This window comes from Argopecten irradians, chromosome 16, assembly GCF_041381155.1.
Source record: "Argopecten irradians isolate NY chromosome 16, Ai_NY, whole genome shotgun sequence".
NCBI classification, from domain to species: domain Eukaryota; kingdom Metazoa; phylum Mollusca; class Bivalvia; order Pectinida; family Pectinidae; genus Argopecten; species Argopecten irradians.
In genome coordinates, this window is record NC_091149.1 from 11,400,538 (window position 1) to 11,472,626 (window position 72,089).

The 72,089-nt window shown below is 36.8% G+C and overlaps 3 protein-coding genes and 1 long non-coding RNA gene across 4 annotated transcripts; 1 reads left to right on the forward strand and 3 right to left on the reverse strand.

The window, feature by feature from the left end:
• Window positions 1–15,284: 15,284 nt before the first annotated feature.
• Window positions 15,285–17,154, reverse strand: LOC138310945 (uncharacterized). Its single transcript, XR_011206496.1, has 3 exons — window positions 17,096–17,154; window positions 16,582–16,674; window positions 15,285–15,479 (listed from the first exon to the last, which is right to left on the reverse strand). It is a non-coding gene; the product is annotated as an uncharacterized lncRNA (long non-coding RNA).
• Window positions 17,155–24,892: 7,738 nt separating this feature from the next.
• LOC138310741 (uncharacterized) lies at window positions 24,893–47,996 on the forward strand. Its single transcript, XM_069252080.1, has 3 exons — window positions 24,893–25,212; window positions 40,753–40,929; window positions 46,003–47,996. Exons 1-3 carry the CDS (start codon window positions 24,915–24,917, stop codon window positions 46,242–46,244), a joined length of 717 nt encoding a protein of 238 aa, XP_069108181.1. The 5' UTR covers window positions 24,893–24,914; the 3' UTR covers window positions 46,245–47,996.
• Window positions 47,997–66,474: 18,478 nt separating this feature from the next.
• LOC138310912 (uncharacterized) lies at window positions 66,475–67,572 on the reverse strand. The gene has a single exon (XM_069252237.1). It carries the CDS (start codon window positions 67,570–67,572, stop codon window positions 66,475–66,477), a length of 1,098 nt encoding a protein of 365 aa, XP_069108338.1.
• Window positions 67,573–70,445: 2,873 nt separating this feature from the next.
• On the reverse strand, window positions 70,446–71,216 carry LOC138310915 (DNA ligase 1-like). Its single transcript, XM_069252239.1, has one exon. The coding sequence runs from the start codon at window positions 71,214–71,216 to the stop codon at window positions 70,446–70,448; it is 771 nt and encodes a 256-aa protein (XP_069108340.1).
• Window positions 71,217–72,089: the final 873 nt, after the last annotated feature.

Sequence of the window (72,089 nt, forward strand, 5' to 3'; positions counted from 1 at the left end):
ATTTTTCTATCTATCAAAAACAGGAGCAGACGATTTTGTATCACAAAAGTTACGTACTTTACACCATTATCCTCATTGAAAAGGTCGAGTTTCTAATTTTACTTCAAGTTAAAATATTTTTAAAAAAATGCATCCCGAAAAAATCCGTGACACGATGTCCTATATGCAATGAAGTACTGATTGCGTATGCACCAAAATCAAATTAAATTGTTTTATTTTATTATTTGTGTTAATTAGATATATACATATGCGATTAAACACTTATTATAGTTCAAATGATGAATATCGCTTATACGCTGTCGGCGGCGGAGCATCTTTAATAAATTTACTTTAATTTATTTTTTCTGATATTCACAACTGGAATATTTTTGCAGCATATTGATCATCGTATCGCTATAGGTTTATAACAACATAATTGTCATATGCCCCGCCATAGCATTAGCTACTACATGTACATGTAGCCTCGATGTTCACGTGTCAGTCAATTATAATTATCAATTGATTGACGAGATGTGTTCCTTATTGGTTACTGAATCTGTGCTCCAGGCGAATACGCTCAGATTTATTTCTGTAACCAAACAGAAGCATATTATATGCAATATGTCGCTATAAAGAAATCTTCAAGTATATTTTGCAAAAACGTTAATTTACGTTACGGGACTTGTATGGGCAAAACCATAACAAAATACATAACACTGTAAAATCTACTAACTCTCCACTGTAAAATCTACTAAGTTAACTCTCCATGAACGGAGTATATAATGAACAGCGAACTTTAATTTGATTGCTGTAAAATCTTGCGATATTGGAAATTAAAGCTCAGATATGTCAATTTCTGAGGCACGTTCATGTCTTCTCTGTAACAATTTACCTTAGTAATTTTAAACAGGGAGAACTTGGTCAATTTTCTTTTATGTATTTGTGATAAAAACAAACCTGAAATGTTGTTTGTTGGTCCTTTGATATTGTCGAAATCAATTCTTTATGTTTGCAAATTGCAAACAATTGTAAAATCAGGTTTCCTAGTATTCTATATTTTAAAATATATATAATGCATTTTGACATATTTTAAGTTGATTGTAACAGTTTCGTTTTTAACCAAATTTAATTAAATTCCATGTGATCGTAGATAAAAATTTGCAGATCGTAAAAATTCAGTCTTTTAAAAAATTTGACGTCATTTTTTTTGTTAAGCACTAACGACATTTGTATTTGTTTGTTTGTTTGAGTTTTTAGTTTTTACGACCCATCGACAACTAAGGTCATTTAGGGCCAAACTACAGGGCAGACATTAATACCAGGATATAAACAAGGACTGTATCTAAAAGATCAGGATAAGAAAAAGGCAAGCAAAAACTAAAACAAAATTGTAAATGTTGATTTAATAAAAAGAGTTACATAGGATGAAATAGTTTTGGCTAAAACACATGATAAAACTAATGCACAATGTTGACGAAACGATGAGTGTTGCGTTGAAATGAATATAAGATGAGATGAGAAGACGTCCGAATTTTGTTAAAAATGCCGATCTCTTTGAGATAATTAAAAATACAATTATGTTTCACGGCATGGAACAAAGTGTACATGTCGGAGACATCATAGTACTTATCTCGTATGTGTTTAAAATCAATACAGTGCGATAAAATATGCTCCACTGTGAGAGGAGAATCACATGCATGGCATGTAGGAGGATCCTCCCCTCTCAAAAGATAGGAATGTGTAAAATATGTGTGTCTAATTCGGAGCTGAGAGAGGACAACTTTCTCTCTGCGGTCTCTCCGACTGGACAGATTAGGATTAAGTGTAGGTTGTATTTTAAACAATTTGTTGTTTGTTTCGGTAGACCACCTTTGTTGCCAATGGTGTTTAATGGCTGACTAAATGGTTTGATGTCAGTGTAAGGTAGTTTCAAATCTGTTTGTGCTAGGCGAAGAGCAGTCTTATCTGCATTATCGGCCTTTTTATTCCCCTTTATACCCACATGGCTAGGAATCCAGAGATAAGTAATTTTAGTTTTAGAAGACAATCGAAATGTTCGGATCAAAAGATTTTGGATTAATGTGTTTCTAGGGTTTCTTTATTTCAAAGCCTGAAGAACCGAAAGAGAGTCGGAACAGTTGATTGCCTTTTCAATGCAATGTTCTTCGATATGGTCAAGCGCCAGACCGATAGCACATGCTTCCGCAGAGAAAATGGAGGCAACATCCGGGAGTCGGATAGAGGAGCATTGATTAGATGACGCAACATTATCACCATCTTTTGAGCCGTAAGTGTAGATCTGAACATGGTCAGGGAAAGCCCTAATGCACTCCCGAAAGGAGGATTTGTGTTCTTCGGGTAATGCAATGGAATTTGCCCTCTTATGTAGAGATAAATTGATACCAGGTGTTTGAATGAGCCATTGTTGTAGATCCGATACGGTGTACTCGTCAATGGTGTCGAAATTTATATTTATTTCCAGCAAAAAATTTGAAATTCTGATGCCAAATGTTGGTATGAGCTGTTGATTTTGTGAAAATATTTCTTGGTGTTATGGATTGAATACAAGGTTAAATGCGGGATTTTCGGGGTTGGATTTCAGTTACAGCAGCATACTGTAAGGATAATTTCTTTCGTCGATCGTCTAGAGATTCCTAATTAGCTTCGACATGGAGACTCTTCACAGGTGTTGTTCGAAAAGCTCCAAGTGCGAGACGCAGTCTCTGATTCCGTATAGGGTCAAGCATCTGTAGAGACTGCAGAACCAAATGATTTCGCTATATACGATATATTAACGTTTGCCACTGTCCAGGTTAAATGGAGTTTTCAAGTCTGGTCACCTGTCACTAATTTTGAAGAATGGCCATCTCGCATACCTGTGAATAAAAAAAATAAGATTTACCATCTTGCTAAACTTTTATATGGGGGGTGCCATCTTATGTTGAATTCCGCATCAAATATTGACCAAAATATTCATGAAAGTCCAATATTGATTACTTCCCCCTGTCAGAGACACACTTGACAGAGTTTTAAAAATTTCTTTATATATTTTACATCTACATATATTGCCCAACCAACATATTAGTCCAAGAAATTTAGTTTGTTCTACTGGAATTTTAATTCCATTGAGTGCGAGGTCAGGATCATTGTGTGGTTATCGTTTTTGATAGAGGTGCATACAGACAGTTTTTGATCTTGAAAATCTAAAGCCATTTTCTTCAGCCCAATTTTGTAATTTGTAGTTGTCGTTCTATAGTGTGCATGTTTTTTTAATCTGTAACAGATCAAGAAATCATCCACAAATAGAGACCCTTCCGTAGATTGGCCAAGACATTTAGTTATGTTGTTAATTTTTAATCCAAAAAGTGTGACAGACAGGATACCACCCTGAGGGACAACAATCTCCTGTGTTTCTGTTTTGGAATAAGTTGAACCCGTTCGAACTTTGAAATGCCTGTCAGATATAAAATTTGAAATAAACTTTGCCAAATTACCACGTATACCAATATCATGGAGATCGTTCATGATTCCACATTAGCAAGTTGTGACGTATGCCTTTTCAAGGTCAAAGAATACGGCCACAAGATGTTCTTTCTTGGCAAATGCTTCTCGTATAAATGTTTCTAGTCTTACTACATGTAAGTGGTCTACCGTTCCCCTGCGGTTTCTAAAGCCGCTTTGTAAAGGACTTAAAATATTGTTTGATTCCAGGAACCAAACTAATCTAGTATTTATCATACGTTCTAGAGTTTTACAAATGTAACTCGTCATTGAAATAGGACGATAGTTATTGGCATCAGTAGCATCTTCCCGGGCTTCGGAAGGGGTATAATAGTGTAGATTCCTTCCAAGACTCGGGAATTTTGCCAGAAGAGTAAACTTGGTTAAATATAGTTAAAAGGCATTTTAGTGGAGAGTCTGGTAATTGTTTTAAAAACATATGGAATTTCGTCTGGTCCAGCTGCCGAGTCCTTTGATTTCTCAAGGGACTCGAGCAATTCTGGTATCTCGAAAGGCATATTGTAACTTTCAGTATAAGATGATTTAAAAATGAAGACGTCTCTTTTTCTTTTCATTTTGAAATTTTTGAAAATTTTTGAATGATTTTTGACGAATGAATTTTTAGCAAAATTTTTGGCAAAGGCGTCAACTATATCGGATTTGGAAGAAAACATTGTATTTTTGTAAATGAGGTGGGAGGATGGTGTTGCTTTTCTATTTCCACTGATTTTACCAATCATTTCCCAAACTTTCTTCGAAGATGTATTTGAATATATTGGCGAAGCCAAGTACCGCCTCAGAGCTGAATTTCTAACCAGATTTATTGATAAATGAATCATTTGAGAGAAGAAACTTTGTAGGTTTTGGCACGGTGAGCGCTTCTGAAAATTTTAATTGGGTCATCAAGGTTCAAAACTTTATCCTCGATGAGTTCCTCTGCGCACAAGTTTTTAAATTGAACCCAGTCCGCCTTATGTAGATTCCAATAAGGAATAGGCTCCTCAAGTTTGGTGACCGTATGTTTTTTAGTATAATCGGAAAGTGATCGCTCTCACAAAGATCATCGTTGCCCCTCCAATCATAATCCAGAAGAATCGATGGATGGCACTACGATAGATCAATGTGGGTCAGCGAGCCAGAGGCAGGGTGTAAATATGTTGAAGCATTGGTGTTATAAAGACATAAGCTGTTTTTATAAATAAACTCTTCGATACGTCTATCTCTATCGTCAGAGCCTTGGGAGCCCCAGAGGCTATTATGACCCATGATAATATATGGCACTGGTAGTTGTGATATGATGTTACTCAGTTCATCACAACTAAATGGAGTATATGGAGGTAAACATATAGAACAGACATGTTATTTTTCGGCGAAGAGTTGCGCTTACAGCAACAGCTTGTAAGGTGTATTTAGCTGAATGTGTCTGTGAGGGACATTTTTATGCACTGCCACCGCCACACCACCTGATGCGCTGCCACCTGTTGTTGGAGTTTTTGTGTATGGTGTAAATTGTCTGAGATTGATGGTGTCTTTCAGCATTATTTCTTGAAGGCAGAATATGGATGGGTTCTTTGTTTGTTTAAGATGTTTTAATTCTTCTATGTTCGCTTTAAATTCGCGTATGTTCCAGTGTATGACAGTGTAGGCTCCCTGAGGATAGTTTGTCGGACCGACAGGACTACTTGAAGTAGGTTGTTTGGTGGCGATAAATGTGCTGTCACCAAACTCGCTGTCGTCCGAAAGAACATCAGAGATGTTCCGACCAAGGATAGGGTCACCTGATCCCTTACTGGGTGTGTTGTTTAGTGTGGGGAGCATCACTAGCTTTACCTTGGTGGTTTCGGTCTGCCGTTGCTCGGTACTGTGAAAGCCTTCACCTACACTGATATCACGCGGACGCACATCACACCCCCAAACGTGGTGTGCATCCGCAAGAGACCAGTGCACCCATTCTCGGGACGTGGACCCAGCTTTCATGGGGACCCGAGATCTTTCCAATGATCGTCTACATATAAAGTTTCATTAAGCTTGGTTCATATTTACACAAGTTATCATATTCACAAGGTGCAATTATAATTATTAGTGCAAAGAGCAATAACTCCGTTTATTACCTTCAAATCAAGCTGATTTTCAAACTCGTCCGAGATTTTTCCAATATTAGTCTACATACAAAGTTTCATTAAGGTAGAATCATATTTACTCAATGTATCGTGTTCTCAATGTCCAATAATTATTATTAGTGCAAAGGGCAATAACTCAGTAAATTACTATCGAATAATGCCGATTTTCTAAGTCGTCCGAGATCTTTCTAATGTTAGTCTACATACACTGTACAAAGTTTCATAAAGATCGGTGTAAGGTCGAATGATAACTATTAGTACAAAGGACAATAACTCTGTAAATAACTGCTGAATAACGCTGATTTTAAAAGTCGTCCGAGATCTTTCCAATGTTAGTCTAAATATTTAATAAAGTTTCATTAAGATCGCTTTATATTTAAACAAATTATCACGTTCACAAGGTCCAATAATTATTATTAGTCGGAGGGCAATAACTCCGTAAAATACAGTCGAATCATGCTGATTTTCGAAGGCGAGATCTAATGTTAGTCTACATACAAAGTTTCAATAAACTCGGTTGATATTTACTCAAGCTATCGCGTTCACAAGGAAATCTAAATGGACGACGGACAAAAGACTATCGCAATAGGTCACCATGACCTCGGGTTAGGTGACCTAAAATACCATACATGTAGTTCCTTTCAAAATGCCAACCACAAAGCTATGTATCACATTTAAAGATTATTTAGAATTCAACTAAACAAATATCAATAAAACAAAACATGAAGAAAGTAAACGAAGAAAGTTGACACAATACCCTGTAAAAGCCAGTAGCCTTCTGTTTTGTTTGAAAAGAGGACGGGATAGTTGCAAAAAACAACTTTTCCATCGTGAACAAAACACGGACAAGGGAGACGAAGACGGATTTGAAAATGAAGCTAGTCTTCCTTGATGATATTGCAGCATAGAATAGTGAAGTTTATACTACTCACCGCAATAAAATTGTTTGTTTGTTTGATTAAATTTACGTCCTTTTAACAGCCAGGGTCATGTACGGACGGTCTCCCATGGATGCGTTGTGTAGCGTGTGTAACGTGCGAGGTGTGAGTTTTGGGAGACTGCGGTATGTCTATGTTGTGTCTTCTTGTATAGTGGAACACAAGCCCTTTTTTATTGTGCTATATCACTGAAGCATGTTGCCGAAGAATTGATCGAACCTTGGAAAGAAGATTGCGAAGAAACTCACGGAAGGAAAATATCAAGTATGACGAGTCGTTGACAAAGTACAGGACTGCATGGCGGTTTATTGTTGAAGTGGTCTACAGAGGTTTACGACTTAAATGCAGCAGGCACAAAAATAGCAATAAGCGAAACCACCAGACGTTTGACAAAACATAGAATGTAAAGGGAAGACGAGTCCATTTTTGAAAACCATTAGCCATAATTCGCTCCATGCTATGTTGAAAGGTCTAAGCATCAGAGGAGGGCTGGTACAGCATGACATCGTTAACAGAGGCTACTAAAAGTACACCAGTGACATGCTTCAAGTAACGGATGTTGTAGATGTACAATATCATCATTTATAAGTCACCACATAGTAATTCTGTGAGTCAGATGTATATTATCAGATACTGTGCGAATGTTTAACCCATTATTTCTAGACAAGTCAATATCGACTGCATGGTAACGTTCCTAGTTGTTCTTTCTAATAGCAATTTGTAAATGAGCAGTGAATGGAAAAATCTCTCAAAGCTGTATGTATCAGCCTGATATAAAAATCCATCCCAGCTTTTACCAATTACGAAGATTCGTATACTAAAGATATGTTCAGTAAACCTTAAATTATAGGTATAGAAACTAAAATTAGGATTCTATATCTTCTACATAATTTAGTTTTCAATATAATAGAATTTGAACATTTATATGTTAGCCATTTTGATCACGGTCAACTTTTACCAGTTACTTATGTTCATATTTGCATTCAGTAACCCTGAAAAATACAGATGAAAAACGAAAAACAAGATCTACATTATTTAGTTTTAAGGCATATTTTCAAGATAACCGCCATGGCCGTTAGAAGTAAGATCCGGTCGGGGTCCCATGCTCAAATACCTAGGATTATGTCATAGTAATGTTATACCAACTTTCATACATGTATCACAAAGTGCACGTGGACATGGACTCAATAATCATGCTTTCTAGTATTATCATTATCCGTGTATAATGAGAGCACGTGCTGCGATTTTATTGTTACGGGAATAGTCGGGTCATAACACCACTTTTGGTGGGAACATATGAATGACTCGCGCAGCTGGTTTAATGCAGGGTAACCGCTTCGTTCTCTTTATATATTCATGAAGTAGTTGTCTCCGCCCACTTTTGATACGCATGCGCACAAAGACTGAAGTGCCGCGTCGGTTGTCGGGACCAAAGAACAGCAGACATCGATTGTGACAGGCTGACAGTAAATCAACACCGTGAAATTAGCAGTTACAAAATGGGAAAATTTGAGTTACACTCGAAAAGTAAGTACAAATGATAATAAGGAAAATGTCGGTTGTAGAAAGGGAATCAATTTCGTGTTGAAATAGACGAACTAGGAAGATAGCTCAACACATGCGACACTCCCGGACTCCGTTAATTGTTCAACTAATGGCGATTTTCAGATCACATAACGGCGTATCAAATGAGTTATTACGCCACAGGCCGACTTAATTTAATTTTTTAATTTGCAATGTATATGACTTCCTAATGCCATTACAATTCTCATTATCCTTCCGCGGTTATTATTCAAGTTTGCAGACGACCCCCCCGCCCCGCTCTTTCCTTCAGGCTAACAGGTGCTCTCGAGTTTCCTGCTATTGAAAATTAAAAAAAAAACATTTTCTTAATAAATACATTACCATTGGAAAAAATGTATTTTTTGTTAATTGAGAGGTAAATTAAATAGTTAGATTATGAATAAAGTCAAATTTGACTGAAAATAGCTGCATTTGGCGGGCCATGTGCATGATGAGCAGACGATATATGATATGGCCATGCTGTCATGCCGACCTGTCGGGTGGGCTGGGTTTATTCAATTGCATTTGTTGGATGGATTGATGAAATTATTTGAAATACTTCAAATACTTTCTGGATTTATTAGCAAATATCCATACTTTTTTTATTGTTTGTTTTCTGAAAAGAAAAAGAATCGCATAACTGTGACAACCAAAGACTAGTAAGAATTATTTGTCATTGTCTCTTGAAACTACTTAAACACTGCAAGCGAGATGCCTATGAAGCTGGAATAAAAAAATCTCTATACTTGTCTTATTGAGTCAAATGAAACACCAATGTAAAGCTTTTTAATTTCACGACATCTACTCATTGCTTTGAGGAAGGCACATTTAAAGAAAAGTTATAAATTTTCATTAAAAAATACATGTCATGAAATGCGCATATCAAAGGAAAATATTTTGAGATATTAATAATATGCTGCATATAGTGACATGTATGTGATTGAAAACTGCATGTACAAATTATGCTGAATTTGAAAATTGATTATGAGATTGACTGAGTGATTGTCAATCAATTTTGGCAGTCTGGATCAGATATTTTAAAATGATTTCAATAAAAAAGCTTCTTTTTTTCTAGTGGTCCTTGTGAATTTCAGGTCCTTCCAACATGTAATAAAAAACGCAAATACATGCATAATAAGGGCGCAGCCCTTCGTGCAACTCAATTCGTTAGAGAGTTCCGTTACTACGATTTACGGCATCGGTCAGTATGAGAAATTACGAGAGGGGAAAAAAGAAAAACAAAAAACGATCAACTTGGATTGGTGAATTAGAAAAACAATTGAAAGAGGTTACATAAATAATATCATGAATATAATATTTCAAGAATGACTTAGTGGTCCTTCCATTTTTCTTGTGACCTCGGGCCACAGGACCACTGCTATTATCGATCCCTGAATACGTTATAATTGCTGAATCGTTCATTTGTCTGGTAAATCTGAAGATGGTTAGTAATTTAATATACATGTCAATACAAATGCATTAGATTTCTGGTTTTCAATATGTTAAATGCATGGTTTGGAGTGTTTTTAGCATAAAATTGTTTGATGGAAGAAATTTACTCCAAAATTATCCGAATTTTCCAACAACTCTTTAAACGGCTTTCGTTTTACTTGAAACGGACTTTAGCTTGTATGTCTTCCAAAATCCTATGTTACGATCAAATATTCCTTAACACAATTTTACATTTCCATTACCCCAATATAGGTGTTTCCTAAAATAACAATAGGTCATAATTAGTGGACCTGCAATAGTAGTCCAGAAAAATCAGTCCGGACAGAAATGCCAAGGAAAGGATTTTTATACTCGCTAGTCTGGAAAATTCACATTCCAAATCCGGAACTCCATTTTGGGAACACAATGTTGTTTTCATTAATAAATTCTAGCAATAATCCGGACGATTTTGTGTTGCTATCTGCCAGCCTCATGCAGTCACTTGTACAAATACACGCTACCAATTTACAATGTGTGTTAGAATTGTCTTAGCGACAGCTGCCAGATAATGGCCACAGGCGTTTACCTGTACAATGTACATGTTTGACATGAGTATGTGCAGTCATCGGTACATTGGAGGATATCAAACTTCAATTTTGTATTAAATTAAGACACACAATGCATTTTTAAACAATTGCTTTTAAACATGCAGATTGAGCTTGGGTATATATGTATAGCTAGAATTATGAAGATCCCGTACCGATTCAAACTCGTATCCAAACAAACTAGTATCCAAAATTGGCGAACTTGTACCATCATAAAATATATACTTAGTTCACATAGTTATTTGTGATTTATATAAGACTTAATAATATTCATGTTGGATCAGATGCTACAAGTCAGTGATCATAAAACAGTATTTAAGAGATTCCGGCCAAGATTTATCAATATTCAGTTATTTCAAATTTTTTAATATTCCTCTTGTGTATTTTTACATAGCTTATTATCATTTTAAGTAATTATGAAGTGAGAACCAATTGATGTCAAATTTTGTTACAATGCAATACAACTAAATATTAAAAGAGAAATATTTCACAAATATATTGTAAGATTTTGAATGCTGATTTAAAGAAAGTTACAATATTAAATTGAAAATTTGTAAATGCATGAACTACATATAGTAAAAACATGACATGTCAAAGTACTTGTAATACATAGCCGAAAGTTCAGTCTTTATGGTTGTTCAGAGCTCAGTATAGTCTTAAATTGTGTTTTAAACGATTCATTCCGATATTACCAAACTCTGCACAAGACGGTGAAGATGGTGTAAAGTGTATTCTGCTACTGTACATCAATACTAAACCAAATAATGACACAACATCGCAATAATTCCCATAGCATATAGACTTATATCTTAATTCCATTTTGATATGTTCAGTGCATTTTTCTTTGAAATTAACATCCCATAATCAATTTTTCTTGTACTGTAAAAAATCCAATCTTTGTGTAATTAATTTATATTTCTCTACCTTGACAGTATTTGAGATTAGAATAATTATAACGATAACACCGTTATTTTATTATTATTATTGTAAATCTTATAAGAAGTCTAATTGACGTCTGTGCGGCCACTATACCAATTTATCTTGTAAATACTGAAAGAGAACAATCATACATATAAACAAGAGGCCCAGAGGGCCTCTATCGCTCACCTGGTTGGTAATTATGCTAAGTAATTTTCTGAATACTGCAGGTTCATTGTTTCTTTTTCTCTACCTCCAAGGATGTTTCTGACCAAATTTGGTTACAATCCCTGCAGAACTCAATGACTAGTAGCAATTAAAAAAAAATATCCCTATCTCTCCTATTTGGCCCCGCCCCTCCAGTCCCCCGCGGTTCACAACCCATTTATACAACCTCTGTCCCCTTTTCCCCAAGGATGGTTCTTGCTAAATTTGGTTAGAATCTATGTAGAACTATATGACTAGTAGCGATTTAAAGGATTAACCTCTATTTCATCCACTGGGCCTGGCCCCTCCTGCCCCACGGGGTCAGAGCCAAAATTCATTCAAGCTCTATTCCCCTTCCCCCAAGGATGTTTTTGGTCAAATTTGGTTAGAATATGTGCAGAACTCAATGACTAGTAGCGATTTAAAGGATTAACCTCTATTTCCCCTATTGGGCCCTGCCCCCAGGGGGTCAGAGCCAAAATTTATACAAGCTCTGTTCCCCTTCCCCAAGGATGTTTCTGGTCAAATTTGGTTACATCCCATGCAGAACTCTATGACTATAGTAGTGATTTACATGTGGATTTCCTTAGAAAATCATGTGTTTATTTTTTTAATACCCATAGAGTATTGGTACTTTTTAAAATGGGCATGAACAGAACAAAACGGGTAATAATACTATGTTGGTACCGAGTACTTGGGTATCCAATCCTAATCATTGGTTAGGTATTTTGAAAAATAAGACGGATCAAGAGTGGTAGCATATAGCTATAGGCCTAGCTAATTGTACACAAACAAGAATGATCTGGTTTTGTCTTTTAAGAAGAAATCTTTTTTATCGTGTTCTTGAATAATATAAAAACAAAAACTTTAAAAGCATCATCGGATTCATCTACAGTATAACTTGTCTAAACCGGATGTGAACGGGACCAGTCTATTTGTTCAGTTTATACAGGTGTCCGGTTTATAGAGGAGAGAACCTTATCACAATATGTTCACATGGAAATCATCAGAAGATTTTTTTTATTACAGTACAAACATTTATTCACACATATGTACATGGTAGAACACAGAATTCCATTCTACGTTTTCTTGGTTTCTGAGGTGTACATGTACGATCCATTTCTCTCGGTGTGCTACATTCAAATGAACTCTCAGAAGTTATGTGTATGTTTTATTGTTAGAATCGACCGTGAAAAGTATTCACAAATACAATGTACATGTAACAGAACCGTCGAACAAAAAGTGATAAGTTGTCACTATCTAGCCCTTAGTATACCGGTACAGGTAAATCCCCTTAGGTGCTTCATGATCAGTCCCATGTTGTGAAAACATTGTTGCCGGTTTGCAAGTTAATTTTCCAAAGAAAAGTATAGCAATATTACCTAGACAGTTCCGGATTTCAGAGTAGACAGGTTCGGGATTATGCAGGTTTTAGGTACTATAGTTTATTAAGAAATTTGCCGGGACCAAACAAATTAATCGATATAGACAAGTTTCCGGTTTATACAGGGTTCGGTCTAGACAAGTTATACTGTATTAAAAGGGGAGTATATATAGCTCATATAGAACAATTTAATTTACCAAGAACAAAGAATTTGGCAGTCTAGAACATTCCCAAACCAGGTGGTTGGTTAAGCCTGGGAACGGATTACAGAGGGGTTCACTGTACATAAGTTGTACAACATTTGATAAAGAAAATATTAAAACAATTGATCATTGATTGGATATAGACGAAACATGATGAAGTCCAATCATTAAATTTCCTTCCTTGAATATAAAACATCTTTTTGAAACACTAATGTAACCTTATACTGAAAATATTTCTGTATATTACAATCCTGAGTACTAATTTTTATTTCTTCAAAGGAATATTGGTATCGGCAGGTCAAATTATCTATGTAGTTTGTATGCTTACATGTACATGTACGTAAACTGTACATGTATTTTTAAATGTAGCCCAGAATGATAGATGCAAAATTCATTTTACATCAATGTATATAAACCTAGTTGCCATATATTTAAACTAAAAATTCTTGATGGTAACCTAAGCTTTCCGTTTACATGACCCATGACCGCACTGTGGTGTGGGGTGCACAAAATTTTCCCCTGGGCATATATGCAAAGAAATTTTAGTGACTTGTTTTGGGTACTTTCACCAAATTCTTATTAATAGTTCATTATCTTCTTTACTTTCAGTGAATCGTTTACGAGGTACTGCAATACCGTCAATTCCGAATGAAGTTACAATGACCTGGCTTGAAATGGACGTCAATTACATGTCAGCATAACTAGATTGGTGAGGATCCGGATGAGTTGCTAGGATATATATATGATGTTGAGAGTTACTCTGCTATTATTGGTGAAAAATAGAAATTTTATTTTCTTATAGACTATTTGGTCACACATCATAGAAATCTTCATACTCCATTGTAGGGCTGGGTATTGGAAGGTCTAAAATGATACGATACCTATTGAAAATACACTGAAACAATACACGATACGTATTGACGATATACTGGACCTCTTTTTTCAAATTCAGTTGACCATTGTGTTTTGAATATTGTGACGATAAAAGACAATTTTTATAAAACATTCTATAACCTGGCAAAAACCTACCAATCATTTGATTTGGTTCACCATCTGTGTTGATTTATTTCTGTCAATTCGTATTCTTAGCTATGAAAAGACATTTCTAATCCATCTAGGTGACACAGATGTTTTAAACACTTCCTTTTGATTGAAATGCTCTTACTTGAATGATGTTTAAGAATAAATTTTGTTTGAAATTTCCGCTTTCTATAATAAGACAGTAGGTTGAGTTGTTAAAATGATACAGCGATATACAGCATGTTTGTGTATCGATATTTGATACGCTTCTGAAAACCGATACGTACCGGTAAATCAATATATTGATCCAGTCCTACACCATTGAGGCTTTGACATATATATTACAAGCACAATATGAAACAATTGCAAGCATTCATAATTATAAGTGAGAGCTCGAGCTTCACCTTGTAACAACAGGCTCCAAGTTGTTTCCCTTATGTTACTTATATTAAAAAAAATTAATTAAGTTTGTTTCTAGAAATCTAGACCTCAGGTTTATGATACAACTTTGTCATCTTTCTTATCTTTCAATGAAGATCTGTCTTGTAGTTTAGAATTGATTGAAATCTAAACTTCAATAGAAATACATTTTCCAATGTTTCATAATATTTTCTGCATTTTTCTTTTTGATGTACAGGTGTTTTATCTCCTGATAGTTGGCTACATCTGGAAGACGTGAATGAGACTGATAAAACTCCTTTTCCCATGTTTTGATTTCTTCCTTTGTACAAGAATGGGCCTTCAGTATTATGGTTTGTATAAGTGCCTCAGCTTTGTCATATGAATTCTGGAAGCTTTGATCCCCGTGGCAAAATAGCAGTCTGTGATATTTTTTGAATTCTTCAAATTCTCTACAAATATCATCAGCACCAAGTATTTCCCTAATCTTCTTGACGATGTTGTCTGAAAGAAGATGATGGTCATATGTAGTTTCAATTTGAATATAGATTCAGATATCTGTTTGTGCAACAGATTTATTTACTGTTTTAATAGTTATAGTGCAAATCAATTCTACATTAAGGGAACACCATATTTTCAGACTCCTCAGAAGCTTTTTATGTACTTGACAATATATTTGTACCTTGCCCGAAGCTCAAATAACTTCTTACCTTGAGTTATAGCACGTTTCCCTTTATATCGCACATTTTCTTTCTCAGTGTTGTCTGTAGACAATGTTGGATAGCATTTTTTGACTAGAATGTAAGAAACGAATGGTATGAATAATAGTTTTCCTATGTTGATATGCAATTCATTTGTACTAAACCATAGTAGGATATATATATAAATATGTCAAAACATTTATCAGAACTTTGATGATGTTGTTTGGTCTGATACTAGTTTACTGGCTTGATATAGAATCGTATATTAATCTTGTATGAAGGATACTTTTGATTTGAAAAATTGTAATTTCCTCTTGAATATATTCCATAAAATATATTTATGGATTAAACTGGTCATAATTGCTTTTACATAACAGGACTTGCCTGATACTTGTGATGTAAAGAGTTGTCGTTTTGCTTTTTTGTAGGGATGGAATCGATCTGTAAAGGACTCCAATCTACCACAGACTCCTTCTACCTTGTCTGCCTGAATTCTACTATCACCCAGAGCTAAAATAAGCAAGAAATTATGTAATTTGATAAGTAGTTTCAATTTATTGGTGAAACTTGAAAACTACAATTAAGAGTTAATATGATAATTTCTGTAATCCGTCTGTCTGTTCATAATTGGTTTCTTGAAATTTCTTCAAAAACCAAAATTTATGTCTATTGATTTGAAATATTTAATTAATAGTATGTACCATATTCACCACAGCTAGTACCTCTCCCTCAATTAGCAATCCTCCTCTCGTCTGGAGGTGTCGATGTTATATAAATAGGCTCCATCTTAACAATTCTTATATGCTGTCTTTACTGCGGTATGGGACAACAAAGCCCTTTTTGACAGTTTAGAAGTGAACTGATTCATTGTGATACATATCGAATAACTGCACATTCCTCATAATACAATATTACTTTATACATCAATATTTTATTGATATGATATGACTATTTTGTCAATTACTTGAATCATATGCTAAATCAGGGATCACAAAATCTTGCCACAATTTGGCTGTCATGTTTTAAAACAAAGTGCAAGAACCAAAAAGAAGTTGTAAAAAAAATTACAAAATTATTCACTCATTTAAGAATTCAAATTTCTTGAGAAAGTTTTTTTAATGAAAATACATTCAAAACAAGTATCATATCAAAAGGAATTGTTTTGTGAGGCCACCTGATGTCTTAAGTCCTTTAAAAACAATTGTGAATTTCATGGCCCTGGTTTTCTCGGATCGATTTTACCATGGGGAGAGGGTAAAATTTATAATTTTTATCGGGGAACCAGATGGACATTATTTGCTCATTTTTCGTAGGAAACAAATCAAACTTGGTTAGAATCATTAGCCAGAGATAACATTTTTTGTCATCTGTATGACTACAGGTGTGACTTTGGAGACCATTAAGGCCCTTGTGCCTCTTGTTATATTATTTTTCCATCTTGATCTAGATTTCTAATGATGTCTTGTTCAACGTATCAATGCCAAAGTATACATGCATGTATTGATGATATTTGGCATTGAAATGGATAGTCAAAGTTTGTACTTGAGTCAAAATTGATTGATTTTCAAGTTCACAGTTATGCTATAATAAAACAACAGCATAGTGCACTTACATGTAAAGTTTCTTTTAGGAAGTTCATTTTGATGGTTTGTGTCTGTAACATATTTTCTTTTCTTACAGTGTGGAGAGTTTCCCAAAGAATCACCTGAAACAGTATGAAACAGTATGAATAAGAAGAAAGTAAGTAAATTTAATTTCAAAATAAAAACAGACGCTCCTATTTCAGGCATAACTAAGTCTATTCAAACTCGTGGCAAAGTTTTCTTTTATACCTCGCTAGTTCATCTCTTGACTTTTTGACTGGTTTAATAATATTACAATGTATTATTATTATTTGAGTCAGACTTCAGAACAAATTTATGACACTTGTCATTTTGAATATTGATAGTTTGAAGTCCATTTCTCCTCTTTCTAAAACATTCTGTAAAAATAAGATTAATAATTTTTGGTTCATTCTTGCTTATCGTATTGATGATACTTTAATCTATGAATAATAAAACCCCTTCATTTTCTGATAGAATAAAAATAGTCTTGTCAGGCAATCTTTGAATTTCACATGAAGTTACCTTGGTCTTGATAATCCATGTTCTTGTGTTCATCTGTCATTCTTTCCATGATGTTCTTTGATCTCTGAAAAAGCATTTTTTTCAAAAACATATTTATGAAACTTATGACCTATTACTGCACACACGTGTGTCATTTTCAATTCATGGCAGGGAATATATACAATGATAAACTAGATCATTTGTCTCTTGGTATTTGCATTGCCATTCTATTCTATTTACATTTAACAGAAACCAGAGTTCACAGAAATAGTTAGTTTTCTAATTACTTTTAATTAGGCAGTTAAACAGGCCTCATTTGCCTTAACAAAATTGGCTCACTAGAAGAAATGCTTGTTCATGTTTCAACTAACCTTCATGGCATAGTATGGCATCCCTGATTTCACTAAGTTGGGCTTTACATGTGACATTGTGTCCAGGACTTAAACGATTATTTTCTGTCGCTGTAAGGAATAAAACATGTAATGTTATTTATATCCAGTTTAATTATGACCATTAATCCAACATGTCTAATGCCCTATCATGACAGGGGAAGAGCAGGTATAGTGTCGTATATATCAATCCCAAACTATCCCGACATGTCCTTTGTGGGGTATTTGGTATATTCTGGAAAACAGAAACCGTTTAGGGTTATTTTTTCATTGTTAGTTTGATTCCCATTTAGAGCATTTTCCAGGTTTCTGCTGGACACTGGTTCTTCTCTAGGTACTCAGTCTTTCATCCATCTCCTAAGCCAGCATGTCCTTAAAGACTCTAACCATTTATATGACTTTAAACCAGACTAACTTTGTTGGAGCATGATCCATATCAAAAGTGTTACCCGTACCTATCCTGCTAGTGTTTGAATATTAGCAGATTTTCTGCCACACAATATAAAAATGGTTGATTTTAAATAGAGAAAATGCATCATGGTGTCTTAATTAGGATACTCAGATGATTTATTTCCAAACTAAACTTCAAAGCTTTGTATTGCATCTCCAACCTCTTATGTATGACCGTGTTTGTGTCATCATTGCAAGGGCTTGCAGGAATTCTCTCTGAAATTGATAATAATTTTTGAAACGTTACAATTTTGGCAAAGTCATAGATTTTTCTAGATTTTTCTAGAAGGAGGAGGGGTTGTTGTAATGTGAGAAATAAACAAATTTAGATAGTTGGACACCATTTAACAATCCTTTATAAGAATACTTTAATTTTCAAATTAGGGGCCGCGTTAGCCGAGTGATTAAGAAGTCCTGACATATTACCACAGCCCTCCACCTCTGGGATTTGGGTTTGAATCCCATGTGGGGTATTTGCTAGGTACTGATCGCTGGTCGGTGGTTTTTCTCCAAGTATTCTGGCTTTCCTCCACCAACAAACCTGTTACATCCTTACATGACCCTGGCTGTTAATAGGACATTAAACTATTAAAACCAAAACCAAACTATCAAACTAACCTCCATTGTTCTCCATTGTATCTCCACTATGTAGTATGATGGTGCTTGTGTCTTCATGGCAAGGTCTTGCAGGAATTCTCTCCGTCTCTGAAATAGATAATATTTTTTGAAGCGTTACAATTTTGACCCAGACATGGATTTGTCTAGAATGTTCTCCATTGCATCTCCAAATTCTTGTAGTATGATGGTGCTTGTGTCTTCATTGCAAGGGCTTGCAGGATTTCTCTCTGTCTGTGAAATAGATAATAATTTTTGAAACATTACAATATTGACTAAGATATGGATTTAACTAGATGAGTGGGGCAGGGGTGGAGGGGTGTTGTAACTAGGGCGTTGTTATGAGACTAATGACATTTGACATCATATGACGTCACATCTTATAAAGGAAAAAATGATATGTTCACTTCAGTCTAAGGCTTTGGCATTACTGAATGATGTTTTATAACAATTTATCATGATGTGTACCGTTAATAATATTATGATATAAAATAATTTGATTTTTCTATTAAATGACGTAAAATATAAGTTGATACCTGGTCTTGGCAAGTTGATCACTCTGTTGTTTACTCTCACCTTTTTTGCTGGCAGTTCCAGTTTTCCCGCACAAGCTGACTCCAGGCATTGGCTCCAACATTGAGAAAGATGTTCTTTTTCTTTTTTTAGGCTTGTTGAGATGAAACTTTCAACTTATGGGCCTGATTCTTTATACTTGGACTGTGTTGGACCATCAAGGAATTCAATTCAACTTCCACGGAACTGCCACCATGTTCCCTTTCCACGAAGAAGGAAATCAGAAATTCTTTCAAGATGGCTTTGGAATAAACTTGTATTGTCGGTTATGGATTTGGAGAAAACAGTGTTTCCAAAAGCTGGTAGAAGGCAGCTTGTTTGGATATTGCTGAATCCTGATGATTGAATGACTGGTTTGGCTGATGTTTCCTTGCTCGGTTGCGTAGAATTGCATTTCCAATGATGTTCGAAGGATGCTGGTTACTTGTTGTTTTGGTGAGAGTTCGAATTTCACCAAACATTCTTTCCTCCTTCTCTGCTAGAATGCTTCTAAGACAGACAACTCTGTACATTTCTGCAGTATGACAAGTTATCGAATGGAAGTGGCTCCCGAAGAATCGTCGCTTTGACATCTTTTTGATATTGCAAAAGACACTTCTACATAAGACAAAAAACTTGAATGACAGATTGTAGAGTCTCAAGACTTGCCGTTCAGTTGTCATGACTTCATATGATTCTAGAGAAGTTGTAACTGATTGTGCTGGGTGGAGTGCTAATAAAGCAGGTGGTCTTGCTATTCCATGCAAAGTGGTGTTCAATGTTTACTGAAGGTCCTGCCTGTTGTCTGATTCAGGGAAAATCCTTCGCGCATCCAACTCCTTTATGATGTCTTCTTTCCTGAGGCATAGGAAAGGATTCAAATTTCCATTATTCATCTTCTGCCAAAGAGTGCCAGCAGTCACAAGCTTTCTCCGTTCCTCAAGTGACATCGTGTGAACTAGTGAATAGCAATTCTGGATATTTCCAAAGTTTTCCGCGTGAACGCCACACAAACAAGGATAATTTCCACCCCTTTGTTGGCCAGATTCAAACTGACGAGCAGGTCCATCACCGAAAAAAAATCCTACAAACATCACAGACGGGAATACCTGCTGGTGTTTGGATGGGTTCTATCATATGATGAATATCGTTTAATCTCTTCCTCTGTATACATCACATGATCCGCGTCGCTGCTGCCAGACCGCCCTAAAAGGTAGAGCTGCGCTACTTCAACCATACTTTGTACGTCACTACTCTTGCACCCAGGATGTTTTGACTTGTATTCCTCGTCTGTGAGGAAGCAAGAAGTGTTGTATAGAGCACACACCATGATAAGAAAATGGGAATGATTAGCAATGTCACTGTGGTCATGCCAAATTTTCCAGTGCCTGGTTCTTTCCAGTTTTTTCAACAAAGTGCGTTGGTCTTCAGTGGATAAATTTTGATAAGAAATTTCACAACTCATTCTCTTAAAACGATGCTGAATTTCATCCTGGCTAAGATTGGCGTGATGGTCATCTGAGAAAGATCTATATATTCCTAAGTCGTTGTGCCTTTTCAGTTCCATATGACGAATGTTTGTCAAGGATATTTTCCTTGCATGAATTGTGATGTTTTTAGAAACCATAGTGCCGTCCATTTGCAAAACTTGAGTCTCGAAGACCTTTGGAGCAACTAACTCGCCCATGTCAAGCTCTCCATTGGCTACCATTTCTTTAATAGATCTTCTGATGTTTTTAGATGTTGGTGGAGATGGCAGTGAGAAGTTGAAAATCTTTTTCTTTCGTCTTCGAATGCGACGAGGATAGTCACGCCCAGAAACAGCACGGTCTGTGTTAAAACTGTCCACAGGGATACCGTTTGCCTCTGCGAACAGCTTGAGAACTTGGCCGCCATTAGCCGGAGTTTCACCTTTTTCATTCTGTACATCATACTGCTTAGCCAGAGCAGACCAGTTGATAGTTGAGCCCTTTTCCTTATTATGAACTTCTAGTATGAACAACAATTTATTAAAATGGTATGACGAAAATTTACCGATAGCTGTGCGTTTATTGCAGGCTCCGTCATTTTCCTTTTTTAATCGTTTTTCCACTTTCTCTTTACATTTGTCTGATTTTTCATAATACGTGTTGAGACGTGTTCTTTCATACTGCGAAAATGATGTTCCACTGGCAAGGAAATTTATGACATTGTCCTCGTTGTCACCATAGGCAACAGTGCATGATTTCCGTAAGTTATCTTTCACATGTTGTTGTTTTTGTTGCTTTTTCTCATTTTCGGTTTGTTTAACTTGAACGTTCAAGCTTGAAACTTTTGTAATTACAACATCAAATGAAGTATCGAATTGTTTGTCAAATGCTGGCTTTATTGCATTGATTATATGTGTGGCAGCAACAAATGGATTGATTTCTGAATTAGGTGAGGCAGCTGTAGAAGTAGAATTTAAAGAACTGCTTAAACTCTCGCACACATTATAAAGATCTATATTTGTTTTTGGGTTTTTCTGAAGAAGTCTATTGAAAGTGTGATCAGTGTCAATACACTCGCGACAGTCATTCAACACATGTTGTTTTTTTCTAGAAAAGACATTTTGTTGGAAAAAAGATTGTAGTGAATAATGTTTTAAGAATGCGTTTTTCTCTCCAGTTTTGTTTGAGTTAATCCAATTTCCATCTTTTGATATAGCTGTCTGTATCCTTGGTAGAACTGATCTAAACTTAGCGTATGTGATATGAAGCTTTGGATAATTTGCTACAAAACGTTGATAAATTTCATGTCTCTTTTGAATGCCCAAATCATTGTCATAAACTGGAGTAGGCTTAGATGCTTCATTCTCTGTATTTCTACAATTTGTTGCATTTGAATTGTCAAACCACTCTACACAAGTATTATCTTTTGAAGATCTAGAGATAAAAACCTTAGAAAAATTGCAGATTCATGTTGGAAATTTACCGTCATGTTGTTCGTTATAGGTAGTGCCGCCAGAAACTTTCTTCTTGTAGGAGTTATCTCCCTTGGTTATCTTTCACTATTATTGTTATCTTTCCCGATGTTTGTTGTAATTTATTTGTATCTTGAAAAGTGGAAATGGGAACTTTGAGATAAACGTAATAATTTTATATTACTATTGCTATATATTTCATTTATAAATGCTGATTGTGTTTGCAGTTTATTTTGTTGTGTGCAGCTCCAGGTGGCACTGCCGTTTTTATGTGCACATAAATTTAAGAAAATAAAAACACAGGCTCATTTTGCATTTTGTTATTTTTATTGATTTAATTAAAAAGAATATTGATGAAAACATGTCGCTTATTATTTTTAAATGTTAATCTGGTTAGTTACATATTGGAATAAAACGTGTTGTCCATGGTAACCAAACAAACAGCATTGTAAGCAGCAACACAGAAGAGTTCCTCATGAATATTCAATGATTACAGGCTGTGCATTAACACGGCTATGAATAATTGTTTTGTGGAGGCCTTTCTCGAAACTTTCAATGAATAATGCTCATACATATTTAATAAATGTATAAATATGTAATTGGAAATGTGTGTGCATCATGGTTTATAAATGCATTTCACTTTAAATGGATCATAGTTTATGTAGCCTTGCACAAGCCCGCACGGAGTAATTGTCATAATCTTGCAACAAAATTATATACTAAAAAAGAATCACCCAGTAGTATATTTTGATTATTATTTTCTTTGCAACTGTGAAGTTTTTTTGAGGAAATTCCAACGAGAAAGGCTTCCACGAGCCTGACTGCATTAACGGTCCTATTTAAATAGGTCACGTGACCCGCAGGTGAGACGCCGTAATGTCGAAATGTCCACGTGGAAGATTAATTGATGTTCTAGTGGTATCCATACGCAACTTTTATCTAAATGGTCGGAAAAGACCTCAAAATTGGGTTTGATTTTTTAATGAATTATCCTGGCCATACCCTGCATTAACCCAGCTGCGCGATTCCAGTCAGCTGTTCAATCGAATTCGTTGACGATGAAGGGAGAGAAAAAAATAACAGTATTTCAATAAAAAATATGGAACTGCCGCGAGAATAAATTATATTCGTTTACGTGAAAACCTGTAAATATATGATATATATTTTATTTTGTTTTGTTATAATGATAATGGTCGGCTAATGGTTTATACTTTGTTAAAGAACAATGGTAATTATCCATACATAATATCCGATTGGACGCTTTCATAAATACTTAGTTATCTTGTTTCACAGCAATTGTTTTCCGAGGTGTTCAAACTGACATACTTTCTATTCAATTTAAACATGCGGTTTATTGAAAATCGGTTGACCCGTCGGTAATATAGGGTTGACCGTAGCCGGATGGGGTGTAATAATCAATATCTGCAGGCTTGTTAAAGTGAATATAATATAAAGGAAAAAAATGTATCACTGGAACATAGTAACATATCACGTATACACTGCCCTACGAAAATTCTGTTATATATGTAAAGGTTTCCTGGCTGTTTTTTTATTGATAAATAAGATATTCAGATGCCTGTATAAAGAAGATTTACATATGTCTGTTCTTTACATATATTTGTAAAACTGCACGTGTAACCGAACGTTTTGAAACAGAAATTAACACTAGGTGATGCAATTTCAGTTTGGTTTATTATATAACCTGTCCCGAAGTGCCAGTGAGCTTATGACATGGCGCTGCGTCCGTCCGTCAACATTTCCTTTCAATCGCTACTATTCGTAGAGTTCTACATTTGTTTGTTGGCTTGATTAATTAACGTCATATTAACAACCAGTGTCATATAAGGACAGCTCCCATGTACTTTGTATAAGGTGTATAGCGTTTTTGGGACATTGCGGTATATTCGTGCTGTGCCTTCTGGTATTGGCCTTGTGGAACTCTTGCCCTTTTTATAGTGTGGTGACTATATTTAGTCGCCGTTACTCTGACCCATTTGGGAAAATAGAGGTAAGTCCTTTAAATCGCTTCTAGTCATTGAGTTCTGCATGAGTTGTAACCAAATTTGGCCAGCAACATCCTAGGGAGAAGAGGAACAGAGTTTGTGTAAATGGTGGCACTGTCTCTCTTGTGGGCAAAAGGGTGAGGTCCAATAGGGAAAATAGAGGTAAATCCTTTAAATCGCTATTAGAGTTCTGCATGGATTGTAACCAAATTTGATCAGAAACATCCTTGGGGGAAGGGGAACAGACTTCGATAAATTTTGATTGGTTGACTCCCTGAAGCAGAAAGATTGGCGCAACAGGGAAATTAAATATAAATCTTTAAATTCCTTCAGAAAAGAAAACAATAATCCAGTTAATCCTGTAATTAGAATAATACTTACTATTAGAAACCAGGTGAGCGATATAGGCCCTCTGGGCCTCGTTTGATTAGTTAATATAAGGACGGCCTCCTATACATACGATGTGTTGCGTGTTTGAAATGCGGATGTGTGTTTTGGGAGACTGTGGTAGGTTTATATTAACCGCCACGGTCATATACGGCTTTCCGTTTTTGTGATGACTTGCGTGTATGAGGTGTCACGCTTTTCTGGATTTTGATCAAAATTTTTCCTGTCAGTTTACGGCATTGTTCAGTATTTATTTAGGATTTACTATGAAACACAAGAGCATGTGTAATTCTAAACCCTACTGCATTGATTAAGTAATATTACCTAGCTCTCTAATCCAGTGCTTCAGTCACGCCTCAAAATAAAACCATCCGGGTACCATAGTGCTCGCACACAGTGTATTCAGTTACATGTACATAACGACCGGGGCAACTATTCTTACACCTATCATTACATTATTTAAGAGGTATCCGCGAAGGTAATAATTCTAAATCAACGCAACAATGTTGATTGTGGTGGAAATGGGCAAGGTTGTGCTTTACCTTGTAATGGTGGTCCGTGTCTCCTCTTTCTTCGGTTATACAACTAACGGTATAACAGGGGTCTACCCCCAGACTACCTCTGGCCTTGTGGTTCCAGGAAACACATCCTGTGTAGTCTGCTTGATACTCTGTATGGGCGATATTAACTGTATGTCCATTTTTACTAATGCCGGAAAGTGTCATCTTTTTTATAATGGATTCGTAGACAACACCGTACTCTCGCCAGCTCCAGGATGGAACCTCTACAACGTCTTTTCAGGTAATGATCCATATATTATTTTTATTTAATCTTAGCCGGGGGTTGAAGATGACCTATAGACATCATGCTTTGTTTCGTAGTCGTAATCGATTTCTCAAGTGTGGGAAATATATGTCTAAAGTACAGTTTGTTCCGTAAATTATGTTGCATTTTCAACGTTAGATAATTTGTTTAATTCAGAACGTAAATTTCATAAGCAAACATTCGGCAATCATACATTTCATTTTCGTCTTAAAACAGCTTAACAAGACATTTATACCATCATAGCAACGATTTAGATAAAAGACACATTCTGCAAAATGTGGTAAAAATGGCTTTATCTTTGACATTTAAACAACTAGTAATAAAATTTATCCTTATTTTATAATGTCTATTTGATGAATTGGAAAACATTTTCCGGTATTGTTTATAACCATCTGTAATTATACTAGTACCCACACAGAAATAATTTGATTTACTGAGAACTGACGAGGCATTAAATGACCAAAAGCACAGTAAGGAACATTTCACAGTGCTAATATAATTTGGTTTTAACGTGCCAATTTCCTACAGGTGGTGACGTCATAATGACGTCAATGTTTTTAGCAGTAGCATTATTCGTTTATATTACTCGTGCAATCAAATTTCACATTCTATGCCTTCATGTGCCATAAATGTCTTTTGAGAATGCTCATATCTGTCAAAAACTATATTTTTTGAAAGTGTAACATAATTTATGGGACACCCTGGTCTAAATATATCTATCTAAAATTTCAGTATAATGTGAATCAGACACCGGCGGTAGCCAACCGTCTCGGGTTTAGTCAATTTACCAATTTGTGTTTCTTACCAATCATTAGTTTCATACAAATTACTGAAGGATCTTTCACTTCATTGGTTTGGTTTGAGTTATAAGTTAAACATCCTTTTAACGGTTTGTTTGTGTGAATAATTCCAGGTAGGGCGTCAGAATTGTAGCTGCTGTCATGATTATAACAAACAACTAAATTTAGGATATAATCTTTTCTCTTCTTTCTACCTATGTTCTTCCTACCGTCTCCATTGCCACCGCCTCAATTTTGGCTTTCTGTTGAGCGTTCACCCCTGTGAGGTAGGTTCTGGGTTCGGTCCCCTGGCCGAGACACACCAGAGTCTATAAAACTGGAAGTTTCTGCCTCTGCTTAGCACTCAGCATAAAGGAAGTAGGACGACTGGTTTGCCGGTCGTCAGTATAATGTGACCGGGTAGGGTGTGTTGCTTGGTGTCTTCGGCGGCATGCTTCAGTGATATAGCACTATAAAGGCAACAGTTCCACTATACAAGAAGACACAACACGAACATACAGCAGTCTCCCAAAACACGCACCTCGCACTCTGTGGAACTCTTGCCCTTTTGAGGTTATCTAATTGCCATTTGTTTTTGGCTCTATTAGCTACAACGTCCAATTAACAGCTGGGGCGTAACAGGTGTTTATTGGTGGAGGAAAACCTGAACTCCCCGAGAAAAACCACCGTCCAGCGGTCAGTACCTGACAACTTTCCCACTTGGGATTCGAACTTACAACCCAGAGGTAGAGTACTTGTGGTAATATGTCGAGACATATGAGATCCGAGTGTAATAAGAATAGGTCTATCTTTCCCGTGTGATCTCTAGTCTTTTTCCAATTCGCCTCACGTTTTTCAATACTCTATTAATAATTGAGGCACCACATACATTCAGCAACACAGTAACTACTTTAGCACCGGCTTCTTTACGTTTATATCCATCCTTTTCGCGTTGTTCTTGAATACTGAATACCACAAATTGTTTTTCCTTTGCGATCTTCTAGTTCGGTTATGATATTCTCTGTCTGGGTAGGTGGGACTTCCCTCGGTGTCGGTAATTTTTCAAATTCCTTTTGGACGATACTCCGTATGTACGTGATTTCACATTTTATTTTGATTTGGCACTCAAGGTCCGCAATTTGAGATTCAAAAGGGACGGATTCGTAGCTCTGACGAAAACCATCTGTTAGAAACCTTTCGTCGGTCGTTCAGAGCTACGTCATCGCAGCTACGGGGCAGAGACTGACCTCTACACAGGAAAGATGAACAAATATGGATTGTTTTGCCATCACGGAGAAAATAACAATTGGTAGGTCAAAGTATTAAAAACTTTTGTATTGTACATGCATTTGAAAAGACTAGCTTATTTTTAGTTCGGATTTTGGAAGTTCGCAGATCGGATCTATATATACATTTCAACTTAAAACAATGATGTTTTGCTACACAAGATAAATCCATCTTTTTAACATAAATCAACAAATATATGAAAACCAAAATTTCATAGTTCTAAGTAAAATATTGATTTCACATTATGATGAAATACTTTTCATTTATCGATGCCAAAATAATGTATTTATATTCTATATCACAAAATAACATGTAGTTTCCTTACAAGGGAAACAACTCTAATTACGACTGATGCATTGATAAACAATCTATTAAATGATGATTTTATAATTATATTTATTTACATGTCAGTAAAAGAAGAACAGAAGGATATGATATTATTTATTACAATGTTTGTTTGTTTGTTTGTTTGATTAATTAACGTCCTATTAACAGCTATGGTCATGTAAGGACGGCCTCCCATGTATGCAGTGCTTGTGTGTATGTTGTGCGAGGTGCGTGTTTTGGGAGACTGCGGTATATTCGTGTTATGTCTTCTTGTATAGTGGAACTGTTGCCCTTTTTATAGTGCTATATCACTGAAGCATGCCGCCGAAGACACCAAGCAACACACCCCACCCGGTCACATTATACTGACAACGGGCGAACCAGTCGTCCCACTCCCGTTATGCTGAGCGCTAAGCAGGAGAAGAAACTACCACTTTTATAGACTTTGGTGTGTCTCGGCCAGGGGACAGAACCCAGAGCCTTCCTCACAGGGGCGAGCGCTCAACTAAAGGCCAAAAGTGAGGTGGTGTCAAGGGAGACGTTAGGAAGAATAAAGTTATTTAGGAAGAAAGAAAAGATAAGATCCTAAATTTAGTCGCCTCTTACGATCATGCAATAGGGGCAGCAGGTACAATTCTAACGCCCTACCTGCAGGGCCATGTAGTATTTGTTTATAATTTTGCATTAAAAAGGAATATATAATATACAATTATGGCCCTCTGTGGAGGGATACATCTAGAATTGCCACCCTGAAAAGAGTTATTTTATCGAGGGCGAAGCTCGAGAGAAAATAACTCTTTCCAGAGGGACAATTCGAGATGTATTCCGACACATAGGGACAGATTTATTTTTTATACCGAACAAAATTAAAACTAATTCATAAAGTTGTTATATTCAACAAGCTATCTAAATCACTGGTAAAAGAACTCATGAATATATTGCCCAACAACGTTGCTAAATTCGTCGGGCTGCAAAAAAATAATAAGCAACAGCGTTGCCATTGTTGCTTCACGTTGCGGATGACGTCAACTTCCTGTCACTTCCAAGGGGTCATTTCCCTTGGGTTATTTCCCTTGATTTCAGTGATGTGTGATCAGGTTAATCCAATCAGAACATTCTCAATGAAAGTGAGGTATTATAATACTTGTTATTTTTAGAGTGTTTTATAATATAATATTAAGGGAGAAATAAAAAAAAGTAAAGAATCAACTAACAAATAATCAGTTCCAATTTAATAAGCTGTTGAATTGGTTTTTGACAAAAGTAATTTCTGGTAAAAAATATCCTTAAGACCTTAGGTCATGAGAGAATAAGTATAATTGAGCTTATTCAAATCTTTTATATCTCTCTTAACTAGAAATCAAAATCCCCTCCTAACTATTAAAAATGATAGATGATCCTTAATTAGTATCTTTGATGTAAGATTTTAAGGAATGATTTTTATTTTTTTGCTCTTTACTGGTGTGAACTGCATTTTTGTACAGATATTTTAAATGGCGTGTGTTATGCGCAGCAACAAACAAAATGAAATCATTCCTAAAACTAATCTTTCAGTCAAATTTTTGTTGTTTACTGGTGTGTAAACTGCATTTTTTACAGATATTTTAAATCACGCTTGTTAAGCGCAACAACAACAACAAAAACTCATTCCTTATATTTACATTTCGACCGACCATTTCATTCTCTTCTTCCTAACTGACTTTATCTTTCCTAATGCCTCCCTTGGCACCGCCTCACTTTTGGCCTTGAGTTGAGCGTTCGCCCCTGTGAGGAAGGCTCTGGGTTCTGTCCCCTGGCCGAGACACACCAAAGTCTATAAAAGTGGTAGTTTCTGCTCCAGCTTAGCGCTCAGCATACAGGTAGTGGGACGACTGGTTCGCCTGTTGTCAGTATAATGTGACCGGGTGGGGTGTGTTGCTTGGTGTCTTCGGCGGCATGCTTCAGTGATATAGCACTATAAAAAGGGCAACAGTTCCACTATACAAGAAGACACAACACGAACATACCGCAGTCTCCCAGTACACTCACCTCGCACAACATACACGCAACACACCACATACATGGGAGGCCGTCCTTACATGACCATAGCTGTTAATAGGACGTTAATAAATCAAACAAACAAACAAAAATCATTGAAATTAAGTGTTTAAATAACATAAAACTATGTTTTTACATCGTTTTGCGATTGTTTGAATAGCCGGAACAGCTGGCTTCAATTTTACGGGAAATGTAGTAAAATTCAGAGATCGACAAATTATATTTAAAAAATAACTTATCTGTTTTCATCCCTTTTATACAATATTTGTTAAATATTTTATTTTCTCAGATATGCAATTTAAAATTTACATTACAATCATACATGCATTATATTGAAGATTAGTCAATACAGATACAACAGCCCTAATCGGATGCACATTCACACTTATTGCGGAAGTCAGCGTTCCGGTGTGTGTATTATTGCCTGGCAGCCACTGAGTTTACGCAAGGGTAAACAATGTCGCAGTTGGTAAGGTTATTTAAGCAAAGAGAAAACGAAAATGTAAATATATAACAGTATAATTTGCATTTTACCTTGAAAAGTTTTGTTTTGAACAAACATTTCCGAAAGTGCATTCAAACCATGTTGCTTACAAAAATATAATATATGATTATGTATCAATTGATTGAAAAATATTGAAACTTCGTTTTGTAAGCAATATTGGGGATCAAAGTCCTTGAATAATTGAGTGGCCGAATCAGTGCTTCAAAAAATGAACGCTACAGCTACTTAAAATAGGTAATTTATTCTCTACATATTCTCATTCATATCGCGTCGAATCAAAGGTATTAAACTCGTCTGACAATAAATGTCAATATATAATCAAGGTGAGTAACTCGATTGGCCTGATAAAACGACCGATTTTCGGGGAAACGCGTTTGTAAATTAACCGTTCAAGTTATGCGGCTGGCATTAGTCTCGATTGAAAGCCAGATACTTTATCTTTAATTTGGTATATAGTTCACCGTAAATCATACTGTAGAAGTGTTGTTATACACAACGAAACATCGGGAAATTGTCAAATTTCGGTTAGTCAGACACTCATCTGTCAGGCGAACCACACGACTTGACTCAAGAGGAAAACTTAACTACGAGTGCATGTCAACGCCAGTCCTTCACAACAATGCATCTTGGACTAAAACAAACTTACTTCAAACTCTGTCCGCACTTTAAGACTACCCTGTCGTTCGCCCCTCGCCTTTGATTATTATGCTTCAATGATTTTCTTACAGAGGCCGCCATGTTTCAAAATTTGCTGGGAGTTGTAACCTCCACGATGATTGGCTAGATTTTTTCACTACAAACGACCTTCACCTTCGTCTTTCCTTTCGTAATCCTTGGCGCGTTTCGTACCTTCAGACGTAAACAGAAGCAGTATCCGATCAACATTATTTGGCGAAATTTTCGAAAGATTTTTTCGCAGAATATTTTTTCACTCGCAACTTTTATTCGCCAAATATTTCAGAATCTCTGAGTTGCATCAGGACATCTATCTAATTATTCTGAGTAAAAAATGATTTTGGAAATTGTAATCTGTCGATCATATGATCATGATTAAAACTGATTTAGAAGAAAGAATTGAGAAAATGCGAAATGTATACCTTTATTTCTATGCAATTAGGCCAATTACCTTTATTATACATATCTTTATTGAAATATTAAAAATACTGTATTGAATTGAATAAGATAACTTGTTTCATAATAATGGAAAATTAATTAAAATAAATTTCTTAAATCTACAAGCACTAAATTAAGAAAATATAGATAGGCCTTATTGTTACAGGTAGTAGTATTCAAAATGTAATTTAATCTGAGAGAGAAAAAAGTTGATTTCTTTTTAATTTGATTCATTATAATTATTTCCTATTAATAATTTTATCATTATTAATGGTTTTTTTTTTCTAAAAATAAATTCACATTGAAATTCTGAAAAAAAATAATACAATCGTTTTCATTTTAAAAAAAGTGAATATTAGTAAAATCCTGAAATCCGGATAAGCTATTACAATACACCCAAAATGACGGCCATTACGATTGCAAAGCCTGTGACATCCATCAGATATATAGGTCTATTAAACATTTAAAACGTGAGTAAATCATTTACATTTGTAAGTAGTATTTGTTTTTGAAGTAATGCTCACTAGCTGTAGTCATAAAACTTATTGAATGGCCAACTGATTGTTTTCTAGGCTGCCGAACGGTTGCTTGACTTCAGCGTACGTAATACACAGACGTAAAAGTGACATCACATGCCAAGGTGGAAATAGCCCAAGGCTGCTAATTAGGGCCACTTTGGTGTTAATCAGGGGGTCAGAGAGTGGTCACACATATTTTGTTTACTTAATTATCGAGCCACTGCCTGGTATTTTGGTAGTTTATAGTAAAAATGTACCGGGGACAAACGGGGCAGGGCGTTAGGTTATAGGGGCATGGCGTCAGGTATAAAAATGGCACGGCGCAGCGCCATGCTAATAGGGGCTGTGGGAAACACTACTGGCAAGGATAAGACATTTTGAGAATAAAGAAAACAAGCAGAGCCATGGAATGATAGGGATGAATGCTTTGAAATGAGTTTATTTTGAAATACAAGGCAAATAAAATTTTATGTTGGTACTTATATATTGATTTAATGTTATCACAATTATCACAAATTAAGGCATTGTGCATAGATAACACATGTATCTACTGGAGACAACATAAAGAACCAGACATAATCAATATACTTAAAAATCTAGTATTAAAGAAATTGAGGCAGTATCTGGAGCAACATATTATAACTAAAAAATGTAAAAGTTCAAATACACAGTCTCTATCAAATACTCAGTCTCTATGCAGTCTTCAATGACATAATCTCACAGTGTAATCCAAAATTATAATACTATCATCAATGACATAATCTCGCAATGCAATCCAATATATCAAAACACTCATACTGTTATCAATAACATCATCTCACAGTGCAATCCAATATATCAAAACTCTCATACTGTTATTATTGACATCATCTCACAGTGCAATCCAATATATCAAAACTCTCATACTGTTATCAATGACATCATCTCACAGTGCAATCCAATATATCAAAACTCTCATACTGTTATCATTGACATCATCTCACAGTGCAATCCAATATATCAAAACTCTCATACTGTCATCAATGACATAATATCACAGTGCAATCTAGTATAACATCTTGGACATGCATGTTTAAACCTTATTTACAGTCATCACAAAGAAATGAGGTGCCTTCTTGTCTGGCTTTGTCCCATTTTTTCTTTGAACGAAGCCCTGCACAGTTTCTAAGGAGCTATTTAGAGCAGCTTTCACAATCCAGTATATTGTTCTGCCTACTTTCCCATACACTTTGCACACAACTTCTTCCTGTTCCATCCCCGCGTCTTTTTAGCATCTGTGCTTGGTCCTCCTTCTGACTCCACAAATGGTACAGATGCTGAACTTGTTGCTGGCTGGGATTCAACTTTAGACATCTCAAGATGTGGAATGGTCTCTTCTACTTTTGTCGTGTGACAGATACCAGGAGCCTCATTTTGAATTAATTTGGGATTAGGCATGACATCAAAAGACAAGATTGTCCCTGTCAGGTCCTTCATTAATTTAGCTTTTGTGTACCCCTTAGTGCTTATATTTTGACATTTATTGTCAGACTAGTTTAATACCTATGCTTTTAATTTGTAATAAATATTTTAGAATTTCATATTTACATTCTCTGTTGCCTACACTATATCGTTAGTAGACCAAAATTGGAGAGTACAGGTACATGTAGAATTAAACTACACATACTATAACCTCCAACATCTGGAAAAAACCCACATGCACTATTTAAAGTATCACCAGCTTTGTCTTTAAAGATACGATTTTATACTAATGTACAATGAATCAGGATTTATGCTCAATGTTTTGTTTTTAGATGCTTATTTATCTTCCGGGCTATTATATCCTATAACACCTGGAAAAAAAAAAAACACATAGTGAGGAATCCTTCATTGTGTTTGATATCGAGACCGCAGGACTGAGCAGAACAAGTGATTTAACACAACTTGCTGCAGTCTGGTGATAAATAAGATCATGCTATAGAAAATGGGTTTTTTTCATATCCGGAGAACACGGAGATAAAGCACAGCCCAGTGGTCAGTGCCTGGCAATTACCCCACATGGGATTCGAACTTGTGACCCAGAGGTGGAGGGCTTGTCGGAATATGTCGAGACATCGTAACCATTCGGCCACCACAGCCCCTGAAAGAGGGAATGTGGCAGTATAGTGGTAATGAAAATGTAAAGCACATGGGCCTTAAAGTATTATTTTTTTAAAGTGTTGATTTTAAATAAAGCAGAGATATTGTAGTAAATGCTACAAATGCTTTACCAAACAATATGCATATATTACTTGGCAATTAAGTCCATTTAATTAACAATTGTCTTTTTATACATGCAAGCAGCAACTTATCAAAAGAAAAATGTTACAAGTGAACTTTAGATCAGTTGGATTTCGTTTTCGAAACATTAAAATTCAGCAAAGAAAACAATTTTTTTCTAATGTCTTTAATTTTAAAGTTGACATGTATTTTCATCATGCATAGAAATCAATATCATTTATTTTGTAGACGTGTTCAATATTATTTTGTGATGCGCGAGTTGAATGTACATGTATAAATGTAATAAGTGCGCTCTGATGATTAAATAACCCTATATTGAAATATATTGTGCATTATGTGGTTGATAAACACGTTACATGCCCATTCTCCATGTCAACCATATATATGTAATGTTACAATGCATCTTCTCAAGATTTTTTTCCTTAATTGTACGTGTACAGGACCGTGCGAAAACTTCCAAAATTTTCGTAATTATTTTTTTTACAAGTTTATATCATGCATTTTTACAATTTTGTCTTTTGTGACCTAAACTCTTCTTCTTTATTCACATAATTGATCGAACAGATTGAAAGGTCTTCAAGTTGTTATTCTTGTAATTTTCACCATCGCAAACTCTCATAAAACATACAATGTGTGAATATGGGTGCTTATATATGATGGTTCAGATTCATGAAAGCACCAATTGATGTACTAATAGGCCATGGGCTAGGAGGGTCCCACATGCACCCCCCCCAAAACCTCCGAACCAATATTTTTCTGAACCCTTATGACCCACTGATCACAAATCCAAATGTTAACATTGCATAAGTTGGGATGAACTTCCGGTTATGACGTCATCAAGATGGCCGCCATCTCGAATTTCACTAAAAATTGAAAAATAGTCATAACATTAACATTTTTCAACCGAAGTAGACAAATGAGGTATCAAAATGACAACAATAGAACAACAAATACATATCAGGACCAACAAATCCAATATATGAAGTGATTTCTACGCAGGAAATGAAAAAATTGGATTTTAAGCTCAAAAATGGTGATTTTTCAGCAAATTTTTCATATTTTGTTTGACGCAGCAAAAATGTTTCCCAACAACAATCTATTATTTCTAATAAGTTTTTTGACCACTTATCAATCAGTTTAAACAACAACAACAACAAAAACCAATGTTAACATTGTATAGGTTCCGGTTATGACGTCATCAAGATGGCCACCATCTCGAATTTCACTAAAAAATGAAGAATAGTCATAACACTGATATTTTTCAACTAAAGTGGACAAATGTGGTATCAAAATGACCACAATAGAACGACAAATACATATCAGGACCAAATAATCCAATATGTGTAGTGATTTGTACGGAAGAAATAAAAAAATAAGCTTTTAAGCTCAAAAATGGTGATTTTTCAGCAAATTTTACATACTTGGCTTGACGCAGCAGAAATGTTTTCCAATAACAAATTATTACTCGTAATCAGTTATTTAAATTCCTATCAATCAGTAAAAACAAAAACAACAACAAAAATATATAGAAATGCAAAAAAAGAATTATTGTTATACCCTCAATTTTGTAGATTAGCAGCGTCTCAAAAATAACACAACACCTACTGATAGCGTAACAAATGTAACCTAAGCTAAGCCTGTGTTTCCTTTAATATCATTAACAGTTCCCAAAGCGTTTGTGTCTTTGAAAATGAGCACATTCATTGTTTATTTCCTATGCATAGCATAAGCAAAATGTCAGATGGTTACTACAATGTCACTAATATGTCTTTCACTGGTTCTCAATGATAACCATTATCATTGTGCGTGTTTTCTCGCCTCACTGACCTATCCACTGAAGAGACTCGGCATATCTGGTAGCCGGTACATGCAGTCCGAATCAGAGTACTCGTGATATCGGTATCCAATTCGTCGAAAGCCAGATCGACGTCTTCGATGTCGATGAGCTCATGTGACACTGCATTACCAATGTTGTTCTAGCCTTTTATGACCCATCCATGACCAGAGTTCATATCAGGCACAACAGGTTCAGGGATGTGGGATCTCTTTCAGATTCTAACATATCGTACGTATATGCTGTTTCAGACTTCTCCGGCATAATGGAAATTACACCAGATGCACATTCCTCCAATGGTGGAATTGGTTCTCCTTAGCACATAACTCCATAATTCGTATGAAGTACTATTCATCAATCTTGTGGACCCTCGTGCAACCATAAATGGCACAGGTGATATCATCGAGGTCATTAATGAGGGCATAAATGTTAAATGTTTTTCATTGGTCTGACTTTCCCTTGAAGGTGCTGGTTGTGTCACATCTGGTGTATGCGCAAAGAGACCATAGAAGACTTTCCAGTAAAAAGTTCTATAAAGTGCTTTCCAGACTTGGCAAAGAGTGAAACTTCACTGCAGACCTCATTTATGACCTCAAATGAATCAACCTGTGCCACCTATGGTCACTGAGGTTCACAAGAATGAGGAATTGTGCTTCATACGAAGTAAGGAGAACCAACTCAACCCTCCGCAGAATGTTGATCAGGTGTCTTTTCCATCATGCCGGGGAACTCTGGAACATCATATACGATACGTGAATCTAGGTGAAACTAGGTTGGAAACAGGAAGAGCTCCCACATCCCTGAAGCCGATGTTTCTGATATTAACTCTGACCATGGACAGTTGACAAGTTAGAACCACGATGGTAACCCGGTAATGTAATATCACATCAGGTCACCGAGGTCGAAGACGAATCTCTGGCGAGAAAGCACGCACAACAAAAATGATTAGCATTAAGAACTAGTGAAAGAAATATGTGACACTGTAGTAACCATCTTATATTTCCTTGCGTTATACACAGGAAATAAACAATGGATGTGCTCATTCTAAAAGACACAAAACGTTTCGAAAAGTGTCATGGTATTTACGGAACTTTAATTTGATACCCTATAGCTATTAGTTAGCGTTTTGCTGTAATAATTCAGTTTGAGAGGCTAATAGTCTACAAAATTTCGAACATAAAAATGGATTATTTTGAAGTCCCACTTAGATATTCAGCAAACTTTAAATTCAAATTTGTTAAGATATAAATCGTCAATAGCCAATGTTATATTCAGGAAATTCCAAGACACCAGGAAACTGTAGTGTTAGCGGTTTGGAAAAAATAACAATCATATGCCGCATCCGGTGATGTTTTGTAAACCAAATGATGGTATAACAATAATCTTTTGCATTTCTATATATTTTTGTTTTTGTTGTTTTAACAGATTGATAAGAGGTCAAATAACTGATTGTGAATAATAATTTGTTGTTGGGAAACAATTTTGCTGCGTCAAGCCAAATATGAAAAAATGCTAAAAAATTACCATTTTTGAGCTTAAAATATTTTTTTTTTCATTTCCTGCGTTCAAATCACTACATATATTGGATTATTTGGTCCTGACATGTATTTGTTGTTCTATTGTGGTCATTTTGATACCTCATTTGTCTACTTCAGTTGAAAAATATCAGTGTTATGACTATTTTTCATTTTTCAGTGAAATTCGAGATGGTGGCCATCTTGATGACGTCATAACCGGAACTTATACGATGTTAACATTGGTTTTGGTTGTTTTTGTTGCTTAAACTGATTGACAAGTGGTCAAAAAACTTATTAGAAATAATAGATTGCTGTTGGGAAACATTTTTGCTGCGTCAAACAAAATATGAAAAATTTGCTGAAAAATTACCATTTTTGAGCTTAAAATATTTTTTTTTCATTTCCTGCGTTCAAATCACTACATATATTGGATTTGTTGGTCCTGATATGTATTTGTTGTTCTATTGTTGTCATTTTGATACCTCATTTGTCTACTTCGGTTGAAAAATGTTAATGTTATGACTATTTTTCAATTTTTAGTGAAATTCGAGATGGCGGCCATCTTGATGACGTCATAACCGGAAGTTCATCCCAACTTATGCAATGTTAACATTTGGATTTGTGATCAGTGGCTCATAAGGGTTCAGAAAAATATTGGTTCGGAGGTTTGGGGGGGTGGGGGGGGGTGCATGTGGGACCCTCTTTGCCCATGGCCTAATAGCGGCATATGTCGCATGAAATATCACACGTTTTAAAAGAACCGGCACAGTCAACGCCATGTTTCAGACTTTTGGGTAAAATCGGAAAACCGAGTTGCACCACGTGACCGACATCGGCGGCACCTGTATAGGTCAAACCTCCAGAGCCGTATCGAGTGGTCAATAAAGGCAATACACATAAAGATCGGAATAGTTCGAAAAATTGAGCTATTTTAAACGTGTACACGTGAAAATAAATATTTTAATTTAATTGTTTAATAACTTTGCGAATACGAACTTTACAAAAGTCTGTAAATATCTTACAAATTAATCTTACAAAGGCGGAGAAAATATGTAGAATACTTTAAATACTTTTTCTATGTAAAAAAAAAAATAAAATAAATCACAGACCATTCAATTTTAAGGTCCTTTACAAAAACCACTATAGTTTATATTGGAGCATATTTGCGCATTTATGCTCCAATATTATAAGCATTATTTGCTGAATTTTCAAAGGAAATGAATTAAACTGGGTTAGAATTAATATCAGCTTGATATAAAGTATTTTAACATTACAATATTCGTCCTGGCAACTCTCAGGGACAAGAGGGACGGGGTCAATTAAGGCCGAAATAACTGAAATTTCAAAATCAAATTCTGAATTCACAGATTTGATGGAACCAAAAAGTCTTCAGAGAGGTAAGCGTCAAATTTATAAAATCACTGACTGACTTCAGGAGCCTGATGGTATGTCTTTGTTTCATTCTGTGTTCGAACTCAGGTGAACGTTACCACCCATGGGCCTCTTGTTATAGTGCTATATCACTGAAGCATGCCGTAGCTGCCCTGCAGGTAGGGCCTTAGAATTGTACCTGCTGCCCCTATTGCATGATCGTAAAAGGCGACTTAATTTAGGATCTTATCTTTTCACCTCTTTCTAACTGACTTTAATTTTTCCTATTTCCTTGGCACCGCCTTAGTTTTTTTGCCTTATGAGGAAGGCTCTGGGTTCTGTCCTCTGGCTGTGACACACCAAAGTCAAAGTGTTCTGCTTCTGCTTAGCGCTCAGCATACAAGGAGTGGAACGACTGGTTCGCCCGTTATCATTAAAATGTGATCGGGTGAAGTGTGTTGCTTGGTGTCTTCGGCGGCAGTGAAATATAATTGCCTTCCCAAATGATATTGCACACCAAATATTGATGAAATCCACTTCAAGGGTTAAGGATAAGTAGGATTTTGAACTCAAATTTCAGCAAACTTCCGCCTTCTGAGCCCCGCCCTTCTGTCCCCAGGTATCAGATATGGCTTGCTTGGTCTAAAGCTTCCATGGGTAAAGGGAAACCTATTTGATATAAGCAGTTGGTGTAACCCTTCAGGGGCCTGAGGAGCGAGGTCACATCGAAACAAAAAGCCAATGGACCTTAAAGGTCATCTCACTATTGGCACAAGACCATCAAAGAATAAAGTAGTGGCAAACAATCAAGGCAAAACAAAGAACTCTTTATTAGAAGTTATTTTTCTGATATACTTGATGAATTAAACCTTGAATGAAGGTCAACGTTATTCATTTTAACAAACATGTTAGTCCTTCATCCCAACATGTTAGAAGCCACGGCCCTGCAGGTAGGGCGTTAGAATTGTGCCTGCTGTCCCTATTGCATGATCGTAAAAGGCGACTAAATTTAGGATCTTATCTTTTCTTTTCTTCCTAGCTGACTTTATCTTTCCTAATGCCTCCCTTGGCACCACCTCACTTTTGGCCTTGAGTTGAGCGTTCGCCACTGTGAGAAAGGCTCCGGGTTCTGTCCCCTGGCCGAGACACACCAACGTCTATAAAAATGCGATAGATTCTGCGCCTGCTTAGCACTCAGCATACAGGGAGTGGGACGACTGGTTCGCCCGTTGTCAGTATAATGTGATCGGGTGGGTGTGTTGCTTGGTGTCTTCGGCGGTATGCCTCAGTGATATAGCACTATAAAAAGGGCAACAGTTCCACTATACAAGAAGACACAACATGAATATACCACAGTCTCCCACAACACGCACCTCACACAACATACACGCAACACACCGCATGCATGGGAGGCCGTCCTTACATGACCATAGCTGTTAATAGGACGTTAATTAATCAAACAAACAAACAAACAAAGTTAGGAGCCAAATCATAGGTTCTTAGTTATTCGCAAAAAGCTTTTTAGAAGATTTTAGCATATTTGACCCCTGTGACCTTGATTGAAGTTCAAGGTCATTCATTTTTAAAAACATGGTGGTCCTTCATCTTACCATGCTAGAGGCTTTATCACGTCTCTTAAGTTATTCACAGGAAGGCGTTTGAAAATTTTAGCCTATTGGATCCCTGCAACCTTGAATGAAGGTCAAGGTCATGCAATTGAAAAAAACTGTGTAGCCCTTCATACCAGCATGCTACAGGACCAATATCAGATCTCTAGGCTTCTTAGTCATTTCAGTTATTGAGAAGAAGTCGTTTGAATGGAACAGGTCAGCGATAGAGGCCCAATGGGCCTCTGGTCCTGTAAATAACCTGACAATATGCTATGTATATTCTTGTCATGTTGTCGTGTCTTTAATTTTCACGTAGCTTACCTTTTGCCATATTTTGTTTTAATTGTATCATTGTTTAGGTGGCTGCCCATACATGAAAGGCTATATTGAAAATAGGAACTTGAATATATGTTACAAAATGCATATGGGAGGACCAAGCAATGTGTATGATTTCATGGCCACGTGTGCGTCAGAAGGTGGAGAATTACTACGGATTACGTCAAAGGAAATTCAAGACCACATCGCAGCTTTTCTGGGTATGAAACGAAAATATGTTTAAACCAATATTGGTAAAATTTCATAACTTTATGTCTTGAAACGTTTTGAATGAAACTTTGGCGAACACAGGGTCACTAACGACGTCCTTGTTATCTGTTATTGACAGAAGAGACAATTTCGTGCTGAACAAGTCGGGAACAAAATGGTCAAGATTAAAAAGTAAAAATTGAGATATACTCATTAATTGCAGAAATGTCACAATGGTATGTTCAAATCCTTGATTTGGATGAGTGTAAAAACGTCTTCATGTGTAAATAAAAAAAAAATCGGTTAAGATCAAACAAATATTGGGACGATCCGTAAACAGAATATAAAATACCGTAACAATTGTACATGGTCTGTTTGTACTTAAAAACGTAACCCATCTTGATATTGAATATTGTTGATATAGACTATATCAATAGCTTGTTTGTTAAAGTTATATCTGTTGTAATATTCAAACCCACGAAACAATAAGAATATAACGCCATAAAAATTACGAACATTTTGGAAATTATAATACTTGCAATGCAAAACCTAATTCTATAAGCACAAATCAGAGTAGGAAATGATTCACGGAAGTACAGCCAAAGGTCATTATAGTGTTATGACCATGGCCATGACGATGACCATGAAGTCAAACTAGTGTCTACACATTCATTTCACATATGTACATTTGATTTCTGCAGGAATGTTTCCATAAACATATATAAGCCATAACACACATTTAACTTTAAGACTAAAGTTAAGTAATTTGAAATTAATTTAAATTAAATTTAAGTGTTGTACAAAAATGTAAAACTACAAGGTAAATCGGACGGGCAAAAATTAAACATATATTTGCATGTTAAAGGGACTAAATCGTTAAAAACACGTAATAAAAGATAAAAAGATTTATAGAACTAAAAACAATTGTAAAAGTTGTGTACTTTGTGTTAATAACAAAATACTTTGTGTTAATAACAAAATTTAAAAGTTTGTATTACAATTTTGTTCAGAATGGAGAAAAACTGAAAACAAATAGAAACGACCTAGTCACTTTTTCATATTATCATCTTTCGGCGAGTGTAAACAACCCCTATGTGCATGCGCGACGCGTGAACATTCAAAACATTCGATCGAAGGAAATCTCATCTGTCTAATGGACATATCTGCTATCGACTGAAAACACAAATTTATCGACTACAGGTTCCTGATTACTGTGTTAATCTAATAAACGTTGAAACGTATGCAGAAGTTTTGTGAAGAGTTTCTAAGTGTAAATAATCCTATACTGTACAGGTTTTTGCAGCCATAAAGAAGATTTTTCATTATATTATATGGTTTTATGCTTGCTTCTACCATTATTTTATTTTCATTTGTCATGATATTAGGTACTGTTCCGCTAAACCTGCCAATATCATTAGGCTTTTAAAAAATGGCCTAATATATAGACTTTATAATAAGGGGAAAAAAAGGGAACAAAAACTAATAATATAGTCATGTTTAACGGACAAAGTAAGTACGTGTATTTCTTTTATCATTATATCAATATTTGACATTCCCTATACATTGTATATCCTTAGTTATAATGTCTATCCGTTTAATGTTCATTCCCTATATATCTCTAGTTATAGTCTTTATCCGTCTAATGGACATTCCCCTACATGTCACTAGTTATATAACTTTTTCCATCTGATTTACTTAAAAAGAGGCCCAGAGGGCCTGTATCGCTCACCTAGTTTGTAATGCTAAGTAATGTTCTAAATACAGGTTAATTGTTTCTTTTCTGAAGGAATTCGAATATTTACCTCTAATTCCCCTATTGGGCCCCAACCATCCTGCTCCCGGGGGGTCAGAGCCAAAATGTATACAAGTTCTGTTCCCCTTCCCCCATGGATGTTTGTGGCAAAATTTGGTCACAATCCACGCAGAACTACAGCACAAGTAGCGATTTATAGGATTTACCTCTATTTCCCATATTGGGCCCCACCCCTCCTGCCCCCGGGGGGTCAGAGCCAAACTTTATTCAAGTTCTGTTCCCCTTCCCCCATGGATGTTTGTGGCCAAATTTGATCACAAGCAAAGCAGAACTGTAGGACAAGCAGCGATTTATAGGATTTAACTTTATTTCCCCTATTGGGCCCTGCCCCTGCTGCCCCCGGGGGGTCAGAGCCAAAATTTATACAGGTTCTGTTCCCCTTCCCCCATGGATGTTTGTGGCTAAATTTGGTTACAATTCATGCAGAACTGTATGACAAGTAGCGATTTGTAGGATTTTCCTCTATTTCCCCTATTGGGCCCACCCCTCCTGCCCCCGGGGGGTCAGAGCCAAAATTTATACAAGTTCTGTTCCCCTTCCCCCAAGGATGCTTGTGGCCACATTTGGTTACAATCCATGCAGAAATGTAGGACAAGTAGCGATTTATAGGATTTACCTCTATTTAACCTTTTGGGCCCTGCCCCTCCTGTTCCCGGGGGGTCAGAGTCAAAATTTATACAAGTTCTGTTCCCCTTCCCTCAAGGATGTTTGTGCACAAATTTGGTTACAATTTATGTAGAACTCTAGGACAAGTAGCGACTTATAGGATTTACCTCTATTTCCTCTATTGGGCCCCGCCCCTCCTTCCCCCGGTGGGTCAGAGCCAAACTTTATACAAGTTCTGTTCCCCTTCCCCCATGGATGTTTGTGGCCAAATTTGGTTACAATCCATGTAGAACTCTAGGACGAGTAGCGATTTATAGGATTTACCTCTATTGGGCCCCGCCCCCGGGGGGTCAGAGCCAAATTTATACAAGTTCTGTTCCCCTTCCCTCAAGGATGTTTGTAGCCAAGTTTGGTTACAATCCGTGTAGAACTCTTTGACTAGTAGCGATTTAAAGTAAATGTTGACGGACGGACGACGGACACCGCGCCATGACATAAGCCCCCCTTTTCGTCGACTGAAATGTTTTATAATTGCGCATTTAAAGAAAAAAAGTTCCTCCTGCACATTTTCGAGAACTAGACTAAAATGTCAATCAAGGGATTCTACGTACTATTTTAAAAAAATATATCTTGAAAGATTCATCTAATTCATTAATATTTTGTGTCAAACAACAATGTGCCGATGGTGTGAAGCCGAACACACCCGGACACCTCAAACACCAAATTCTCGCGTCTTCGGCGCTCGCAAATTCATCTAAATGCATCTTTAAACTCATATAAGTCATTCTAAATCGTAATATTTTTTCTCGTAGGAGATTCTCGACCCCCTCCCCCCAAAGACCAAAATCTCGCGCCTTCAGGCGCTCCCACATTCATCAGACTGCACCGTAGAAGTCTAAATCGTAATATTTTTCCCAGGGGAGACCCCCGGACCCCTCAAACACCAATTTCTCGCGTCTTCGGCGCTCGCATGGCAATTTGTGTATTCATTAGTTTCCTTTTATCGACGCCACTGTCTATAAATGTGTACTAGGATTCTACTTAACGATATATGGAAAAAGTTTATAAAGTATATATGGTTGTGTGTTGAATTAAAGAATTAATATCCTCCTGTGGGTGCGGGGCGAGGGGGGGGGGTTTCCAAATATTGATGACAGTTGCCCCCTCAATCTTCCTACGCCATTGAGATACGCTGTAAATGTGTCGGCTATTAGGCTTAATCAGGTCAATGTAACCGATAAGATATAAGTTGCCTCTTAGTGGTGTTATTACATCTATATCCATTAGCCAGATGAGATTTTTAGCGACCTCGATTTCGAACTTAAAGATGCACTCGGTTTTTTCCGTTGTAAACTTTTGTTTGTTTGTTTGTTTGTTTGATAAATTAACGTCATATTAACAGCTATGGTCATGTAAGGACGGCCTCCCATGTATGCGGTGTGTTGCGTGTATGTTGTGCGAGGTGCGTGTTTTGGGAGACTGCGGTATATTCATGTTGTGTCTTCTTGTATAGTGGAACTGTTGCCCTTTTTATAGTGCTATATCACTGAAGCATGCCGCCGAAGACACCAAGAAACACACCCCATCCGGTCACATTATACTGACAACGGGCGAACCAGTCGTACCACTCCCTATATGCTGAACGCTAAGCAGGAGCAGAAACTACATTTTTATAGACTTTGGTGTGTCTCGGCCAGGGGACAGAACCCAGAGCCTTCCTCACAGGGGCGAACGCTCAAGTCAAGGCCAAAAGTGAGGCGGTGCCAAGGGAGGCATTAGGAAAGATAAAGTCATTTAGGAAGAAGAGAAAAGATAAGATCCTAAATTTAGTCGCCTTTTACGATCATGCAATAGGGGCAGCAGGTACAATTCTAACGCCCTACCTGCAGGGCCGACACAGTCAATGCCGACAGATGTTGATAGACATTGCCAATAGTTATAATTAAATGTTGTAAATTTGAAAACTTTCTAATTTCAGGTATAAAAACGTTTGTAGGAAGTCAAAACCCCAAGAAATCTATGTAAATCTAATGATTTAGTAACTTTAACAATTTTCTATATGCAAATTATGGCTATTCGGCGTGTGGTATTTTTACGTGGTAAGCTAATAAATCTTGGTTTGTGTTATAAGACTAACGACCCATGTTGCCCAAGGCAATAGTTATAAGGTAACGCTGTTACAGCTAAAAAAACAAGTTGAGAAAAAACATGCATTTGAAATTCTAAAAAAATATGAAATAGTGTTTTTGAAAAATCGTTTCTGAGACAAAGAAAAGTCGCCATTTTTTTTTTAGTTATGCTTGGTCACCTTCCACTGGCCAACCCTTATATGAAGAACGGGCCTTGACACATGTGCGTTATTCTAAGCATATCTTGTCTCGGATAAAGATGCCCCGATACTGCAGATGATATTACCAAACTGAAAATAACAGTCAGCGTCGTTTAATGTATGCAAGGCGTTGCTTTGTATGTATGTGATGTTTGTTGTCTCATTTTAATATTTTGCTCTTTTTGTAGTGCGGTCGTACTCAAACATATCTCATCCGTATATTATACTGACCACGGGCGTTCATAAAACAAAAAACATAACACCCATCCCGATGTATGTACAGATTCCAGAAGTCTACATTTTAGCACTTACCATTGATTTGTTTTATTATTTCAGCGAATGTTGCGTGCTATGATAAAGTATTTATCCAAGGCTCAGATCAAACTACTGAAGGTACATTCAGATTTGACGACGGCTCACTGATGACATACTTCAACTGGGCAGATTCAGATCCGAACAATGCTGAAGGAAACGAACATTTTATTGTCATCGATGTCTTTTATCAATTTGTATGGTTTGACACCAAAGATATAGCATTATCTAAGTCCTCTTTCATCTGTGAGATTGATATGGCCTAAAGGACAATGAGAAATGTTTTTTTTATGAAATAAAGCCTCATTCTAACACATACAATGGATTATATGTTTGAAGCGTATACACATGAACTGGCAAATTAAACGCACATAATGTATTTAAATATAGATCTGTAAATTGTAGAAGTGTGGACGTAGTCTCACTGCTTCATTTTAAACATGGTTATTGAAAGTGTTTGTTTGTTTTATTATTTTAACGTCCTATTAACAGCCAGTCATGTAAGGACGACCTTCCATGTATGCATTTTGTAGCGCGATGTGCGTGTTTTTTGGAGACTGAAGTATGTTCGTGTTGTGTCTTCATGTATAGTGGAACTGTTGCCCTTTTTACAGTGCTTTATCATTGAAGCATTCCGCCGAAAACAACAAGCAACACTCCCCATCCGGTCACATTATACTGACAACGGGCGAACCAGTCGTCCCACTCTGTTTGCTGAGCGCTTAGCAGAAGCAGAAACTAACACTTTTATAGACTTTGAGGTTGCAAAAATCTTAAGTACTCTTTTATGCGTCAGAAAACAATTCTGCATTTTAAGGTATATGGATAGCTTAGCACTGCATTGGATATATCTGGAATGAGGTAATTTCGTATTACTGTGGTGATGCCTTGAAATTTAAGCAAGTCTGTTCTAATGTTAAATTTTTGTGTAAATTCCTCATAAATGTAAAGTGTATTGGATGAATGATTTTAATCGCGTCATTAATGATAATAATACTCTTTTGATACCAATTTTTGTAAAAAAGTGACTATCTTTATCATATTGTTATATTAGATACAAACATAACACAGTCTTCCAATACGCCCACCTCGCACATCACACAAGTTACACACTGCATTCATGGGAGGCCGTCCTTACATGACCATAGCTGTTAATAGGACGTTAATTAATCAAACAAACAAACAAACATACTCAAACAAACAAACAAACAAATCATGGGAGGCCGTCCTTAGATGACCCTGGGTGTTAATGGGGCGTTAACATAATCAACAAACACGATATATAACATCCAACTGGTCATGGATAACAATTTCTTGGGAATTTAATCACTTCCAGGCCACGGAGACGTACTTCCAAATTAATTTGAACACTTTTGTTGACAACTGGAAAGTTTATCTTTCTCAGCATATAAACTTTACAATATTTGCAACTTGCTTGCTATTGTGCAAAGTCTACGGATCCAATGCATCAATGAATGATTTGATGTTTATCATTTTAGTCATTATCTGAATATTTTCTAGTTATAATGTCTCTTTCTATTTTGTCTTTTTAGGTATTACCTAAATCAGGATAGTAAATGTCCTCAATATATTTTTATCGCCTATCCATATTATCTTAGTTTTATTGACAGTAATTTTAGTCCAGATATTTTAGCAAGCCTTGTAAGATCATCTATAGAGCCATCTTAAGCTTTTTTGCACCATCCAAAATGAGAATAGTATTATCGGCATATTGGGAAACTTATAATGGACAATTATTTTACATTTATACCACAAAGACTTACATAATTTCTTAATCTAATCGCAAAAACCTCACACGAAATAAATATATCTGGAGCTAAGGGATCTCCTTTCCTACAGCCTCTTTTAATCTAGAAAAATGAAGATACAACTAACAACTAAAAATCAAGTATTAAAAGCATCATGGAAAAAAATCTTTGCGTATCGTTGGAGATAATGAAATATTGCTGAATTTGTGAACTTCTTTCATGTGCCTTTTAAATAAATGTCAAAGTTTGTACTTGTATTATTAATTATAGTTGTTTCTTGGATGACTTTGGAACTATTCAGGTGAATCTATGGTGTAACTAAGTCGTCAATGGTTACGGTAGTTAGGCAAGAGTCTCCTAACTATTAAATACTACCATACTGTAGTGCGAGTCGCTTACTTGTGTACACATGGCTGGGGACGTCGCGACTTTTTGGGTACACAAAAATAACTGCACGTTGGAAGCTCCATATTGGTTGACAAGTTACTTAGGGAGCAGACGATCGTCCCTCGGAGGAAGGCTAATAACCCCTCGAGGGTTACTCATAATCAGAAACGAAGTACGAGTCGGTTTGGGACCAACTCTGTCTTTGAACAGTCATTTGTAGCTTATTTATGTTGATTATTCTAAATATTCTTGATTGCCTCGGTCATACCGACAGGCACGACATTGGCGACGAGGATAATAATTTGGCAGCGGTTTTCACCACTCAAGAACTTTGTTAGCCTATATGTGTATTGCACGGACGGCTGGCGATGATGGCCACGTGTCTCGAGCCAGGGATCGTTGACATTTAAATTTATTGTTACCTACTACATTTGAGTAGATCGTATACTTTATATTCAAGTCATTTCTTTTAGATTTTTAACGGAAAGTTTTGTTTGAAATACTATCTTTTACGAAAAAGTAACACTTTTTGGGGAAAAAAACGAACACGAAACATTGCTCTTTGTCATCTCATATCACCCTGTTACTGGTTTCGTCCACAATTTTACCCCCCATTTGAAAATACTCCCATGACATTTTCTGTCTTATGTGTTAATTAGGTTCAAAATTAAAATCCGGGAAAACAGTTTTTGAGTGACTTAAAAATAGAGAGTGCATGTAGCAACGGACCACTTCTTTGTTACTAAATTTTTGTATACCTAGTTATACATTTCCGGTTAATGATTCCTGAGTCAGATAAAGTGAAAATCAGTGTACAGTAATAATTTCAGATGCTAAATATCATGGTTACACCTTTTTAAATATTGATTGCCATGGTAACAAAACGGAGGCCTCTAATTGGCTGAATTTTAAATGATGTCAGAAATAAGTGAAAATTGGTATATTGAGGTTACGAGGTATGCTGAATAACATGGTATCTGGTATCACTTTCAAAAAAAATGGTTGCCATGGAAACGAAAGGAGGCCTCTGATTGGTTGACATTTAGATATTGTTAGATTTAAGTGAAAATTGGTATATAGGGGTTATTAAAGATGCTGAGTATCATGGAATCACTTCTTAGAAGATTGGTTGCCATGGAAACAAAATGGAGGTCTCTGATTGGTTGAAATTTAGTTATTATTAGATATATGTGAATTGGCACATATGAGTTATGAGGTATGCCGAATGAGATAGTAAACAATTTTAAATTGCCATTGTTTCGGAATAAATGCCGTTTGATTCTAACACTAACTGTTGTTTTATTATGGTGTCTATGTTCAATTTTAAATTTATGGTCAACTTGGGCAAATATTGATTTTTTTAGAAAATTTCCCTCGCTACATTTCAGCCTATGAAATGCTATTTTCCCGGATTTAATTTTTTTTTTAAATATCTGTTATAAGATTATACTTATGGTTTGTTTTTAAAATGGTTTAAAAGTGTGGAAAATAATTGAGGTTTTTAGGTCATCTGACCCGAAGTGTTGTTATTTTTCGGGCCGATCGGAAATCCAAGATGGCCGCCACACATTTTGTGAAAACACATTTTGAACTTCTTCTCAAGTTCTACCACTGCGATTTAGCTGAAACTTACATGAAATGATCTTGACATGGTCCCGACAAAGTGTTGTTATTTTTCGGGTCGATCTGAAATCCAAGATGGCCGCCACAGCTTCCATCTTGAAAATACATTTTGAACTTCTTTTCAAGTTCTTCCTATACAATTTGGCTGAAACTTGAATGAAATGATCCTGACATGGTCTCGACAAAGTGTTGTTATTTTTCGGGTCGATCTTTAATAAAGATGGCCGCCACAGCCGCCATCTTGAAAACACATTTTGAACTTCTTCTCAAGTTCTACTTGTGCGATTTGGCTGAATCTTGCATGATATGATCCTGACATGGTCCCTACAAAGTATTGCTATTTTTCGGGTCGATCTGAAATTCAAGGTGGCCGCCACAGCCGCCATCTTGAAAACACATTTTGAACTTCTTTTCAAGTTCTACTGGTGCGATTTGGCTGACACTTGCATGATAGGATCCTGACATGGTCCCGACAAAGTGTTGTTATTTTTCGGGTCGATCCGAAATCCAAGATGGCCGCCACAGCCGCCATCTTGAAAAAAGGATTTTGAACTTCTTTTCAAGTTCTACCGATGCGATTTGACTGAAACTTGCAGGATATGATCCCAACATGAACCCGACAAAGTGTTGGCATTTTTCGCGTTGATCCGTTATCCAAGATGGCCGTCACAGCCGCCATCTTGAAAACAGATTTTGAACTGCTTTTAAGTTTTACCGATGCGATTTGGCTGAAACTACATGAAATGATCCTAACTTGATCCCGAAAAAAGTGTTGTTATTTTTTCGGGTCAATCCGAAATCCAAGATGGCCGCCACAGCTGCCATCTTGAAAACACATTTTGAACTTCTTCTCAAGTTCTACCGGTGTGATTTAGCTGAAATTTGCATAAAATGATCCCAACATAGTGTTGTTATTTTTCGGGTCGATCTGAAATCCAAGATGGCCGTCACAGCCGCCATCTTGAAAACAGATTTTGAACTTCTTCTCAAGTTCTACCGATGCCAAATCGAAGATGGCTACCATGACACTATATCTAATTAATTTCCTATATGTTAAGGCCATTGGGCCTCTTGTTTGAAATAAAATTTGTTGGAAGAAATTGAAAATGATCCTGACATGGTCCTGAAAAAGTGACACCATATATAATTAAGTTTACTATTGCCAAGGTAGTCAGATAGCGTTAAGGCCCTTTGGGCCTCTTGTTTTGCTTCAAAATCAATTTGTCGTAAAAGTAATTCGTAGATATAATTATAAATGGATATAAAATAAAGAATGAAGTATATTTTAATATCAAAAACAATTAAAAGCATATGTTCAAAAGATGGACACAAGGGGTCCCCTTGCCACATACCCAAAGTAATTCTAGAAAACATCATTTCAGACCCTTTATGCCTTTTTAAAACATGCAAAATAAATAAAAAGTACATAAAAAGTAGTTATGTACATAGACATTTAACACTGCAAAATTGAAAAAAAAATCGGCGCGTGGGCGGATTTCGCAACCCCACCTTCTTCATATGACGTACATTTTAGAAGTATCAACATTTTGGAGATTTCTTTGTGTAAATAACTTGTGAGCCATTTTTTCAACAGTTACGGTAATAACTGTACTATTGTGGAATGTGCTGTTTCGAAGTTTCTGTTGATTAATTCTGAAACTCAAAAATTATTTTTGATTCGTATATTACTAACATTTTGGAACTTCAGCATGCAATTTTTAGCTCACCTGGCCCGAAGGGCCAGTGAGCTATGTCATGGCGCGGTGTCGGTCTGTCCGTCAATATTTCATTTAAATTGCTACTAGTCATAGCGTTCTGCATGGATTGTAACCAAATTTGGCCACAAACATCCTTTGGGGAAGGGGAACAGAACTTTTATAAATTTTGGCTCTGCCCCCCGGGGGCAGGAGGGGCGGGGCCCAATAGGGGAAATAGAGGTATTCCTTTAAATCGCTACTAGTCATAAAGTTCTGCATGGAATTTTACCAAATTTTGACAGAAACATCCTTGGGGGAATAAAAACAGAGTTTGTATAAATTTCGGCTCTGACCCCCCGGGGGCGGGACCCAATAGGGGAAATAGGGTAAATTCCATAAATCGCTACTTGTCATAGAGTTCTGCATGGATTGTAACCGAATTTGGCCACAAACATCCTTGGGGGAAGGGGAACAGACCTTGTATAAATATTGGCTCTGGCCCTCCGGGGGCAGGACGGGTGCGGCCCGATAGGGGAAATAGAGGTAAATCCTATAAATCTCTACTTGTTCTAGAGTTCCTGTATTCAGAACATTACTTGGCATTACAAACCAGGTGAGCGATACAGGCCCTCTGGGCCTCTTGTATTCGTGTTGGTGCAGAAAACATTTCCTATTGCTAAATACGTTATGTAGTTAATGCAGTGACATTATATTGCCATTATTCCGCATTATTGTGCTTTATGTGTAGATAAATATTGCTTTATTGTCGGTTTTGTAAAAACCTGTTTATTTTGTGAAGGACTGCTTTGCTTTTCTGTGGCATCTGTTACTTTACAAAAATTTGGTGCTTCAGTGCGGTACTTTTTTTTGTTTGTTTGTTTGTTTGTTTGATTTATTAACGTCCTATTAACAGCTATGGTCATGTAAGGACGGCCTCCCATGTATGCGGTGTGTTGCGTGTATGTTGTGCGAGGTGAGTGTACTGGGAGACTGCGGTATGTTCGTGTTGTGTCTTCTTGTATAGTGGAACTGTTGCCCTTTTTATAGTGCTATATCACTGAAGCATGCCGCCGAAGACACCGAGCAACACACCCCACCCGGTCACATTATACTGACAACGGGCGAACCAGTCGTCCCACTCCATGTATGCTGAACGCTAAGCAGGAGCAGAAACTACCACTTTTATAGACTTTGGTGTGTCTCGGCCAGGTGACAGAACCCAGAGCCTTCCTCACAGGGGCGAACGCTCAACTCAAGGCCAAAAGTGAGGCGGTGCCAAGGGAGGCATTAGGAAAGATAAAGTCAGTTAGGAAGAAGAGAAAAGATAAGATCCTAAATTTAGTCGCCTTTTACGATCATGCAATAGGGGCAGCAGGTACAATTCTAACGCCCTACCTGCAGGGCGGTACTGCTGATTACGTGAGGATGTAACAACAGCTGTTGAGTAGTCGGCTGTAACTATATAATATTTCCTGCAAATTCAATTAATCAAAATTTCCAGGGGTTTCATTAAAATATTTTATTATTGTCCTGTGTTGTGTTTATCAACCCCTGACCCAGACCATGAGTTTTCGCAATACCAATCAACTTCGCTACGTACGAGAAATTGCTCCAGTTACTTAGAGTTTGAGCACGAGTAGCAAAGAAATATTATGAAATTCCGAAACGATACACCGATCATGAAGGAAAACACAGATCAGATTAGCAGATTAAAAGTATCTCTGAGTTATTTGAGCACGTCGACTTTACCGTGCAGATATGACAGTCACTCTCTCGACACAGGTTGTGAAGGGAAAGAGGAAGTTGGACGTAACAGAGATGCTGAACCTGATTTGAGGGGACTGCAGGATTTGTTTGTTTGTTTGTTTGTTTGATTAATTAACGTCCTATTAACAGCTATGGTCATGTAAGGACGGCCTCCCATGTATGCGGTGTGTTGCGTGTATGTTGTGCGAGGTGAGTGTACTGGGAGACTGCGGTATGTTCGTGTTGTGTCTTCTTGTATAGTGGAACTGTTGCCCTTTTTATAGTGCTATATCACTGAAGCATGCCGCCGAAGACACCAAGCAACACACCCCACTCGGTCACATTATACTGACAACGGGCGAACCAGTCGTCCCACTCCATGTATGCTGAACGCTAAGCAGGAGCAGAAACTACCACTTTTATAGACTTTGGTGTGTCTCGGCCAGGGGACAGAACCCAGAGCCTTCCTCACAGGGGCGAACGCTCAACTCAAGGCCAAAAGTGAGGCGATGCCAAGGGAGGCATTAGGAAAGATAAAGTCAGTTAGGAAGAAGAGAAAAGATAAGATCCTAAATTTAGTCGCCTTTTACGATCATGCAATAGGGGCAGCAGATACAATTCTAACGCCCTACCTGCAGGGCCAGGACTGCAGGAACAAATCGATAAACTACATCAGCAGTATCGGTTGCCTATTTCTGTAAAGCTGAATGAACATCACACTTCTCATTGGTTGACCAAGTCTGAGCCTTGCTTGAGTAACGGTATGTCCCCACGCCAATTAACAAGGACATTCCCTCCCAATAAGCAAAATGCTCAAGGGTACCATGAGGATGCTGGATATGTCCACAACGATCGTAAAATCCCTCGTTGGCCAATAGAGGACGACGAAGAAACGATGGAAACTATGACACTCCTAAAACTAGCAGATCAGTGCCGGCGACCTTTACGGCACAGATATCAGTTTACACAATGTAAGACCTGCAACAGTGCCCAGAAATCTAGAGTTCAATGGGAAGTCAAGTTGGAAATTGTTCAAGACAAAGTTTACACGGTATGCGGATGCGGCTCATTGGACAGAGACAGAAAGGAAGGATGCTTTCTGTTGGAGTCTCTGCTGGCGACTATTATGATTTGCTAGAAGAGATGACGGCTAGCGAGGGCCTTACATTTGATAGGATTATGAAGGAATTTGACAAGCGCTTCAAGGGAGAGGAACTGCCACAGACCCTTCAGGCATGTCTCGCGATTAGGCGGATCGTGTCCTCCTCCTAGCATTGAAGGCATTCAGAGGACTTTCAGAGGCATGGATAACAAAACATGCAATTATTCGCTTCTGTCTTGGTTGTCAAATCAAACAATTGAGAAATCAATAACCGTGTCAGATGCCATAGAGACAATTGAGTGACACCAATGTATTGTCAAGTCAGTTAAGAGGCTTAGCCAACCATCCAAGAAAGAAGGTTACAGGGCTTACCAGTCTAGGATGTGGGAAAGTGTGGTGGTAAATTACGACTCATCGGATAAGGATGATATTCCTATTGTAAAACAGCTTAAACCACAGATGCGTCCTACCCAGAGGACATACACCCCACCAAACGGAATAATCAAACCTGCTACCGCAAAGAACGAACAGTGATCTCCAGCGCCATCGCCAGGTTTAGAACAGGCCGTCACACATCTGAACAATAATGTATCCCAGCTATGCGATGCGATTCAGAACATGAACAAGAACATGGAAAGGCATTTCTTGGGAGATCGGAAAGGACATTATACAATTGATACCCTCATGATTGTGTGACATGACGATTTGACCACCCAAGAGTCGTTATATCACCCGAGGTTGACATGAAGACTCGAGGGGTGGTAAATCGTCATGAGGAAACAAACCCTTCTCATGGGGAAGAGACCAACAATCAGCTTTCGAGCTGTTGAAAAAAAAGTTGGCGAATCCCTAGTGCTGGCAATACCAAACACAGAGGATGAATTTGTGCTGGATACTGACGCGTCAGAGTATGTTATTGGTGGGGAGTTGCTACAGATCTGTTGTCAGATTAACTAAACAATTATGACATTACCTTCTGGGCAGATCCTTCACTGTTAGAACTGACCATAACAGTCTAACTTGGCTTTCGCGCTTAAAGAGCTCCAAGGGCGACTAGCCCGCTTGATAGAGGAACTTAGCCAATACAATATGATAGTAACCCACCGGAAAGGTAAACATCATGGGAATGCAGACGCTCTTTCAAGAGTACCTGGTGACCTTTCCGTAGATCATTATCAACCAGGATATCAGTCAGAAAGCTTGCCTTGTGCAGGGTGTAGGTATTGCCTGAAAGCACACTCGCACTGGACATCGTTCTTTGAGGACGTTGATTATGTTGTCCCGCTGGCACTCATAACTAGTCGCCTTGGAAGGACAAAAACGTCAAGTACAGACCCTGTTGGGAGTGGAACTACACCAATAGGAGAAAACTTGACCAAAAGATACCCAACCGTCGAGCTATGCCTTACACGGGGTGAGCTGAACATTTTTTAATGAGGATGGAAAGAATAGTCGTCCCACTCCTTGTATGCTGAGAAACCCCACTCGGTCAAATTATACTGACAACGGACCTGAAACAAACACTTTTGTAGACTTTGGTGTGTCTCGGCAAGGGGATAAAACCCAAAGCGAACCTCACAGGGGCGAACACCCAACGAAAGCCCAAAAGTGAGGCGGTGTCAAGGGAAGATGTTGGGAAGATAAGTCTGTTAGGAAGAAGAGAAAAGATAAGATTCTAGATTTAGTCGCCTTTTACGATCATGCAATAGGGCAGCAGGTACCGTTCTAACGCCCTATCTGCAAACTTACAGAAAGTGTTGCACGTAACACACGTCCCCTGCCGTCAAATCTATGGCAAATTATTATTATTACAGTCTCCAAAAATACGCACCTCGCATCACTTGCACACAACACACCGCATACATGGGATGCCGTCCTTACATGAGCATAGCTGTTAATAGATCGTTAATTAATTACGCTATAGTTTTACGCGCAATTTTTGTCGATGTGAACATGTGTATTTTAGAAAATTGTATTTACCATCGTTCATTTACCGCGCATTTTATGTGTACTTCGAGAGACATAGGCCTAGCTAATCAAAATCAAATTAAAAGAAATGTTTAGACGTACGTATTTCCCTTGTCAAGAAGTCAGAAGCGTCGGTTTATTAATATATCATTAAACAAGTAGCTGCAATAAGTACACGTGTAATTTCTACAAAAATGCCGACGCTGGAGACATCGTTCTCGCGTGCGTGTTCAACAAACGCCGAAAATTTAGAAATTAATGCAAATTAAATGAAATTGATATAGTGGTAAACAATGCTTTTACTTATCATGTCCCCGTTTTTCGACTGAATGGTCAATGGGAGATAACTCTAACATACACTATGTTGTCGACGGATATTCGTGTTGTCTTTTTGTATAGTGGAACTGTTGCCCTTTTTATTGTGCTATATCACTGAAGCATGCCGCCGAAGACACCGAGCATCACACCCCACCCGGTCACATTATGCTGACAACGGGCCAACCAGTCGTCCCATTTCCGCTATGCTGAGCGCTAAGCAGGAGCAGAAACTACCACTTTTATTTTGGTGAGGCATTAGGAAGGATAAAGTCAGTTTGGAAGAAGAGAAAAGATAAGATCCTAAATTTAGTCGCCTTTTACGATTATGCAATAGGTGCAGCAGGTACAATTCTAACGCCCTACCTACAGGGCGGAAGTTTTGGAGAACCAAGATATGTTATTACATAATTGAATGAAGTAGATTGACTTAACTTTTGTCCAAATATACATGTAGAATGTGAAAATTCTGATAATTTGTCTGATGAAGATAGCATAAATTACGAGTCCGATTCGGAGTGAGGGCTGTCTCAATGTAGATCTACAATATTGGGCAACGAGGACAAGAAGGAATACATAATTCAGTCAAAATTCAGTAATGACGCTTGTGGTTGTAAAGATTTTTATAATGGACGACCGTGCAGTTCAATTTTCGATTTCAATGACATTGTAGATTACAGAGAGTCATGGAAGGAGCTGTCACGGGAAGAACTTGATTATGAAATGTCAGTTATTTGCACAAAGACGGTCGGGATACAGCACACAGTCAAAAAAGCACAAAGTTAAAGAGAGGGAAAGACCGTACCAGGAGTTATTTCAAAACCGCCTGATAATTATGGATTAAGCCCTAGGGTCCACGGTAGAGTTGGAAAGTCACCTGGTCATGATCTTACCTAGGATGACAGGGAAAGAATCAAAACATTCCTTTGTAATTTTGACTCTACCAGATAAACTTCCTAGTTTCAAGGATTCTCGTGTCCTGCTCTTGCCATCAGTTAAACATCTAAAGATAATTTTAAGATGTACCAAACTCTGTCAGAAAAAAACAGGATGCAGATTTGTAAGTCTGAGGACATTCTAGAGGCTATGGAAGGAACTATGCCCTCATATTGTTATTATTAAGCCCTGTGCAGACCTTTGTCAGTGTGTCAGGAATTTGCTCTAAAATTAGTAAATAGTGGATCCCTGACAGAAGAGGAGAAAACCATTCTCTTACAATTCACATGCCACTCTAGCAATGGATGAAAGAGACCATTACAGGAAACAATGTAGAAGCAGCAAGGATAATTGTTCTACTTTACCTGATAGTAATAAGTCCAATGGTAAGTTCGATATTTAAGAATAATATGCATGACTTGTACAAAAGATACAAATTACATGTACATTGTTACTACTATAGAGAGAGTAATCAAAGATATTTCAATTCAGGTGTTGTTTTTAATGGTAGAAATATATGTAATATATAACTGAATTCAGTACATTTGTACATGTTCAAGACCAAGTTCTGGTACATGCATATCGTGGCGTTTAACATTCTATTTCTTAAAAATTACAGGCTCTTAGGAGAGGGTAATAAACTATGAAATTAACAATATTACAAAAACTCTACAGAGTTTGTAAACACACGTGTTACGATTTACCTACACGCTGTGTATGTTTGGACATAAACATATAGTTTAGAACTAAACATATATATAATAACCAATCGTGCAAGATCCAATGCATGACATTATCTTAATTTGACAGAATAACTATAGAATAGAGTATTTCAGCACAGTTCTTCACTTACTCATTGGTTTACAGTGAATGAGATGGCATGTTTGACAGATGTGTACTCCGGGCTCCGTTCAAATGAAAACGTCAGAGTTTAACAAGGGCGTTAACTCGTCAAAAATATTAAAAATACACACTTATGCAATTAAAAGAGTCTTAAAGACAGAACTACAATTTGACCTGTAACCTATGAATATAAACTATCAGATTGAATTTGTGAAAATACTCGTATTAAATTTAAAGATTCTCCACCGCTGACAAATGGTATTGTTTCACTATCAAAAACAGGAGCAGACAATTGAGTGTTTTTCTTCAGTTACAGCTTCTTATTTTACTTCGTAGCTAAAAATATAAAAAAAAAATATTAATTGCAACCCCAAAAAAAAATCCGTGGAACTTGCTACAGTCAGTTGATACAGCCATGCACTACTCTTGAGATTATGCTCAACAGGTCCACTTCCCTCACCATTCCCAACAAATGGGACCTGTGTATTTTAGGACACCAAGGATATCCAATGTTTTTGGAATGTGTTCCGAAGGATTAGGTATGTAAAGTGTCAAATTCATATGTTAAAATTTCATGATTTACACATACAACATGTATGTGCATGTACATGTGTACATATTTACAATATATATAATATTGTACAATATCCATGTTTAACCATGTCATACTACTATGCAAGTATCAAAATATACTTTCTCTAAAGTTTGTATAACTTAAAGTTGTAATTTTTGTTAATTTCACCATCACAAACTCTCATAAAACATACAATATGTGCATATGAATGCTTATATATGATAGTTCAGATCCATGAAAACACCAATACACTATTGACATAGCGGTAAATGTCGCATGAAATATCACACGTTTTGAAAGAACCGCCACAGTCAACGCCATGTTTAAAACTTTCGGGTAATATCGGAAAACCGAGTTTCATCATGTGACCGACATCGGCGATACCCGTATAGATCGGAACCTCCCGAGCCGTATCACGTGCTCAATATCGGCAATACTAGTACAGATCCGAAAAGATAGGAACATTTCAGATACTTCCGAGCTATTTTAAACGTGTACACGTTAAAAAGATTTTTTACTTTTATAATTAAAAATACTTCCAGTGCTGCAACTGTATAAAAAGTGGTAAAAGTATCAAGTTTAAAACTTCGGACAGACGGAGAAAATGAGTATAACACTGAGTTTTCACTATGACAAAAATAGCGGAAGTGATAGACTATATAATTTTAATTGACTACTGTTGATATACAATGTATTTAGTGAGACCAGAGACAGATAAACAAAACAAACTACAGTGTACACAACATGTATTGACACACAAACACATGGGATGGACAGGAAGTGAAAACAAAACAGAAACATGGATAAACATACAGACAGACACTGAAAACTGTAGACAGACAGAATTGAACAAACCAACAATGCACATGTAGTGTCAGAATGACAACTGATAAAATGGATGGACATATGGACAAAAATAAACAGACAGAAGAAGAAAGAGGGGGAGACTACTATCTTTAAATATGTATACACTATATATATTATACAACGGTAATTATATTTCAAGAAGAGAGGTTCCATAACTAATGGAAAAAAATATGTATGATCAGAGACCTCCCAAAATATTCGGTGCTTTGCCAGGGTATAGATATATAAACTATGGATATGAGGAAAAAAGAAAAACAAGAGGCCCATGGGCCTTAACGGTCACCTGAGTTAGAATATATAATGAAACAACTAATGAAACAAATTAAAGACATATAAACACTATATGCTGGGCCTTGAAGTTGGTCAGTGATTTATAAATTTGATCTTTTTAGACTATGAAGAGTATTTGCTTCCATCAAACCTGTGAACTTAGAGGTATTTTTGAAATTTTAATCAATTTGACCCTGTTTGGTCCTGCCCCTCTGGTCCCCCAGGGGGTCATCGAGGACGGATATGGATGTTAAAATGCTATATCTTCGGCTAATAATTCTAATCAAGTTTGACTAATTTCCTACGAAAATTGGGCAAATAATGTTCACAAATATGTTTTTCCTATATAAACTAAAGTAAACTTGACCCCTCCCCAGGGGGTAACGTGAGACCCCAAGATCATATAATTCACAGAAGACCTTTCCATCTATAATTATTTGATTCTACTATATCCAGAATTTTAGAAGATTTTTGAAGTTTTAGCCTATTTGACCCTTTTTTAGCCCCCCCTCCTGCCCCCAGGGGGTCGGCCAGGACCAATGTGGATATGATATTAAAATGCTATCTCAGGCTAATAATTCTAACCAAGTTTGACTCATTTCCTATGAAAATTGAGCAAAAAATGCTCATTAATGTGTTTATCCTATATAAACTATAGTAAACTTGACCCCCTCCCCAAGGGGAAACAGGAGACCCCAGGGTCATATAATTTACAATTTTTATAAACAAACTTTAAGACCTTTTCATATCTATAAAGTGTATTTGATTATACCATTTCCAGAATTTTAAAAGAATATTTTTTGAAGTTTTAGCCTATTTGACCTTTTTTGGCCCCGCCCCTCTGCCCCAAGGGGTTCGGCCTGGACCAATATGGATATTATATTAAAATACTATCTCAGGCTAATAATTCTAACCAAGTTTGACTCGTTTCCAATGAAAATTGAGCAAAAAATGCTCATAAATGTGTTTTCCCTATATAAACTATAGTAAACTTGGCCCCCTCCCCAAGGGGAAACAGGAGACCCCAGGGTCATATAATTCACAATTTTTGTAAAGGACCTTACGACCTTTCTGTTTATGAAAAGTATTTGTTTCTACCATTTCCAGAATTTCAGAAGAAGATTTTTGAAGTTTTAGCCTATTTGACCCTTTTTTAACCCCGCCCCTCTGCCCCCAGGGGGTCGGCCAGAACCAATGTGGATATGACATTAAAATGGTATCTCAGGCTAATAATTCTAACCAAGTTTGACTCGTTTCCAATGAAAATTGAGCAAAAAATGCTCATAAATGTGTTTTCCCTATATAAACTATAGTAAACTTGACCCCCTCCTAAGGGGGAAACGTGAGACCCCAGGGTCATATAATTCACAATTTTTGTAAAGGACCTTAAGACCTTTCTATTTATGAAAAGTATTTGATTCTACCATATCCAGAATTTCAGAAGAAGATTTTTGAAGTTTTAGCCTATTTGACCCCTTTTGACCCTGCCTCTAAGGCCCCTGGGGGTCAGTTATAGAAAATTTGTTAATAGGATTAAATGGCCATCTCATACTGATAATTCTGACAACATTTGACTCATTTCCTATTACAAATGACCAAATAATGCGCAAAAATGTGTTTTCTCAATATAAAGTATAGTAAACTTAACCCCCTCCCCAGGAGGAAACTAGAGACCCCAGGGTCATATAATTCACAATTTTTGTAAAGGACCTTAAGACCTTTCTATCTATGAAGAGTATTTGATTCTACCACATCTGTGAGTAGAGAAGAAGATTTTTGAAATTTTACTCAATTTTACCCCTTTTGGCCCCTCCCACAGCCCCCTGGGGGGTGGGGACCATATAATTCACAATTTTGATTGGCCTTATGCCTTAGAAGGTTTGCGCAAAATTTCATTGAAATTGCTTCAGCAGTTTTGGAGAAGAAGTCGAAAATGTAAATTGTTTACGGACATACGACGGACGACGCACGACGGACGACGCACGACGACGGACAAAAGGCGATTAGAATAGGTCACTTGAGACTTCGTCTCAGGTGACCAAAAAAAACTTAAATATCATATTCCTAACAATGGTAACCATTTTTTCCAATCATTTTCAAATTTCCTTTGAAGAGTATCGCTTTTATTAACAAGAGGCCCATGGGCCTTAACGGTCACCTCAGTTGACAGTTGACAGGATGTGTACTCATAGATATTGCTTTAATTTGAATACATTTGTAGATAGCGTAGGTTACATTAATCAGGCTCATCTGGCAACAGAAGTATATCAAAATCAAATAAACATCAAAGGTCCTTAGACTATTTTTGATTACAGTATATTTCTGGACAAATGTGAACTTGATAAGCTCTGTGTAATGATTGCATGAGCTCCAATTCTATGTAAAGCAGTAAGCTATAGATTGCAAAAGGGGCCAACTCTATGAAAATTGACGGATTGCCAGCTGTTAATCAAACCGCACGTGACTTTGTATTTTGCATTGTGTGTGCTACGATGTTTGCTCCGACATTGAAAAGAAGCATGTGCGTTTGTGAGCACGAGGCGTGGCTATATTACACCTGGCGATCGGTCAATGGATGTTGTCATACATTTTTTTGTGTTTGGTGGATGGACTGATGAACATACCTAACAATCATGTGAATTTTTTTTTCAGAAAATACGAAATTTGAAATATTATTGAAAAAAATGGTGATGTTTACTAATAAAACCTTTTATTAATAAATATCTGGATTTTAAAATAATTTTTCAAATCTCGTATTTTTTGGAAAAATCATGACAATGTGGTAGATTGTAGGATATCCTCAAGGTAATCCGGTTGTCTCAACTATTAAAATCTCACATGTCCTTAAATGACTGATTAACAGGATGTTAAAACTCACAAAACAAACTAAAGTAACATATATTACAAGTAGTAGATACTTTTTATTATTTGATTGCCTTATATTAGTTCAAGAATGCATATTCAAACATGCTTACAGATGATATCTTTTGATGCAAGACTAATGTACTAATTGGAAAAGAATGATAAATAATGTAGTTTTTTAAACATTTTATTATGTATACATTGTCTTTGTTAAACACAAACCATAAACATGTGTATCGACTTAAGCGAAATTAAATCACAAACATTCCAAGCAAAATAAGAATGTATTTTTCCATAAAAAGCCTTGAATACCTTGCTTATGCACCACATACTATATCCTTCATATCTGAGGTATATTGTAACCACGAAACATGATGATCACATATGTCTGTCCAAACATTCGGCTTTGGCAAATTTTGATTGCTTTCAGCTATAGTTTCACCCGGATCAGCTTGTTTTATGGAGGGAAGTTTACCGTCCTTAAGGGCAGGCCAGTGACACCCTCCATGTATACTTACCTTGGTGGTACTTTGTTTTATGGATCAGACTAGTTAATCTGTAGATAGTATTATCATCATGTAATATGTTAATTGGTAAATGAAAAAAAATATTTCAATAATGTGAGTGCAATCACACAGATATTCGATAACTTTTATATGTATAAATATACACTTTAAAATATATCAAGGCTATTTGTCAATTGTACTATTCAGAAATATATCGATTTGTAAATTAATACATTTCAATTTCAATGATGATGTACTATTATACATCATTCCATTTTACAAGACTCATTATACTGAACATTATTATATAATAATGTCATAAAAATGTTAACTTCTGCAAATGATAAACATGATAAAAAATTCTAAGTACAACCATAATCAGTTAAACAACTTTCATTTAATAATTAGAGGTGTTGTATGTATATTGTACATTATAGCATTTGGTGGTATGAAGTTTCAGATAAATTAATTAACTTATAATTGATTGGAAGTATGTATATCAGTAACCATTTCGCTTGGATGCATTTTAAAAATTACATCAAATAATACGAAAGTTTTTAGCGACATGCATGTGTATACATATACAACCTTAATCAATGAATATAAACTATCCAATTACTGTAGCATGTAAATTGTACACACAAGAATAATGCAAACATTAATTTCTATTCATCAACAAAACAAATTAATATAGTGCAACAGCAGTGCAGAAGATAAAATTTCAACAGCACTTTTTCTCTAACTTTGTCTTCTTTTAGATGAAAAACATTTCACTTTACAAATGTAGTTGAACATAAATAACTGTATTCTAAATTTTTGATGCATGTTAAGCCATCCTTTTGTGCCACTGTCACTCAACACAGCGGCATATTTCCTCAGGTTTCATCTTCGTTTTAGAATGAAAGTAATTTTCGAATACTTTTTCAACTCTAAAACCTTGAGACCCCCATATTTGAGTTCTTACCAATCATATCAAAAATATGGTTTCAAATATCAAACAGTAATAAGTACAAAAAAATACTAGAAGAATTTGATAAATTATGAACATTTCACAATTACAGAAACCTATGTAATCCATTTTGAGAGTTAAGGTAGGGCGTTAGAATTGTACCTGCTGCCCTATTGCATGATCGTAAAAGGCGACTAAATTTAGGATCTTATCTTTTCTCTTCTTCCAAACTGACTTTATCTTTCCTAATGCCTCCCTTGGCACCGCCTCACTTTGGCCTTGAGTTGAGCGTTCGCCTGTGAGGAAGGCTCTGGGTTCTGTCCCCTGGCCGAGACACACCAAAGTCTTTAAAGTGGTTAGTTCTCTGCTCCTGCTTAGCGTTCAGCATACAGGGAGTGGGACGACTGGTTCGCCCGTTGTCAGTATAATGTGACCGGGTGGGGTGTGTTGCTTGGTGTCTTCGCGGCATGCTTCAGTGATATAGCACTATAAAAAGGGCAACAGTTCCACTATACAAGAAGACACAACACGAACATACCGCAGTCTCCCGGTACACTCACCTCGCACAACATACACGCAGCGCAACCCATGCATGGGAGGCCGTCCTTACATGACCCTAGCTGTTAATAGGACTTAATAAATCAAACAAACAAACAAATAATGGATAGGCTACCTTATAATTTTAAGATACTTCTAATAAATTGAGTGAAACCCTCTCTTATTTAACCACTCTGTTCTCTACCAAGTACACCATTCACTCAATGTGAATGGAGCAAAGCATGCCTGATAGAGATTATAGTATTGGCGGGTTTTATTCTTTACTGTAAGTTAATGGCACTGTAAATCATATTATGATCTGACCAGTATGCCTCTAGGACACCATTTTGTATGAATAATGCATTTGTGTAGATATGATCTATTTGTGTGTGTGATCATCAAGAACCTGTTTGCATCTGAATGTGTTTTCCATAAAGTCAAGAAAGGACTTTGCTGGCTTTTGCAGATCAACATTGAAATCTCCCATTATCATAATCGTCTTTTGGGGATCAATATGAGGACAGCAAGTTTGTCTCAACAAAACCTGAGAACATAGAGAATGAACATGAAGGCTTTTTGTAGACAGCTACATACTGTAGAATTGTGGAAGACAATTTCACTACCAGAAAAGATAGCTCTACATTTTCATAAGAAAATGACAAAGATGTAAGCACTTCAAGGTTTCTTTTGACATACACAACAAGTCCATGGTGTGGCCTTGTACCTGAACAGTGAGAATCATTCCTGTAAATTTGGTAATCACTTAAAGCAAAAGTGTCATCAGTATCTCTGTTGCAAAGTCTGGACTCTGCTATTCCAATTATATCTGCAGCACACACATTCGGATCAGATTTAATGTCGGCAAAATGTTTGTGAGGAGATCGTGCATTGTTGAACAGACATTTTATTTCTGCTTCAATGTCATACAGTGGTCTGAAGCAAAGTTTTAACACATGTTCTCCGAGTCTTTGTATTTCTGAATCAACTGCTTCATCTTTGGCCAAGCTTAGCTCATTGAAATCAAGGATATGTAGCTGATTCAAGGATTTTACTCTAGAAAGTGCAACATAATGGATATGTGGTATTTTTCGAACTCTTGTTTGATTCAAACTGACGACAACATTAGTCAGAGTGGCACCTTGAGCTTTGTGTACTGTTTTTGCTGCAGATGGTTGAAGAGGGAATTGAATTCTTTCATAAGTTTTTCTGTTGTATACAAAAGTTCTTTTTGTTTCGAAAATTGGTGTCCAATTCTCATGAATACCTGATGTATAAAGGTGCTTGTATTGATTTCTTCGGCTCGCTCCGACTTTTTGGTCATTAAACAGAACCCAGAAAATCGCAGGTCGTGTATTGGAATCTTTGTATTCAATATGTTTAACAACACATGTTGCTCCATTGGTCAAACCATCACTCACTTCAAGATTCTCAGATATATCATATATCATGTCGACAGCTATTGTGAGGCTAGTTTTGAGCTGTCCTGTAGTCGGTTGTTTGTCAGGCAGGGCTTGAACTAGGGTTTTCTTCACTTCTGTTGACATTTTAGTTTGTGAAAGTGTCTGTATCAGCCTTGACTGTCACTTTACTTGTATCAAGTTTCTGTATCAGGTTTGAATTGAAGTCATCTACAAATCTGTTTTCAATGAAGAGATGAGGAATAGAGCTGGGATAGCTTTCATGCTCCTGGTCTACCTTACGATCTGAAAGCAGTAACTTGTCTTGCGGAGATAATTCACCATGTCGAAGTCTGTTGAGAAGTTCAGTGAATGGAACATCTCCTTTCTGTCTCATGATTTCATCAAGTTCAAACACTTTGAAGTGTTTTTTCCATAAATTTGTTGCCAAACCTTGACCAGGGCTTGAAAGATCTTTGAATATCCAAGAGTCAGCAACAGGTTGAAGCTGATACAAGTCACCTACAGCTATAACACTGATTCCTCCAAAGTCTGTCTTTTTGCCTTTCACTTGTTGGAGCCTTTCATTGATAAATGTTAGCAGCTTATTGCCAACCATAGAAATCTCATCTATGATAACAACTGACAGATTTCTGAATTTTGTTCTGAGAGAGTTCAATTCGTCAGCATGCATATGTTGCTGTGTTTGATACATTTTTTTGTGAAACGCTGAAGCAACGGTAGTGCCACCAATGTTGTATGCAGCCTTTCCTGTGTATGCACATAACATAATTCTGACATCCTCAGGGTCTTCCCCTTCTTCAGAGCACAATAATCTATGTAATGTCTGATACACTGCATCAATTACTACAGATTTCCCTGTTCCTGCTCCTCCAGTGAGAAAGGCAAACAATGGTTCATCTTCATCTCTTATGTATTTTGTGACATGATTGTGAAACTCTCTTTGTTTGGGGTTTAGAGACTGTAACAGTGTGTGGTACTCATTATCAGGCAAGCGAACTGCACTAGTTTCTACATCTGATGGTTTTGACCCTAGGCCAAGTTCAGGTCCAATGTCAACATGTTTATGCTGAATAGAATCAGGGTCAAAATGGATAAAATCCTCAGAAGGTGTACTACCAACATCTGCATCTTCAGCCTCAATGTGTTCGGTATTTGGGGCAACTTCATCAAAGTCACACGAGTCGTCTTCTGCCTGTTGTATAGCTTGTTCTAACTCTTCCATGAAGTGTTCATAAACCTTTTGCTTTACTTGAACTATATCAGCTTTGTTTCTGTAATGTTCCTCGTAGGTGTCATAGTTACCAAGAACATCTTTTTGCTCGTTTCTCCATGGCAGATACAAAAGGAGTTTATCTCTGAAATAGTTTTCAGCATTGGTTTTTTTTGCTAAATCCAACAAATCTGATAACGCGGTCATTTTTACGTTTTCTAATTTTGATTCCATTTTTCAATGTTACAAGGACATCTGCTGCTCTGAATTCCTCAGCATCCATTTCACTATGTGATGTTTCTTGTTTGTCAAACTGATCATCACATGCTATTTCTTCTTCATCATCATCATCATCATCATCATTTTTGTCTTCTTTTGGAACTGGCTTTTCCAGGTCTTTAGGAAATGTCACTTCTAGTTGAGAGACATAATCAGCCAAACACCATAGTTCTAACTGTTTTGGACGTTTTGAATACCTCTCAATCATACTTGTTGCATGGATATCTGTTGAATGTTCTGGGAGTTCATTCAGTTCATTTTCTGTTTTGAGAAGGAAGACCCTTGCATCAGGTGTGGAGGTGTTGATAAACGCTACCTCTCGAGAAGCTTGTGTCAAAGGCATCTGTAGTATCAGGTAACTAGCCTCTTGTGCACTGACCTCAACAAAATTAAGAAATTTGTTACCAATATGCCTCACTTGGTGTTTCAAATCCATATTTCCTTCTGTTGCTTCTTTTGATGCCTTGTCTAGCATAGCACTTATGCCTCTCTGTGATTTACTGATATATGACACAATGTACGTTGCACAGGCATATGGATCAAGCACAAACTGGATGTCCAAATTTGCAGTCCAAGCTTTGAGAACAGCTGGATTATAATAGTTCACTCTCATTTCTGATGGACGTCTTTTGAGGAAAACTTTTGGACCCTTCAGTGACGCTCTTATACACTTGATGTATTCTTCAAGTGGCATGTCTGCAATATCACGGAGGAAAGTTTCAAATTCCAAATCACCGCCATCTTTGTAATCATTCATCTTTTGTTGCAGAGCCTTGTACTTCTTTCTATACTCGTCAATGACAGTTTCTAGAGGCTCAAGAAGCATAGTTTGTGGTAATGGAGGTAGAGGAAAACCAAACCTGCACACTGATTTCCCACCTTTTTTTACAGGTTTTTGAATGTTTATGTACTTGGAGGTCAATAAGATTTTGAAGTTCAGGATCATCCGTTTGTAGTGAACAAGTGACATATTTGTCAACATATTCTACTATTGAACTCTCATCATCGTTAGGATACTTTGGTGCATCTTTTGTCCACAGAAGCATATGTATGTGTGGTGAACCTCTATTTTGGAACTCAACTCTTCTAAAAACATCCGTTACAGTTCCGATAGGGTTGTGATCACTTTTCAAGAAAGATGTGATGAATTCGCGTACTCTGTTGTCAAAATATCTGGCACAGGTCACAGGATCCTTTTTGACCAAGTTGTTTTTTCTGTTCCAGCCCATCGATTCAAGGTTTTCATCTGACAAAATAATACCATATAGTGTTGTCAGTGTTCTCAAAAGGTCTGGCCATCTTGTGTCAGCTGATGACAATGACATGAACCACGTAGGTAAACCAAGCTGTCGTATCATGGCAAAAGTATCTTTTTTCTTAGATGACAGGTATGCAGGGGAGTTTCTCAATGTTCTAAAAATGTAGTAGCCTTCGTTTAGTCTGACAATTTCATTTGCAGATGATTGATTTCTAACTTGTCCAGCAGTTATTTTTTCCCTCTGATTTACATCTTCTAACAGCAAGATTGACCTTGTCACTAACTTGCTTGATCTGGATTTTCTTCAATTTGAAAAAGATATTTGGAACGGACTTAGCAGCTCTTCTGTCAATACTTCTCAATTCCCATTTTGTAATGTCACTGTAATGCACATTTTTGTGTCTCTTTCCATTGTCCAATCTTCGCTGTCCACAGAAATTGAAGGAAAGCAAAGGTACTCTGCATCTTTGTCTTCATATAAGCTAATAGGTTTCTGGTTTTCTCCCGGAGCAAATACATATATTTTGTTTGTGTCAAAATCTGTGTCATCCACTAATGTATCTGTATTGCCTTGAGTTCCATCATCTGCAGAAATTTCACAAAAATCATCAGATGCCTCCTCTGAGTCTTTGTCATCTTTTGAACGAGAACTTCCTGTTAATTCTGTGATAAGCTCATCATTGGCTTCTGTGATTCTTTTCTCCCATGTTTCATCAATTTTGATGTTTTCATTTTTGTATAATTCACTGTTTTCCATCAACCATTTTAGAGCTTGGAGCACAACCTTGGGGCGAATGTTTTCAGAAAAACATGATGACTTGTGAGATAATCGTTTCTTTAATTTCACTGCAATTGTTACATGCTCATCCACTTGCCTCGGAAGTGCGTTAATAGTAGGTTGTATGTCAACAGGTACATTAACAATATTTCCTTTCGCAGATAACTGACCTCCTCTGGGAAGTTCACGTATTTGCATAAAAGGTATCCGTTGTGATATCAACCTTTCTTCTAGTGGATGCAAATTCAGAACCTCGGGTTTTTTGGGCCACAACATCCCATTTTTTACTGACAATTTTGGTACCTTCTCTTCTTTTAATGATGCCAGACAAGTGGAACAAAGCCATTGTTTTCCATCAACAGATGTAAGATCAGTACATAGTTGTCTGCTCTCCAATGTAATGTGGGCTTTGTCAAGCTGGACAACACTTTTGCGAAACCATGTTTGAGGAGCAAGCATATATTGGGCCATTTGCTACTCTAGCATGAAACTTTACTATCGATTCATCAATTGTACAACCTATGTGTCTTTTTTTTTTTTTTTTTTTTTTTTTTTTTTTTGAGTAATCTTTCATGGTCTACTAATGCAAACGTCTTCTTTTTGTGGCTTTAGAGAGTTTGTCTCTACACCTATCCATTTGTCGGTGAATCTTTCTTTTTCCAACTGCAAAGTATTCTTCCTTAGAAGCTTTTTCATTTCTATTTCAAGATCATAATATTCCTTGATTTTTCTTTCTTTTTGTTTTGTTTCTATTTGTTCTCTGGATCTCTGTTTTGCTTTAAGTTCAGACTCTCTAAATTCCTTGTTTTGTTTGGCCTTTGTCCTAGCTTTAAGTGTGTTTTTTCTTTCTTTTTGTTTTGTTTCTATTTCTTCTCTTGATCTCTGTTTTGCTTTAAGTTCAGACTCTCTAAATTCCTTGTTTTGTCTGGCCTTTGTCTTAGCTTTAAGTGTGTTTTTTCTGTCTTTCTGTTTTGTTTCTATTTCTTCTCCGGATCTCTGTTTTGCTTTAAGTTCAAATTCTCTAAACTCCTTACATTGTCTAGCCTTCTTAATTCTTTTGTCGTTGCTTTCTCGATCTTTTAATTTATATTCTGGGTTTTCTCTAGCTTTTTGTTTGCTCTCGACAGAACAGCGATTTTGTCTTTCCCTAAAACTTGAACATTCCCTTCTTTTCTGCATATAGTCTTTCATATACATTTTTCTCTTTGCTGATGATTGTTCCTCTTTCAATAATGCCTTTTCATTTTGAAAGTCAAAGTATTTGTCAAGCAATGATTTTCTCTCTGAAGTCTGTTTGGAAATAGTAACTGGTTGAATTTCAAACTGGCAGCGACTGTTCATGGATATATTTGCACTTCGATAGTATGAAAACATGAAATCGACCAAATGTTGTGTATTTTGAAAATTCATTTCAACTGCTCTTCCGTCAACACATGATAGGCTATCTGAACCGTGGGAGTGTGAATCAAATATTGACGGGATTTTGTTGCTATCTAGATACAAAGCTGAGCAAATCCCTCCAACAATAATAAGACCTTCATTGTGATTAGAAAACAATCTGTCAACACCTTCCTGTAGGTTCAAGCTATCTTGTGAATCATTCCAATCAGAATGTGTAACACAGCCATATATCTGATCATGGTACTGAACTTCAAAGTTTTTACCTGACAGGGAAACAATCAAAGGCAGCTCTTTAAACTGAAGCATTTATGAAACAAACGTGTTAGTTGATTTTAATTCTACCATTCTTATTCTGAATAACTCATCACCAGCTAAGAGAATATCATCAACGTTTTGATGTTTGGTAATGCTCAGTTTTTATAGAGATCAGTGAAACTAACACTGCATTCCTCTTGAAACTGTTGGAAATATTTCACTTGCTTGGTGAACTGAACCAAAGTTCATTTTGACACAAAACTTGGAAGGTTCATGTGGCAAAGTCGTGGTTAGTGAAGACTCATTTGGCATGTTAATCGTGCTTGAAGACTCATTTAGCAAGTTCATGGCGCACAAAGGCTCCTTTAGCAAGTTCATGGCGCCCAAAGGCAGTTCATACAAGGCTTTGGCGCCCGAATGCAGTTCATACAACGCTTTGGCGCCCGAAGGCAGTTCATACAACGCTTTGGCGCCCGAAGGCAGTTCAGACAAATTTTTACGCCCGAAGGCAGTTCAGACAAGTTTTTGGCGCCCGAAGGCAATTCATATAACGCTTTG

Bases quoted from the DNA above. Each gene is read 5' to 3' on its own strand.
- LOC138310741 (XM_069252080.1), top strand. From the start codon at position 24,915: ATGTTGATTGTGGTGGAAATGGGCAAGGTTGTGCTTTACCTTGTAATG. The intron at 25,213-40,752 runs GTAATGATCCAT...ATCATTGTTTAG, and splicing joins CCTCTACAACGTCTTTTCAG to GTGGCTGCCCATACATGAAA. The intron at 40,930-46,002 runs GTATGAAACGAA...TTATTATTTCAG, and splicing joins CCACATCGCAGCTTTTCTGG to CGAATGTTGCGTGCTATGAT.
- LOC138310912 (XM_069252237.1), bottom strand. From the start codon at position 67,572: ATGGAAGAGTTAGAACAAGCTATACAACAGGCAGAAGACGACTCGTGT.
- LOC138310915 (XM_069252239.1), bottom strand. From the start codon at position 71,216: ATGAACAGTCGCTGCCAGTTTGAAATTCAACCAGTTACTATTTCCAAA.